Raw genomic sequence first — 70990 nt, 5'->3', positions numbered from 1 at the left:
GATGAAAGAAGGCACCACCTTCAAGTGTTTCTCCCTTTGCAGCAGAAGAGAATTCGCGTGCATTTTCTGTTGTTAAAACTTCGCCACCTAAGCGCTTTATTGCTGACTCAAATGAAATCCTGGTTCTTGTTGAAGGCTCGTAAAAGAGAGTAGCTATGCTAAAAGGGTTTAAGTTTAAGCTTGGAACGAGATTCAAGTAAGCCAAATTCAAGATTCGTGAAATTCTAGGGCACATGAGGCTACACGTCGCCTGAATTTTAGTCTACCGGAGTTCCGACACATAAGTCCGACTTGTACGCTTTCGGAGTTGTACTTCTTGAGATATTGTCAGGCGAAGAAGGCAAGTGAGGAACGAAGGAAGGAGTGTCGATAACTAGGCAAGGCGGCAGTCGAATCTATGGAGGGGGAAGAAAGGATCTTAATTAGGGCAAGAAGGAAGCAAAAGTGGAGGATAAAAAAGAAGGCGGGTGTTCAAAATTTTAGGGTTTTCATTTTCCCCCTATCTACTAAACGCGCTTTTCATTAAAATTATAATGTGACACTCATAGACGACGCCCATTTAAGATACAGCGCCCTCCGTGTTTTTAATTTTTTTTCGTATGACGTTATTTTAAGGGCACACAATAATGCGTGACCTAAATCCTTAAATTTTTTGAAGAGATGACACTTTTTGAACGTCACTCTCCTTGGCGTAACATAAATCAACGGGTGTTGTGGTTTGCGCGACGTAAAAGGCTATTTTTCTTGTAGTGTAAGTTCCAATTTGTTGATTCTTAATACATGATGTGATAAGATTGCATTTGAATGTTTTGCAGGATCAGTGAAAAGAGAGGAAGCTTGATGAAAGAGCAAGATGAATCTAATCACGAAAATATGGATCTCGATCGCATGGATTTGAAGATTAGATTTTGAGCTTAGAAAGTTATGATAGAGTTGTTAGGAATATTTGATTACATAGTTTTTCAGTTGATTTTGAATTGTAATGACAAATGTTTTCCGCTACTTTTATGAATAAAATAAATTTTGTTTTGACTCATTTATTTATTTATTTATTTCCTTACAATGAAATCGTTATGAAAAATTGATGTTTGCATATTTCTACAACGAATGGATAAGATTCTTAATTATGTTAATAGTGGAAATGTTAAAAATTTACCAAATAGGGAGAGTTTCACATCGCCCAAGTTTCAATTGGATAGAAACTTGGAATCATGCAACTTGGTTGCACGATGAATGAGAAATTTCATATTTGGAAATTAGGCTAATTCGTTGACAAAGTGTCAAGTGAAGGACTAGGAAATCGAGTACACAAAGTTGTGTGTTGATCAAGTCCACCATAAGAGTAACAAAGACATTCGTCATGGTTTACTAAAGGTTTAGTAAATATGATTATACTTATAAGATTAAGTGTAATTCTGAACTGATTCAAAGAGTTTAAATCAATAGCAAAACGAATAAGAAGAATCAAGTAGGCAGAAAGATAAAAGTTTCTCTATTCTAAGAAGAAGGGAGAGTGCCTTTTATGCTTTATGATATGACTTAATGATTAAGAACCATATCTCAATTGATCCTCTAAGTAAGTCTTAGTACAATTGTATATCTGAGAAGAGGAATCAATAATTGAAGAAATGGTTAAATCAAGAAGTCAATCATACTTCATTCCAAAACAAGTCTTAGAGTTAAGATTGTAATATTGAGTGACAAGTATAAAGAAAGTTTATAACATTCATCAAATGTAGAATTTGGAAAAAGGTTTTCTTATTCTCACACATTTGAAATTGGTAAGTTGTGATGTCTTGGACAAGACAAAGACCAACTAGGACCAATTTTATGAAATGTTTTGTCCTGATAAAGGCTACACTAACTCTTGAATATTTGTTTGTCAAGAAATGTTTATTGACAAGAGAATCTTATATGTCAAGGAGTCAATGGGAGTATTAATGGTCTTGAAAGGTTTCAAGAACAAATCAAGAATAAACCTTATCGATCATCACTAGCACACGACTTGAGGTTTACAACCTATCGTGTTGACACTATCTTGTTTCTGTGCCGTTCCAATCAAGTTAATTATGTATATGAGTTCTATGAGTTCTCATTTGAATGCATAAAAGGCAAGGACCTTGATCAATTGAAAGTACATTGATAGGAAAGGGTGAGCTGCTTAACTACTTGGAAGACATGGTGGGCAGCCGTGTTACCATAAGGCAAGAAATCAAGATTGAGAAGGCTCGGTCCATATGAGTTTGAATTTGTCATAAACTTTGGTTTTAACAAATTCACATGGATAGGAACACATACACCATTAAAATCGAAGTGTCATAAGATTTCCTCCTTCATTAAAATGACTGTGAGGAAATGCTTTCACTAAGGAAGATTTTAAGAAGATAGTGATTGTGAAATTGTATTCTCGAATTCGATTATGGTTACGGTATCCCTTTCCATGATTCGAATTATGAGATTTGGCAATTACCCTGAATTGTTTAAGACAAACATATGACCTATCTAAGGCAAAGGTGTATAAGTTTAAGAAGCATTGATAAAAGATTATCAAAGCATTGGGTATTAGAAATATGAACTTAAAGAAATTCAATAGGCATTGTTTTTCTGAAAGTTAAGTTGTTTCTGAATACATGTCAAAGCTAGTAGGAGCATAAGTGTTATGTTTATAATAATCATCGTGATAGTGGGAGCATAAATGTTATGATTGCATGATTATTAAGGCAAGTATTGCAAGTTAGCAATATTAATTATAGAAAACAAGAGTTATACTTTGCAAAGTCGCAATGGTTGTAAAGTTGTTTTGCTATAATTAAGGGAGAGAATATTATGCTTCATTTCAAATCTAAAGGCTTTAGGTTATGGAATGTTAATAAATTAAGTCAATGAAACATAGTGCGTTCTTAAAAATTCGATTATGATTACGGCATTCCTCTTCATATTTCGAATTGAGAGAAGGTAGCACATAAAATATTATGGCAGAAGATTGATAAAGTATCGAATCTTTATGTAATACATTATCCATCGTGTCGCATACGCTTCGGGTATAGGATCGATGGCAAATGCTATAATATTTGACCATTCTAAAATTTTCCAAATGTCTAGTGCATTTAGAGGGAAAAGGACAAGAATCGGTTTTGACTAAGATAATTAGACAACTATCAAAGGACAATCCAAAGTTCGCCGAGGATTGGTCGCTTGTGAGTAGTTGGAAGCATGATATTGGATGGACCATATCGACATTATTATGAATAGATAAGATTCTATTGAGAATGAGTTGTCAGATGGTAAGTATGGAAAGGTTTCCATATTGGGAATTGGATATTGAGAATCAATGTCCATATTAGAAATTTTATGCAAAATGATGTTCAAAGGAATGTACTTTGAGTGAGAGACATCACATCTATGGAATTGTCTTGTAACAATCTCCGATAGAGGACTTTGTAATTTCATTAGCAATAGTCATTGTGACTTTAGTGCGGTGACATTACAAAAGGATCATTGCATAAAATGTTAGAATCTAACATATTCCATAAGTGGCAAGAATTTGATATTCTTTCACTTATGAAAATGGAATAGGAGTTGTGAAATGAGTATGATTGGAAATGTGATCTATTTCACAAAGTAAGAACCGTAGGTAAACATTGTGTGCATGCTAAGAGCATGGGAAAAGTGTTGTAATTCAAATAAGAAGTTGATTACCCGAAACAACAAATAATGAGTAATCGATATGGTGATAAATAAAAGGTGTTTTATTTATACTCAAAGGTTTGAGGCCATATGGGATTAGTATTATTCTTGTGTTTCACTTTGCATGTTTTGACTTCCTGAATAATTTAATTGGTTGAGAACAGTCAAATTATTCAAACGGGCCACAATCGTTCATATGTTGGAAGTAGATATGAATGAAGACTGTCATGAATTGGTGTGTGGATTATCTAAAGAGAATTAGACATAAGCAAATGTTTGCTACAACGTTCATGAGTGCTTATGAATATGATTTGAGCATTGGATTAAACCCACGCTCACTTGGATCACTTCATGGATTGTTATCATAAGTGATTAGTGACACGATAACATCTTATATTCTTGAAACCAAGATGTGTGAGTTGTATCTTGCGAATCGGTTGCACATTGATAATATGTAAACGCACCAGTAACTTGGTGTTATAAAACATATTGTTGTGTGTGATTTGGTGAGTGAGTGCAAGCGAGCATTGAGTCAAAGTTTATCCATTCCTTTTATCCAAAGTAGGATAAAAGCGATATATGTGGTCCCCTCGATGATTTAGTGATGGCACCTAAGTGCTTGGCCAAGCCGGGACTAATTTGATGTGTTCAAATTGTAGTCTGTTGTCAGTCGTCATAAATCTGAATTCGGGAAACAGCACATAGACAGAGAGAATGATTTGTAATTTGTTTTATTAGATAATATTTGATTATTTGTAATTTAGATTTGAATTATCTTGTATGAAAAGTTTCAATTTTTCCCCTAAAGGTTTTATAGTTTAAATTTGACTTAAAAGTTTTGTTTTGAAATTTAAATAGTTGAAACCCTAATGTTTTGAAAAGGTTTCAAAACTTGCCCTCAAGTTTTGGAATTTAAATTTTGATTAAAAGTTTAATTTTGATGTATATTTAAATTTTAAACCCTAATGTTTTGAAATGTTTCAAAACTTGCCCTCAAGTTTTGGAATTTAAAAGTTGTTTAAAAGTTTAATTTAGGAATGTTAAATTCTAAAACCCTAGTATTGTTTTGAAAAGTTCATATCACACCCTTATGGTTTTATTAATTAATTAAGGTGTATAATTAAAAGAGGTTTAATAAATCCATAAAATTTTTGGTTTACAAATTAATTGAATTAAAAGTATAATCGTTAAATTTGACCACCTAGTATTTTAAAAGTGTAAAATACACCCTATACTATATATAACATTAAAAGTCTAACATTATAAAAGTCAGTCTTACCGTTAGTATGCCTCATTCACGAAGCTAGTCTATAAGGAGTGTTTAAGGAAATTGCCTATAAAATGGTGATTGAATGGGCATCCACTCTTACCCACCACACTCTTGACTAGTGGAGGGTCGTTAGCCGGACGGGTAGGATAATACACAAACCTTCCATTATAAGTATAATGAAGTACAAAAGTAGCTAAATGTTTTACAAATTCCCAATCTTAGTTACTTAGGCAAAAGTGAATTGATGCAATTCCATGAAATTACACTTTGTGCCCTTGCGAAGACGTTAGTGGAGCGTGTGTGGTTTACCGGCACACTAAATGGTTCTAAGCAAAGGTAGCAAAGGGTGACTCAATGTTTGTCATAGTTCGGTGGAGCGTGTGTGGTTTACCGGCACATCGAATAGGTGACTGTAACATGTGAGGGAACCATGTAAGTTTGCATGGTTATTCACACCCGCTTTGTGATCCTCGGCATCCCAGTCACAAACTAGAGGGGCATATCGAGATTTAAACATGCCATTGAAATGTTCAATGAATCTCAAAAGATCTAGGAGTTTTCATAGATTTAAAACTTAAATTTCTTTTTCGTTTTTAATGGTGGAAATTAGTGAATCGTCATTCACTTACCTTCAAATATTTTGCAACTAGATTACGGCATCCCTTTTCTAGGTTGTAGCGTATTGTGTTGGGTCCTAGCCTTAATATCTCATTTGGGTGATTTATTAAGGACTCAATCAATCAACTAGCTTGAATTTATTTTTCTCCCGTTTTTTAGATGTCAAAGTTCGACAACTATGGTCTTCCTAAATCCCGTGGAACAAGCATTCCACACGAAGATGATATTCCACGATTCGATCGAGGAACAAGAGATCATGCTTCACTTCCTCCTCCTCCTACAATTATTCTCCCTAACCCACAAGATCGAAGAATTGAAAGGTTCAATGTCACTAAAGCCCTATTGGAAATGAAACATGAAGATGGTAAACCCGTGTGTGCCCACGTTCTAGGAATGAAATCACACATCGATAGGTTGATTATGTTGGGTGTGTCATTCCCTGATGAGTTGGCTATAGGCTGGGTTCTACAGTCACTCCCTGAATCATATAATGAGTTCAAAAGAAAGTATTATATGATGGATCATGACGCAAACCTCATTGACCTAACTTACATGCTCATTGTTGCTGAATCAGAAATGATTTGGCAAAGCAATGGAGCATATTTGTTGGGAAAGTCAACCAACCATGCTTCCAAGGACGTTCTAGGAGAACCGACCTGCGTTTGCTTCCAAGAGAAAGGGCGTTGGATACAAGTCTGCCCTAAGAGCCTGAAGAGTCCAGAAGATGGGAGAGTCAAAAAGTATGGCTGTGCTTCAGGTAAAATCCACTATCTAATTCCATTAACACTACTAGAAAAACAGCCTTTTACGACATAAAATCAAAAACAGAGTATAATAAAGTTTGGTTAGGATAAGTGAAAATTAACAAATATTACTTTTCTATGACCTTAACCATTTACTTATGTGTCACATGTCCAAGATAAAAAGTGACCTCAGTGGAACCAATTGCTGCCATTTCAGCAACAACTTGAGGAAATTGAATTTTGAATTATATCATGTAATATTAGAAATTATGATGCAAAATCACTTCACCTCTATAGCAGATATCATTTTGGAACCCCAAGAATCCATGGTCTCTTTCCATTCGAGGAAACCTCCAGGTATAACCGACTCCGAGTTCAGTTCCTACATCAAAAAAAGTCAAATCCATGCAAAGTTTGATGAATATTCTATAGTATACAATACAATCCCTTTTTTGCCTAAAGTTATTTGGACACATCCATCTCATCTTGCAAAAGGATTTCATATACATCAGTCCTCACATTCATCTCTTTCTCACGCATAACTTCCAACAAATCCGATAACCAAATATTTTGAATTTTGAAATTTGAAATTTGAAATTGTAAGAGATGAAGATGTTATATTACCATGGACATGAGTGAATGGCATGAAAGTAAATTCTTCTAGCTGCTGACATGTCATGTGTGACATGGATTTCATACAACAAATATAATCGCCATAAAAGTACACAGCTTTTCAACATGTTGTCAACCAATTCCCTTTCAAAGATTCTATGTACTCTATGATGAGAGCTTCCTTTTCTAATCTCATATGATAATGCAAACAGACAAACACTCATGGATGGTTTCCTGTAAAATAGGGATGAGATTTAGAACCGGAAAACCGGACCGGAACCGGAACCGAACCGGACCCGGACCCGTTAGAACCGGAATATATAGAACCGGGTCCGGTTCCGGGTTTAAAAATTGGCTTTATCCGGGTTCCGGGTAATCCGGGTTTGGGTCCATTGGGTCCGGGTAAACCGGGTCTAAAATCTGGAACCGGTTTTTGGAACCGGAACCACTTTTAGGGCCGGAACCACTTTTTGTGAAACGTTTACAAGATGCATATCTTATTTGTTTCAACTCCAATTGACATACGGTTTTTTCCAACATGTAGTTTAGAGTTTGTACATGATTCTAGACTATAAATTTGTCATTTTTAGTTTTATATTCATTGACTTACAGTCCTCAAAAGTTGAGATACCAAAGCTGAAAGTTTTTAGTTTTTTAGTTTTTTTGTATTCGGTGGAAGTTTTAAAACATGCATATCTAATTCGTTTGAAGTCAGATTGACATGTGGTTTTTTCCAACTTCTATTTTACAGTTTGTACATGAGTTTAGACTATAATTTTGTCATTTTTGGTTTAACATTCAATGATTTACAGTCCTCCGAAGTCAGGATATCAAAACTGAAAATTTTCAACTTTTCAGCTATTTGTTTTTGTACTTTATATTATGTGAAAATATTAACACAAGTATATCTCATTCGTTTAAATTCGGATTGACATGCGGGTTTTTCCAGAGTGTATTTTAGAGTTTGTACATGATTTTAGACTCTAATTTTGTTAATTGTGGTTTCGTATTCAATAAGTTACAGCCCCCCAAAGTCGGGATATCAATATGAAAATTTTCAAAGTTCAACCCACTAAGTAGTAAGTAATTACCAAAAAATTCCGGTTTTTTCGGGTTTTCCGGGTCTAAACCCACTTTATCCGGTTCCAACCTACCCACTTTGATGTTTCCGGGTTTTCCGGTTCTAGACCCACTTTACTCGGAACCATACCCGGAACCGAACCGGAACCGGTTCCTATATACCGGTCCGGTTTACGGTTCTATAAAATCCCGTTAACCGGTTCCGGGTTTTCCGGGTCCGGGTCCATCCGGTCTGGGTTTGGACCCACTTTCATCCCTACTGTAAAACACCACAACAACATGATTCAGTTTCAAAGATTCATACTAATGACACAATTACCCCTATGAGGACAGATTAAAATTTTGATCTTACTTGTGTAAGTAATCATCAATGATCCATCGAAGCTTACTAGGGGAAGTATGAAGATGTCCAATTTGAATAATTGTATTATAGAGTTTGGGACTGAAGGGGTATATCTGTAATTCTTGCACCAAAATTTTCCAAATATTTGCAAGCTCTACTTCTGAATGATGCTTCCATAGCATTTGTATATAATAGTTGAATAGTAATTCAAGTTGATGAATTTGTCTTCTCCTTTCTGTATTTATAAAGATTATGTTATCCACAATAACTAAACAGATTCTACAATCTAACAAAATTAAATATGATAAAAAATGACTGATTTAAAATGATCATGAAATCACCTGGAAGCACCATGGAAAGAGATTGATTTAAAATTTCTATTCCAGATTCCAATCCAGAAGTCAACTCTTCAAATAAAGAAGCACGACAAATAGAAGCAACATAATTTTCATTAATACTCCCATGTATCCATGCTTCCTGAATTACCCTTATTTGTTCTTTAAATCCCTGACGTGCCCTTAACAGCTGTAAACTTGATGGTTGACTTTTGAATTGACTAAATTTTACCCCACATCCCAAGCAACAAAGAATGTGTAATGTTCGTGATAATGATGATTCTGAGCTTCTAGAAGAATTGTTGTTTGAAAGTTCAAGTTCAAGTTCAGCATACCAAAAGAATAAAAGTGAGGCGTTTGATTTGGGATCCTGTGAGTCGTATAAAATAAAATTAAATGATAATATATATATATATATATATATATATATATATATATATAAATATCTCAAGTTTTTGTAATTTGTAAAGTAAAGATAATCTTGATTTTTATTTCTTACCCATGGAAGCCCTTCAATGGATAATAATGCCATGTCAAATACTTTTCTTGCATATTCTATATTCCCAAATGCAGCTTCTCTTCTTGCATAAACACCACATAAATGTACATCCTGTATGTATTTAGTTATTTACTATTCAGTTATATAAAACATATTTTTATATCGAATAAATAATTAAATATAAACAAAATAAACATACCTGACGATTGCTTTTCAAGAGGCTTTTTGCCAATGTCCTACATGGAGTAATAGCAACACTAGAGGAGTTCATTTTTGTGTTTGAAATCTCTTCAGCAACAAGTGCAGCTTCTTTTAAAATATGGTCATGTGGAAATACATTTAAACATTGTAAACTAACATTTCTAACAAATTTCATCATTTCACTTCTCATGTTTATGTTATCAGAGCTGTTTAAAACATGTTATAAACTGTAACCACTTTAAGTTTGATTCTCATCTATTTTTGTGAATATCTCCTCAACTTTTCTCAAGTCATTTAATATAGAATCTGGTAATGAGTCCATAACTAGGGTTTTTTCAGCCCAACTTGAACTATTAGTTGAACACCTACAGAAAAATGAAAAAAAGAGAACTTTTTTAGATTATATTGTGATCAGATTATATTAGTTGAACACCTACAGATTACATATTAATGAATATGAGAGAAAACATGATGACTGATGAATATGAGTTCAGTTCCTACATCTTCCTCTATCTATTTTTTTTTCTAGGATTGTGATAGCTTTCTTCTATCTATGCCTTTTCAAGAAAACATGATGACTGATGAATATGAGAGAATGCATGATAGCTTAGGTAATTACCTTTGTTCAACATCTGATTGAAGACGAAGGAAGTCCTTTAATGTCTAATATTTGGAGAATGGAGGAAGATGAAAATATACAACAGGAGACGGATGATTGAGAAATTCGAATGGATGTTACTGATTACCTGTTGCATATGGTATTTATTCTTCTTTCTTCACCTCTACTTTTTTGTTTTGTTTTTCTTTCTACTATTTGTGGATGGCTGGTTTTATACAACTTTTGGTCCCAAAAAGTTTTTTCTAACAACTTTGGTCCTTATTTCAAAATCTTATAACATTTTTGGTCCCGTGTTCCAAATAAAATGAATATTTTTTGGTCCCTGGATATAGATGTTAGAAAAAAAATGGACCGAGAGAGAGAGAGAGAGGAATACGAGTCTCTCCAACAGCTCTGTTAGTTATCCCACTCTGCATTACCAAGGTTAAGAAGTAAAAGATAATTGAATATTTAGTTTTCTTAAATAGAAGTTTTGAATTAGGAAAAATTAAGGTAAATTTCTGATCTTACACATAGGACTTTTAATGCTTCTTCACCATCTAGTATTGGGATCTGTACAAGCTTAATTATCTTTCAAGCTGATAGGGAAATGAAACAAATTAGAAGATTCCATATGAAAGATATTGAAACTTACTTCTGTTACTCCAGAAAACAATATCCCATGTGATTTATGCTCCTTAATCTTTATGTTGTCCTTGGATAAATCAAAAGGTCCCTACAAGAAACACTCCCAGTTGCAATTATAAAACAGAGTTGAGGGATCTCTTTCAAAGCTATTTGAACAATAGAGATAGCTAATGGAAAAGCATATAACTAGCAAAGAGGCTTCAATGTAGCTCTTATTTAGCTTCTTTAACAGTGATACAATCACATAACAGATTACTGGAGCTGATTGAATCGGTAATAGCAATAACCAGATAACACATTAACACTCACTACACAGTTATCACAAAGTTCAACTTCAAACTATTGATAAAAATAAGATTTAAGATTTAAGTTAAAATTTTATTTGTCAGGTCCAGGGCTTATCTCATCTAAGCAGCTCGGTAGGATCTGGTCTGGCTTAGCATTTCCAAGTCTTTCAGAAACCAAGACGCCTCATCGATCTCAACCGTCTTTTCAATCGGAGAAAAGTACAATAATATATATATTATAATAAAATATATGTTGCAAAATAGAAATACAGAATACCTTCAATAATGCTTGTCTGGCTGCTTCCCTTTCCAGGTCTCTTTTCCGTTTTGCTTCTGCAGCAGCTTCCGCCTCTACTCGCCTCCGAGCATCTTCAGCTGCCTTGGCTTCTGTAGGTCTCTTTTTCTAAGATTAAATATATATATATATATATATATATATATATATATATATATAAAACCAGCCATAAAGATTCCACCCAAGACAAAAAAAAAACATATCTTGCAATTTCCAGATAATTCATATCATATACTACAAAGGATAACTTTAGATATACCTTTGCCCTAGTAAACTAAGTAGAAGCTTTAACATCTTTTACCTCCTTTTCAGAAGCACTGCTAGAATCAGAATCTGCAGTCAACAAACACTCAAGTATCATCAAACAACCCAAACTACAATTCACATCCAAACAGTACTTTGATAAAAGGGTTTAAGTTTAACATAACAAAAAATACCCTTAGATTTGTGCTCAAAGAAGCATAGGTGCTCAAGAACCCAACATTTAACTGAAAAATGAAAATAAGTTTGATTTAATATCAATGTCCATTAAACAATGTCCACAATAAATCACCATTAAACAGGAGAGCAAGAAGAATTCCCAAAAATCCATAAGCATAAATTATTATCTAATAAGTTGCAATCTTTAGACTTTAGGTGATATATCTAATCTAACACATGGAAATGGAGTTTGTTGCAGTTTTGACGAGACCAGACAGAAAGTGTAGTTATTCAGCAAAAGGACTCTCCCTTTCAAACCAAGACCATTGACCATTGACCATTGACCATTGCATATCAATCAATCACCATTCACCAACCGACAAGTAAGAGCTTGAGCAAAGCCATTCTAATGTAGAGTCCATTTTTAGCTTGTCTACAATAAGCAGCCCTTGGGTCCCCATCTACATCCACTGTTATCTACAATTCACAAACAAAACTCTACTTAATTATATTATATTATATATAAAACTAAAAACAAAAACAAGACAAGAATTTGTACATCATCAAGCCTAAGGAGAGGATGCATGACAATGGCATGTTTCTGCATGACACCCAATACATCTCTATCAATAATGTATTTCCCACGAGCTTCCTCATAAATATCGCTTCTCTCTCCAAAATGTTCCTTCTGGATGCGAGTCTGATACACCACATCACATTTCGATGCCACTTCCTTCAAATCAACACTTTCTTCCCATTCAACTCCCTTTAATGTTAAGTACTCTTTGATGTCCACCTAAATTAATCCATCAAGACATTCACACCTTCTTTTCAGATACATATAATATAATATATAATAACTGCATACCTTCATCTTTACAACTTCCGGAGAGACAAAGTAGATCTTGACATCATTGTATTTGGCTAAAAGATATGCAAGAGAGCGAACTGTTCGCCCATTTGCAAGATCCCCAACAAGTGCGACTTTGATTCCATCCAGCTTTCCTATCTCTCTTTCAATCGTGTACACATCAAGAAGAGCCTGAGAAGGATGCTGACCTGGACCATCCCTAACATTGATAACAGGAATGTTAGCTGTCATCGCTACTCTTCTGGCAGCACCACTTTCAAAATGCCTCATTACAATTATATCCGAATACCCTTCCACAGTTCTAATAGAATCTGAATCTAAATAAATAAATAAATAAATAAATAAATAAATAAACTCAGAATGAGAGAAAGAAGATGAAAGAAGGCACCACCTTCAAGTGTTTCTCCCTTTGCAGCAGAAGAGAATTCGCGTGCATTTTCTGTTGTTAAAACTTCGCCACCTAAGCGCTTTATTGCTGACTCAAATGAAATCCTGGTTCTTGTTGAAGGCTCGTAAAAGAGAGTAGCTATGCTAAAAGGGTTTAAGTTTAAGCTTGGAACGAGATTCAAGTAAGCCAAATTCAAGATTCGTGAAATTCTAGGGCACATGAGGCTACACGTCGCCTGAATTTTAGTCTACCGGAGTTCCGACACATAAGTCCGACTTGTACGCTTTCGGAGTTGTACTTCTTGAGATATTGTCAGGCGAAGAAGGCAAGTGAGGAACGAAGGAAGGAGTGTCGATAACTAGGCAAGGCGGCAGTCGAATCTATGGAGGGGGAAGAAAGGATCTTAATTAGGGCAAGAAGGAAGCAAAAGTGGAGGATAAAAAAGAAGGCGGGTGTTCAAAATTTTAGGGTTTTCATTTTCCCCCTATCTACTAAACGCGCTTTTCATTAAAATTATAATGTGACACTCATAGACGACGCCCATTTAAGATACAGCGCCCTCCGTGTTTTTAATTTTTTTTCGTATGACGTTATTTTAAGGGCACACAATAATGCGTGACCTAAATCCTTAAATTTTTTGAAGAGATGACACTTTTTGAACGTCACTCTCCTTGGCGTAACATAAATCAACGGGTGTTGTGGTTTGCGCGACGTAAAAGGCTATTTTTCTTGTAGTGTAAGTTCCAATTTGTTGATTCTTAATACATGATGTGATAAGATTGCATTTGAATGTTTTGCAGGATCAGTGAAAAGAGAGGAAGCTTGATGAAAGAGCAAGATGAATCTAATCACGAAAATATGGATCTCGATCGCATGGATTTGAAGATTAGATTTTGAGCTTAGAAAGTTATGATAGAGTTGTTAGGAATATTTGATTACATAGTTTTTCAGTTGATTTTGAATTGTAATGACAAATGTTTTCCGCTACTTTTATGAATAAAATAAATTTTGTTTTGACTCATTTATTTATTTATTTATTTCCTTACAATGAAATCGTTATGAAAAATTGATGTTTGCATATTTCTACAACGAATGGATAAGATTCTTAATTATGTTAATAGTGGAAATGTTAAAAATTTACCAAATAGGGAGAGTTTCACATCGCCCAAGTTTCAATTGGATAGAAACTTGGAATCATGCAACTTGGTTGCACGATGAATGAGAAATTTCATATTTGGAAATTAGGCTAATTCGTTGACAAAGTGTCAAGTGAAGGACTAGGAAATCGAGTACACAAAGTTGTGTGTTGATCAAGTCCACCATAAGAGTAACAAAGACATTCGTCATGGTTTACTAAAGGTTTAGTAAATATGATTATACTTATAAGATTAAGTGTAATTCTGAACTGATTCAAAGAGTTTAAATCAATAGCAAAACGAATAAGAAGAATCAAGTAGGCAGAAAGATAAAAGTTTCTCTATTCTAAGAAGAAGGGAGAGTGCCTTTTATGCTTTATGATATGACTTAATGATTAAGAACCATATCTCAATTGATCCTCTAAGTAAGTCTTAGTACAATTGTATATCTGAGAAGAGGAATCAATAATTGAAGAAATGGTTAAATCAAGAAGTCAATCATACTTCATTCCAAAACAAGTCTTAGAGTTAAGATTGTAATATTGAGTGACAAGTATAAAGAAAGTTTATAACATTCATCAAATGTAGAATTTGGAAAAAGGTTTTCTTATTCTCACACATTTGAAATTGGTAAGTTGTGATGTCTTGGACAAGACAAAGACCAACTAGGACCAATTTTATGAAATGTTTTGTCCTGATAAAGGCTACACTAACTCTTGAATATTTGTTTGTCAAGAAATGTTTATTGACAAGAGAATCTTATATGTCAAGGAGTCAATGGGAGTATTAATGGTCTTGAAAGGTTTCAAGAACAAATCAAGAATAAACCTTATCGATCATCACTAGCACACGACTTGAGGTTTACAACCTATCGTGTTGACACTATCTTGTTTCTGTGCCGTTCCAATCAAGTTAATTATGTATATGAGTTCTATGAGTTCTCATTTGAATGCATAAAAGGCAAGGACCTTGATCAATTGAAAGTACATTGATAGGAAAGGGTGAGCTGCTTAACTACTTGGAAGACATGGTGGGCAGCCGTGTTACCATAAGGCAAGAAATCAAGATTGAGAAGGCTCGGTCCATATGAGTTTGAATTTGTCATAAACTTTGGTTTTAACAAATTCACATGGATAGGAACACATACACCATTAAAATCGAAGTGTCATAAGATTTCCTCCTTCATTAAAATGACTGTGAGGAAATGCTTTCACTAAGGAAGATTTTAAGAAGATAGTGATTGTGAAATTGTATTCTCGAATTCGATTATGGTTACGGTATCCCTTTCCATGATTCGAATTATGAGATTTGGCAATTACCCTGAATTGTTTAAGACAAACATATGACCTATCTAAGGCAAAGGTGTATAAGTTTAAGAAGCATTGATAAAAGATTATCAAAGCATTGGGTATTAGAAATATGAACTTAAAGAAATTCAATAGGCATTGTTTTTCTGAAAGTTAAGTTGTTTCTGAATACATGTCAAAGCTAGTAGGAGCATAAGTGTTATGTTTATAATAATCATCGTGATAGTGGGAGCATAAATGTTATGATTGCATGATTATTAAGGCAAGTATTGCAAGTTAGCAATATTAATTATAGAAAACAAGAGTTATACTTTGCAAAGTCGCAATGGTTGTAAAGTTGTTTTGCTATAATTAAGGGAGAGAATATTATGCTTCATTTCAAATCTAAAGGCTTTAGGTTATGGAATGTTAATAAATTAAGTCAATGAAACATAGTGCGTTCTTAAAAATTCGATTATGATTACGGCATTCCTCTTCATATTTCGAATTGAGAGAAGGTAGCACATAAAATATTATGGCAGAAGATTGATAAAGTATCGAATCTTTATGTAATACATTATCCATCGTGTCGCATACGCTTCGGGTATAGGATCGATGGCAAATGCTATAATATTTGACCATTCTAAAATTTTCCAAATGTCTAGTGCATTTAGAGGGAAAAGGACAAGAATCGGTTTTGACTAAGATAATTAGACAACTATCAAAGGACAATCCAAAGTTCGCCGAGGATTGGTCGCTTGTGAGTAGTTGGAAGCATGATATTGGATGGACCATATCGACATTATTATGAATAGATAAGATTCTATTGAGAATGAGTTGTCAGATGGTAAGTATGGAAAGGTTTCCATATTGGGAATTGGATATTGAGAATCAATGTCCATATTAGAAATTTTATGCAAAATGATGTTCAAAGGAATGTACTTTGAGTGAGAGACATCACATCTATGGAATTGTCTTGTAACAATCTCCGATAGAGGACTTTGTAATTTCATTAGCAATAGTCATTGTGACTTTAGTGCGGTGACATTACAAAAGGATCATTGCATAAAATGTTAGAATCTAACATATTCCATAAGTGGCAAGAATTTGATATTCTTTCACTTATGAAAATGGAATAGGAGTTGTGAAATGAGTATGATTGGAAATGTGATCTATTTCACAAAGTAAGAACCGTAGGTAAACATTGTGTGCATGCTAAGAGCATGGGAAAAGTGTTGTAATTCAAATAAGAAGTTGATTACCCGAAACAACAAATAATGAGTAATCGATATGGTGATAAATAAAAGGTGTTTTATTTATACTCAAAGGTTTGAGGTCATATGGGATTAGTATTATTCTTGTGTTTCACTTTGCATGTTTTGACTTCCTGAATAATTTAATTGGTTGAGAACAGTCAAATTATTCAAACGGGCCACAATCGTTCATATGTTGGAAGTAGATATGAATGAAGACTGTCATGAATTGGTGTGTGGATTATCTAAAGAGAATTAGACATAAGCAAATGTTTGCTACAACGTTCATGAGTGCTTATGAATATGATTTGAGCATTGGATTAAACCCACGCTCACTTGGATCACTTCATGGATTGTTATCATAAGTGATTAGTGACACGATAACATCTTATATTCTTGAAACCAAGATGTGTGAGTTGTATCTTGCGAATCGGTTGCACATTGATAATATGTAAACGCACCAGTAACTTGGTGTTATAAAACATATTGTTGTGTGTGATTTGGTGAGTGAGTGCAAGCGAGCATTGAGTCAAAGTTTATCCATTCCTTTTATCCAAAGTAGGATAAAAGCGATATATGTGGGCCCCTCGATGATTTAGTGATGGCACCTAAGTGCTTGGCCAAGCCGGGACTAATTTGATGTGTTCAAATTGTAGTCTGTTGTCAGTCGTCATAAATCTGAATTCGGGAAACAGCACATAGACAGAGAGAATGATTTAGATCCATGTCTCAGTCTATACGATATCTAGAATGGAGGAATATATGATCCCTTATCTAAAGGATAAGTGTATCTGATAGGATCAGAGTTGACAACGGCTTTGGAAAGCTACGATTGCAGATCAGGATCTGAAGTCATACACAGAATAGTTATTAGACTTATCCAAGTAGGAGACTGTTGGATTAGTGTCTAAGTCCATAACTATTTTGGTATGTACTTGACCTGATGGTGCATGGTCCTTTTGGGTTGCCTTCACCAAAGCAACTTGATAGGATGAATAATGGAGAGAAAGAATTAAATATGATTTATTAATATATTATGAGAATAATATATTAAAGGAGAAATCATATTGTTTAATTAATATTAGTCAAGAATTAATAAGAATTAAGTTTGTGACTAAAAGACATTAATTGAACTTAAGGGACTTGAACTGTCAATTGTATGATAGTTGAATATTGAGCTAATGGACTCCATAATTAAAGGGGTGGACGAATTCTATGGGGAAACCCATTAGAAATCGTCCAAGGGCCTTTAAGGAAGGAGCCCATGGGTTGCTTAGGGCCTAAGCATCCAAATTAGGGTTTCCTTGTTAGATAACCCTAATAGCCTCACTATTTAAAGAACCCTTATGCCCAAAAACGTGGACAAGACTTCTTCTAGGGTTTCCACACATTTTGGGCAGCCTCCTTCTCTTCTCTTCTTCATCCTCTTGCTCTTGGTGTTTGTGAACCATTAGAGGAGTGACATTTGTGACTCTAAGCTTTCTAAATTCAATACAAGAAGGATTTGAGATTGTTATTGCAACATAACAATCAAGGTATGATCTAAACCCTAATATATATGTTATATTGATTATCATATGCTAGATCTAGGGTTTATAGTCTTGGATGAATTGCATGTACAATAGAGAAATCTAGATCCAAGCATTAGGGTTTGTATGAGCACATAGGATATTCTTATGACCAAAACCCATCACGTACATCCTAGAAAACATCCCTAGGTCTGGATAATAATCAGTCACTGACAATCTAATTATCTAAAAGATACATAAAGAAAAGTCCTATGAAACGTTACATCAATATAAGACAAGAAACATTAAATGCTTGTGGATCTCGGAACTGCCTTCATCTCGGAATGATCTCCACCTCATACTACATCTCTATCTCAGACTCAGTTGACTTCGGATCTTCATTACTTGTGATTTCTAGAGGTTCACTTTTCAGGTTCCAATAATCTTCCCCAAAGTGAACTTAACAATCAAGTCAGCTTAGTTGGCTTCTTCTTTTATGAACACATAAGCTCTATATATCCAATCTCGGACTTCCAGATACCATTGAAGTTGACTTATGAACTTGGACTTCACATGCTACGGGGCTTCTGATTTGGATGCATTTTCTATAAACTTTTGAAGAGCTTTGGAGGGGACGAGATGCTTGTTTAGGACTCGGAAGAAGTCCTTCTTGTTTGTCTTCTTTTGCAAGTAGACATATCCTAACATCGGTTCATCAGTTGGTCCTTCAGCAAGAATTTCAGCTTTAGGCAACTTGTAGTCAATATTTTCCAGAAATTTTTCAGTTACGAACAAATGAGCAAGTTTGAAGTCACATTGACAAAATTCAGCCACATAGTCTTTCAAGTAGTTCATTGCAGCACTATAGGCAACAATGCTCATTTGGTTGTCTTGGTGAATCTGGAAATGTGCAGTAATAGTTAATATGTCGTTTGGATTTATGGAGGGGAAGTTGGCGTCTGAGATGGTGAGTTGTTTTGACTTGTTTCAATAGAAGTGATATTTGTACAGCATGCGGTTCATTTCGAATTTACTTTGAACTTTTTGTCCAAAACCATATATTTTTGTGATTCTTTTCCGAGACCACACTTCCTTTTATGGTTGAGCATTCACATAATAGAATGTCTTCAATCTTTCTCTTTCGGTTCTGATGATAATTTAAGGATCATCTTCTGGGTGGAGAGGAGCAAACTTGATGTAGAACTTGCCAAAGGACGAGATGGGGAGATCAATCTGGTCCGAGTCTTGGGTTTGTAGATCATAATACATGAATGGCACGATGTCCAAATCATGAATTATTCCATCACGAAAGAGTGGGGAAAGCCCTAGCATTGGATTGGGATTGTCTTTAAGAGCTTGAATTTTAATGTTTTCTTCAAGGGCTTGATCTATTTGTGCTTGAGACCACACTTTGGACTTCTTGGCAGTTGGTTCATATCTTTGGGTTTCCGAGATAGGCTTCTTGCCTTTGTCTTGTTTCTTCAAGCCATCAATGACTTGTTGAATGTTCTCACCAACATTGAACTCAGGAGGTGAAGGAATGAGAGGCTCTTTTGGGATGCTGTCAGGCTTCCGAAGTGGAGAGCCTTCATCAATTGGAATTATTCTCGGAGAGGGAATCAGAGGCAACATCGATTGGGTAGCTCGGAATGCTTCAATTGTGAGCTTAGTCTTCGCCTTGGCCACTTCACAGCTTCTATGTAAAACATCAGCTAAGGATGATGGCTAGGTAATTGCAGACCATATCCTTCGTTCTTCCTCTGAGAGAGATTTCGCCAGAAATTTCCTTGGATCTTCAATTCCAATCACAGCATTTGTGATGTAATCAATTTATTCATCATCATCATAAGGAATACCTGTGGACACAATTTGAACATCATCATCGTCAGATTCATCTCATAGTTTAAATTCCAAGGCAGGCTTCCAGGAGATGGTATGATCTCTTTTTCTTGGTCCTTCTCCCCCTCTTACATCAGATGGCCCTACAACCGAGGCAAGTGTAGCTGAGCTTTGAAATTCCGAGAGCCTGTCAAACACCTTTTGTAAATTGGTGTTCATCTGCAATGTGAGGGCATCATAGGCTTCAGCGATTGGAGCCTGAGCTTTCAAGCAGTCGAATAAAGTGGCAAGAATTAAAAGCATTTAATTGAACTTGTTGTTCGGAAAGTCCACTATATTCTAACATGCTCGGAGGAGTTTGATGAGGACTTGCTGCATTATATGATTCATCTCGTCTTTCTTCTTAATCTCTTTCTCCATCCTTTGAATTTGCTTTTCATGCCGGACATGGGTTTGTTTTATCAGCTCATTGGTGCCGTAGATCATGTCATCATGAACCTTGAGCATAGTAGTGATTGTTTCAAGGTAGTAGTCCAGACTTGAGTTGTATTTTTGCTTAACCTCCTCAATGGTGTGGTTGAGTCGGAGGGAAATGAGTTGATCCAACTGTTCTTCCCATTTTTGCATCCGAGGGCCCTGTTTTCTTGACTTCGGATAGGGAGAGGAGAATGGCATCAAGCTTTGTGTCGAGACCAGACACTTTGGCATCAATTTTGGAGTAAAGTTGGGCAACTGACTTGTCTAGAGATTCCACTTTTTAGATTGTAGCTGCAACATTGTCTCGGAGTTCCAAAAGGCAATTGGATTAGCAAGTTTTGCAGCTGATGATCCAGTGTTCGAGGTGGAACTCTCAGACTTAGCTTTATCACTTCCTTGATTGACTAGAGGTATGGTATATTAGATTGTCACCACAAAGAATAAACAAGTTCAAGAACGCGATGAAAGATTGTGGCTTACAAACGAAGAAGTTTCTATGTGGTGACACCCCTACCCGATGGAACTCAAATTTCAAGTTATTGAAGTCCGCATACCAGTTATCACTACAAGAAAAAAGGCCTTTTACGACGCTCATTGCGCGTCGTAAAACGCTCAGACGACGCGCAAATGCGTGTCAAGGAAGGCCCTGTCATAAAGAGAGACGACGCGCATTTACGACGCGCGGTTACGACACGCAATGCGTATCAAGGAAGGCCCTATCATAAAAGAAGACGACACGCATTCGCGTGTCGTAACCTTACGACGCGCGTGTTAATGACACGCAATGCGTATCAAGAAAGCCCCTGTCAAGAAAGGCCATGTCATAAATGAAGATGACATACATTTTTGCGTATCGTAAATTTAAATGTTTAAAAAAAATAAATTTATATATTTATTAATTTTTAAATTAAATTTTCATTTAATTTCTTATAATAGAAATAAAATACCATATACAAAAAATACAATCCATTGCATAATATAAAATAAATTGCACAAATTATAATGTCATACAAAGAATCATTCAAATGTTAAACAAAAATAATACATTGCTAACATGTGTTATACATTCCTATAAAACTAACAAATAATCATACAACTCTGTTTCTTACTGGAAAGGAATGCCAAACATGATTACAAGTCTCCCTTAATCTTGATTATAATCAAATGTATCTTTAATTCTTTATATAAATGAAGCTTAAATGATGTCTTTAAATAATGAACACAATAAATTTTATAAACCTTTTGAGGCCCCATAACATCAGGATCTGAGTTTTCTATTTCAACTGCAGGACTACCGTTAGTTTAAGGATCACTTTTTGGACGCTTTTTCTTCTGCATACATTAACAAACATGTTAACTTTCAAGAAATATATTTAGTTTTTAGGCTCATAGTGGCATGCATATAGCTAAGGTGAGAGAAAGGTATACATACAGCTAGTAAGACATCCAGACTATCCATAACAGGTGGTTTCAAATTTTCATAATCAACTGCATTGTAAGATAACATGAACACAAGAAAGGTAATCAAAGGTTAAAATATTACATATTTACATGTTAAAAGTGTAAAGAAAAGATGATGTGGTTACACAGCTTACCATCAGAATTTAAGAGGTCGCTACTTAATGTGTGTCCTACTTGTGCCATAGAAATCAACTACAATCACCACACACACCGAAAAGGGTCATGTATACAGAAATGGTGGATAGAAGAGAAAGAAGATAAAGCTAAAAAAACTACCTGCATTGTAGTAATAAACTCTTTGAAGTCAAGAAAGCCTTGTCGTCTAGAATCTGCAATTGCCCATACCTTAAGAAGTAGTATGAACAGGCGTAGAGAAATAGTTAGGACAGATTGGGATTAAAAGAGTAGAAAAGCAGAAAGAGAACTATAAGCTAACTTCTGTGCCCTTATGAGCACACTTAGCAATCAAATTAATGATCAAAACTTGAGGAGGTAAAACACTATCTAAAAAATAAATAATCATTTATTTAGAGAGTTAAATGCAAAAAATAGTAACATACTCTTATTGATTTGTTCTAAAATCAAGAAATTCCTATGGTTTTGGTCCTAAGAAAGTTGAAATGGCTATTTTTCCCTTTTACTTTTAATTAATAAAATATTAAAACAAATATGAAAAAACATAAAAAAATAAATTAAAAGGGCAAAACAGTCATTTCAAATCTTTCAGGGACCAAAACCAATTTTGTAGTTTTGTCAACAAAAATAATAGTAATTTTTATCATTTAAAACTTCAATTCAAAAACACTTAACCTCTATTCAGCATCACTTCTAGGTAGAAGGGTAAAATGGTCATTTACTCAATAAATAACCAGTCTATATGTTCATTCATTACTTTCAAGAGACAGATATCATTTATCCATCCATAAATTTAACAGAAAAAAATTAAAAAAAGAAAAAAAAAGGAAGAAAGCTCTTACCTGTTATGCAAAGGACCATACCATTAAGCAACAACCATCCCTCATGGCCATTCCTTGAGAAGAATTGATAGATATAATGTGGAGATATTGCCTTGAAAATAGAAAGGTAATGATATATGATGTTGTAAATTCCAATAAAAGGAGTAGTCAATGTCCATGCACCCATAATAGGTGAGAACAAAAAGCTCGCTCTTGCAGTTCCAAATTTTTGAACCAAAAAACAGAACAACAAGAACTAATGCAGACAGAGCTTCCACTAGAGCTGAAAAGTAAAAAAAAAAACATAAAAAAATATGACAAGATCTTTATAAATGTAGTTGAATAAACAAAAATCAGAGGAATGATGCACAGATGATGATGAAGCAGAGACAAATAAGAAAGTAGATTCAAAGAAGAAAGGATGGTTTTCATCCATGTTCCAAAGGTTAGTTTATAACTCGTATTTTTTTTTTCATTTTTAGCATTTTTAATGGTCATTTAGTCTCGTTTAGATGGTCTATTCAGTCTAGAAAGGCAACACTCCTTATGTTATAACAGAGTTGGAAAGTCAATAAATCTTGCCAAGGTATAAAAAAATATTAAAAATTGAATCTTGGCATACAAAAAACAAAAAAATAATATGTGAAATGTTGTGTGCATAATCTGGTAAATATATATATCATCAAGGATATTAATTATTATTTATTAAAATCAAATAAATCATTTTAAAAGCAAAAAGTAGGCTACTTACCACATTTTCTGGAAGAGATGTTGTAACAGACATTTTCTGGAAGAGATGTTGTAACAGACTTTCCAATATCTGATGCAGCCATAAGTTCATCAGGAGGAGGCTTTTCCTTAAAGACATCCCTACCCTTGGTTGCATCATCGATACAAAGGAACATCGCTTCTTTGAAGATCTTGAGCATTCTAAACAAACCAAAGTTAGGTTAAATCTTCAGAATAGTTAAGGATATATACGTTTAAATGTCATGAAACTGAGGGCAAAAGAGTAAATTTACTTACCTCAAGTGATTCATCATAGACACGTCTTAGTTTACCAGTTCTATACCAAAATATACGTATTCTTCGATCTGGTGATGTGATTGCAAATTCTTTAATTTCATCATCAAAAAAATTAAGTTTTTTTAATTAAAATATGTTGATATTGAATGTTAGATACCTGTTCAGAATCACCCCACTGGCGGAAAGCAGAAAAGGATTGCAAACGAGTTCAAATATACTGGCCACCAACTGTGAGCCCAGGTCCCTCTACAATGAGAAAGAAAAATAGTAAATGAAGATGAAAATAGATTTATTATTTGTCTTATAAAAAAAGATTTACCTGAGCCACATCATTCAAAAACCCCTCACGCACAAGACCACTGATGACCTCCATTTTTGATGTGACCTTCCTTGAAAAAAGATAATAGAAAAATTAAGATTGTAAAAGTTTAACAAGAATCATGTATATGAGATACATCAAGATTGCATATGAAAGTGAATACGTGAGATCATGGGACAATATATAGTTAGATATTTATAAAATAACCAAAAAAAAAAGTCGTTACTCTTTATGCAACACAAAACACACCTGGTTAGGCAATGCTCTTAGAGAAATGATCAATTCAGCAGGATGATCATCTCCGTCTCTACCTGCACGTACCTTTCCAGGTGTAGCATCTAAAACCCAAACCTTAAAAAATAATAACAACATCTTATAATATTATTTATCCAGACATCACTTAATGACAAGAAACAAAACAGGGCCTTACTCTTACAGGCCTTGCAAGTGGCTTTGCAGCTTGTTCGACCATGCTCAGTGAAACTGGATCATAATAATAAGTATGAAAACCAAGGAAAGAGAGCACTAGTATAGTTTTAACTTCCATTTTGCCCCACCAGCTTTACCAACCTGATAATTATACACAAGTGAAATCCAAATCAAAATCTAAAAACACAAACTCAACTCAATCTAGATACAGAATACTTGAAACAAAGCTTAAGAAGTTTCGATGACAAAAGGCAAAAAGGAAGATCACTTACAGCAGCAACAGATTTGTTGTCAGGGTGATCTTCTTTGAACTGCTTTCTAAAGTCCTCCCTTTATAACATTAACAAGAGGAAAAATATTTAAACTTTGGAAATGGAAGTAAAACATGAAGGTAGTGATAAACGAAGAACAGCTACTAACATGAACACAAAGAAGGCGCTAGCGGGTCTCTTGGGTTTATTGGGATCCTTAGCTGCTTTCCCCTTGGCTGCAGTCTTCTTTACAGCCAACCTAAAATTACAACAAACAATTGTTAAAAAGTACCGAAATCATGATCCTGAGGAAGAACAAAAACCTAATTTCATTGAAGATGAAAAAAAAATACAACATTAAACCCTAGCAGATGGTATGTTTTAAACATACTTAGATTAAATCGTACTTGGTATCGGCTTTCCTCGTAGCACCGCTTGATTTGCTTCCTTTCATCGTTTGATCCTGAATGAAACAACCGAAACAACAAACTAGGTCAAAAATCGAAGCGAAAATGGTTGTAAATGAAAAAAATTAGAGTCGACATCGAGGAAAAAGAGGAAGAAAACATACCTAGTTAGCAAAAAATCTAGGGTTAGGGTTTGATTCGTTTGCGATTGGGGGATATTGGGGTAAGGAAATCGACTTATAAATGGCTACGATACGTCGGCAATAGAACTATTTGGGCGGGAAGATTTTCATTCCAAGAGGGCTTGATTATGTTCATGATTTTGGGCCCATTTTGGATAAAACAATGGGGCTTCATTGGTGGCCGTGGTGAACCAGAGAGAAGACGAGGGGTGGTGGGTGTCTAGGTTGTTGTTGAACAGTAGGGGTAGAGAGAGAGATAGAGAGAGAGAGAGAGAGAGAGACTTACAGTTGGTCGTGTATTACCTGCATCAAATTGAAATTAAGGGAATGTTGATAGGGCGGAGGTGGTGAATGAGATGTTTGGTGATACTGATAAGAAGGAGATCAAGTAGAGATCCGATGAACGAGATGTTTGATGATACTGAAGATGAAGATGACGGACCTAGGGCTTTTTCTTGCTAAGTAGAAGAGGCGGGGGGATTAATTTTGGGATTCAATAGGCGGGGGTAATTTTCGTCGATTTCATTTCCCGCCTAAAACGCGTGTTTCACTTAAAATTATAAAGCGACACATTCACATGACGCACATTTTATGAAAGGTGCCCTCCGCATTTCTTTTTTTTTCTTTTCTGACACTAATTTTAGGGCGCGCAAAAATGTGTGCCCTCTATCCTTCAAATTTTGCAAAACTAACATTATCTTTTAGGGCACTTACAAATGCGCGTCGTCTATCAGCGAGTGTCATTGTTTGCGCGTCATTAAAGGGCTATTTTCTTGTAGTGTATGAGAGGCATTTATGGAATTTGGCATAAGATGTAATATTTATTTTTAAGTTATATTTTAGATTTTCAACAAGATGTTTAAAATTTTGTAATTTGTGAAATTTTTTAAACAACCATAACTCATTCGTTTCAAGTCGAACTGACACGTGGTTTTTTCCAACATTTAATTTGCAGTTTTTAGATGAATTTAGACTATAATTTTGTTGATTTTAGTATTATATTCAATGAGTTACATTCTTTTAAAGTTGAGCTACCAAAGCTGAAATATTTCAGCTTTTCAACAAGATTCTTAAAAATTTTAATCTGTGAAAATTTTTAAACAATCATAACTCATTCGTTTTAAGTCGGATTGACAAGTGGTTTTTTCTAACGTTTAATTTACAGTTTCTAGATGAATTTAGACTATAATTTTGTTAATTTTGATATTATATTCAATGAGCTATAGTCTTTCAAAGTTGAGCTATCAAAACTGAAATATTTCAGCTTTTCAACTATTATTTTAGACTATAATTCTGAATTTTATGTATCTTTGACAGATAAATCATATGAAAAGGATCTCGGTAGAGTATTGGAAAATTATGACTTTAAAATTGTAACCAAAATGGTGAAGTTCTTTGAAAAAATCAAGAAAAAAACAGAGCTTATTTCGGCTACATCAAAACCTTTGGTAAATCTTTTTATCTGGAAAGTCTTAGATGTGGACATACATCTAAGAAAGTGGTCAACCAAACCAATGTTTCTCGAAATTGTAAAATACATGAAGACGAAATACTACAAGTATTGGGATGCATACAACAAGATGAACGATTTTATGTACTTTGCGGTTTTACTTGATTCTACCACCAAATCACCTTTTTGTTATATGCATTTAAAAAATGATTGGATACATAGAACTGTCATTGACCCCCGCGGGCATAGACATAAAAGCACGTCAGATGATTCGAGAGGTTGAGAATAGGATGGAGAATTTATTTACGACCTTCTTGGAACGATTTGACAACGGTAGATCATCTCAACAAGAAGCGAATCAAATAGTCATAATGTTGATGATGATAACGATTTTTTCGGCGATTTTCTTTGTACGGGAGGTAGCAACTCAGATCCAGTAGATAACGAGTTACAAACTTATTTGAAAGAGAATATAATTAATTATAAAAAAGATTTTTCAATTCTCAGGCGGTGGAGTATAAACGCGATTAGGTTCCCGACAGTTGCTTGGATACGAAAATTGAGTACTTTTTTTTAGTCTTTCATAGTTTCTTTATAAATTAATGTCGTTACAATTTATTTCTTTGTTGTTAGACATATTGGCGATACAAATCTCAAATGTGGTGTCCTAGTCCGCGTTTATCACATGTGGTAGAGTTGTAAGTGAGTATCAGACTAGTTTATCGTCGTTGATAGTTGAAGCTTTGATATGCACCCAAGATTGGGTGAGAAAGTCTACAAATCCGATAATTGACAACGTTGATGACATCTTAAACGATATGATATAGCTTTTGGTAAAAAAATTACAATCTTTGTTTTTTTTATATAATTATTAGTTTTTATTAAATACTAACAACATTTTTATTTGTGTTTATGTAGAAATTACACAAGCTTTAAACAATCTAGATTTGGATGACAATGATATCAGAAATAGGCCAATGAAAGATTAGATTATGAGTTTATGAAGTTTGTTAGTTTGATTGATTTTAAAATTTAAAATATGATTTTTGGTGCTACGGTAATATTTTTGTATGTTTGTCTTAAGATTGTTAACTTTTGTTTGTGAACTTGATTTATATGTTAGTTGCTTTTATTTGGAAAATTAATTATGCAAGTGATAATATTATAGATCAAAGTAGATTAGTTATGCACAAAACGAATCGTAATCATTTTTACAAGTTGTATCGTATCAAACCCAAAAACATATTCATTTTTACAACTTTGAACGTATCAAACCCAACAACATATTCATTTTAACGAGTTGTATCAAACCCAAAAACTTATTTTAACGACTTGTACTCTATGCAAGTAAAGTTGTACCGATCCAACCGTGTCCAAAAACCGGACCTGGACCCAGTAAGTCTCATCCAGTTCGGTCCACGGTCCACAATATTCTCCAAAACCGGTCCGGTCCAAATGCTCACCCCTACATACTCTAGTGAATGGAACTATACGTGTTGGGGTTTTTTGTGGCCGTTTGCTTGGAGCGCTTTGGACATGGTTCGTAGTCTATTTGTGATCTCGGTAAATGAAGGGCGAACGGTGGGGTCGGCTGACCAACACTGCTCCATCAACTTTTTCCACTCGGGATCACACCGTTCTGGTATTGTAGGCCGAAGTGTATCCTTCACTATCCCTCCTATAATCAAGATTTCACATAAAGTTGTTACGCATAACATGAGCAAAAATATGTTGTACTGTATTTGATGTGCATTGAGTGGTAAAGGAACAAAAATGAAAATTTGTAATTTTTGGTCCCACCAAAATAAAAAAATAGATTACCGATGATTGCTCCACAATGCATGTTTGCATAAGGTTCTTCGGCAGTTAGAATCTCCCACATTGTAATGCCAAAGGAGAAGACATCAACCTGTAAGAATCCAAAATTATGTTATTTGAACAAATAAATTAATTGTGGGGGATATGATGATGGAAGGGATTTTAACCTTTTCAGAGACTCTGGTGGTGCTACCGTTTAACAATTCTGGTGCCATCCATGGTAGAGTTCCTCTCACGCCACCTGAAACTAGAGTGTTGCGTTTGATCCTTGACAGCCCGAAATCTCCAACCTGCAACAAAGGGTCAAAGCATGATTGCTGTATTACAAGTCATTGTTTTAACAAAATTCTTTATATTGTATAGGTATAATTATAGAATTAATTATTTACAAAAACAATAAATGTAACATAATAAAACCTCATCAAAACCCAAATAAGATTTTTGTAAATAAATGTATAAGTTAACTAAAATCATGAAATTTAAAAAATAATAATAATAATAGAATGAAAATAGCAAAATGGAAAGGAATCAGATTCCTTCATGAGTGATCCATTCTATTCCATCAGACAAAAGAAAGAGCTATTTATTTTTCATTCGAATAGAATGAACCATACCATTCCTTCGGTAATTCCCTCATACCAAACACTACCTAAATGTGGGTGTCAAAGTAGGAATGAAATAAAATTTTGTATTATATCATTTATTGGTACATACAATGTATAATGTTACTTCTACTTTATACATTAATTAGTTATAATTAATGATTTCTTTTTATTTACAACAACATAACATTAAACATATTTAAAGCTCATTAAAACCCATATGATATTATAATAAAAATATATTTTCTAGTAAACTTTTACAAGATAAACTTGTAATTTAACTATAATAGAGAAATTATTCTAAAAAGATTTGTGTCATCAAAATTTACAAAAGTCAAAATGGGTTAAGTATTGCAATTACTTCCCCTATTCCATCATACCAAACAATACCTCATACCGACTTCTACTTACCTTGCAAATAGGTCTTTGTGGATCCCGCATATTAACAAGCAAGTTGTCACATTTTAGATCAAAGTGAACAATGTTTTTCATATGCAGATATTCCATGCCAAAAGCAGCATCCATGGCTATTATAAGCTTTCTACGACGATCAAGTGATCTGGATAAATATTTAAATTTCAAAATAACAATTAAAAACCTAAACAAGGTAAAAAAGATTGCACGAGGGTAGAAAAGTAAATTCACCTGTCCTTTTTTATCAACACATTCCGAAGTGATCCGTGTGTCATGAATTCGGTAACAGTAGCTAACGTTCCTCCAGCTCCATCTGGTACAACCCCATAAAATGCAACCACATTTGGATGATGAAGATTTGAAAGAATCCGAGCTTCTCTCCAGAAATCATTAGTCTGCATAGTTGGAAGTTAATAAGAATATATAACAGTTACAACTTACAATAATCATTTTGAGAAAGAAAAAAAAAATACAAAAAACGGTGATAAACGAAATTACAAAAGGGACCCACCAAGCGTTCTTGCTCGGATGATCTCCCAGAAAAGCAGCTTTTCTTTATTCTTTTAATGGCGACATCTGACCCTCGCCATCTTCCATGATAGACAGTTCCATATGTCCCAGACCCTAACTCTTTTAATTCTTCAAGTTCAGCATTCTTTATTATCTGCATATGGAAATACAAGAGTATACTAGGGAAACAATAAAACCAAGTGGGAGCCAAAGTGACCAAAATGCCCCTTACTAAAGCTTTTTTCTTTTGTCGCATCAACTTTCCAAAAAAAATAAAATAAATAAATAAACATTATATGTAGAAATAGTAATGTACCTGGAGACCATACATATCAGCTTCCATTTCTGCTATTAATGCATTATTAAATGGGCCATCACTACCTCCATTTTCTATTACAGCATCCTGCATAATAAGGAAATACCTAAATTTAAGTTTATAAAATTACTGATGTCTCAACATTTTGTTTCATTTTTTTTTCTTAAGTGTCATACCTCAATGTCAGATTCTAAGTGAATGTCTTCAGCTTCTATTTCACTTGAAGGGAGAGCCTCAGTGCTAACTGCACCTAATAACTGTGAATGACTAATAGCAACATTCACATCTCCCAAAGGGTCATTCAACTCCAGTTGGATTTCTTCCTTGACCTTGGATGATGGGATTTCCTTTTGTATCTTATTTTGACTTTCGTCATTACCCAATTCAGCAGGTTTAAGTTCAGTGTAATTAAAGTTGTCATCAATGAGATTCACTTCTTTTGTAAATTTAGCACCTGTTGTTGGAATCTGATTCAAGGAAGAATCATGCAGTGTTGACTCCAGTGCGTCAATTAGGTTAGGATTTTGGCCATTTGATTCTTTTTGGTGTGAACTTGATTGTTGCACTAAACCATGAGATAGGTGAGAGAGTAGATCATTCAAGGATTTGTCAGCATCAGATAAATTGTTGTAATTGGGAGCCATCGTTGTAGTTCTTATATTACTTTCTGTTGATGCAGAGACAATATTTGGGAGTTGCAGCCCAACATTCTGACTTAAATCTTGTTTCACATCTTGGTGTGTCTCATGGCTGTGCATTGCATCCTCATGATTCAAATTTGGCATCTCAAACAAGATTTGTGGAGGAAAGTTATCATGTTGTTCAACCGAGTTCCCCTGAAAGAAGGATGATGTCAGCTGTGAAGGTAGTGGTGGTGGTGGAAAGGTCAGTGTAGAAGGAAAATTTGATCCATCTTGTGAGCCAAAAGCAGAGGTTGATCCATGTTCCTTGAGTTGTGGGTCAGAAAAAGCATGTGGTATACCCAGTTGAGACCCATTGGATCCCACCACACACAGATTCACTGGATCAGAAGGGGGTAAAATACGATTTTCTGAATGAAAAGCTCTACCCTTGAGTATTGGGATCTCAATACTATCAGATAATGGGTCATTGTACACTTGTGCATGGCTATCAATCAGATCATTTTGTGGCATTAGAACAGGTGAAACAAAAAGAGATGGATCAGGTTGTGCAACCAATATTCGGGGTTCAGAAATGTGTGAAGTGAATGTCGAGTTATTCAGACCATCATCAGCTATTCCATTCACAGCAGCTACATATTGGTAATCTGGACTATTCTGCAGATTAGCATTGGATTCAATGGAAACTGTACTTTCCAATTCAGTCAGAGGAATCAAGAATATCCTGAGTCGTGATGAACCATCACAAATTCCAACCCCGTTGTATTCCTCTATCATATTCTGAAGATCCTCATTAGAAGACACGGATATAAGAGCATCAAGATCCTCTCCTGGAAGCTGGTACTTGATTGTGTGAGGCTGATTGCAAAATTGACCAGTTCGATTCACAAGTTCATCAAATGATATATTCTTATGTATTGAAAAAATATGTGTCTCACCTCCCACATATCTTAGTTTCCCATCACTAGGTCGAGGCAAGATTTTACCACCAGAACTGCAGAGAAACTTTATCTTGCCTCTTTGAGAATCATTGACAGCACCCGACCCTGAAGCTCGGTGGGGCAGAGACATGACTGGTGCACTTGCCATAGAAAGAGGCCCTTTTGCAGAAATGTTATCAGTTGGAACTACAGGTTCCCTCCTTTGCAACCCAAGCATACCACTAATCTCATTGAAACCAAGATTACCACTGACATCACTTTTTGATCCAACCATTTTCTCATTTGTATCGTGTCCATTAGGGATTCTTCTTGTACCACGATCCTGAAGGAACTCCATGGAAAACTCTTCACCGGTTCTTAATGATATGTTGTTATTCGAACTCTTGACCACCACTACCCCATCTTTTAATATAGTAGAACCAGAATCTTGCTGAAGCCATTGACCAGAAGAGCTTGCCTCACTAGCCATTGCTACAGCTATATTATGGGATCAATTTTAATTGCATCAGAAAATCCTTTTACCTTCAGCATCCGATCATCACCCATTTATTGAGCATATACATCGAAAAACTACTTCATCGACTGCAACCAATCAATCCAAACGTCTTCTTCACTCTTAATAATTAAAATTAAGCACACTTCTCCGGCTACCAACAGATATACTGACAGAGATATCAAACTACTACTATTATTGCAGCAATTCTGTTCAAAAATCACCCGCAAGCTCCTTCAGGAATCTAATGCGGTAACGGTTTATCTGGCACTAGCTCTTCCTCTAAATCAAACTGCTAAATCTATACAAACACAAAAAAAAAAAAAAAAAAAAAAAAAAAAAAAAAACAATAGAATTGAGACAAGCTAATGATCTCGCAGATGCCTCATTAAATTACATTAAATAATATACAAAACTTCAATATAAGTCAAGTAAATCCCTCAATTTTACGAAAATCGCGTTCGTAACTAGCAATCAATACCGATCAACGACCAATTTAAGCAGAGTAAACCAGATCATAAAAGCTAATGATAGTTCGTAATCGTTAGTTACCCTACCACAAGAAAACTTATCAACCAATCGAAAACGAAAAACAATCGGAAACTAAAATCGATACATAACAACGATACCTACTTGTAGAGATCAGAAGATGACCTAGTTTCTTCGTTATCTCTGTGATTCAAGTGATTTGCTTCAGTAGTACTTCACACGTTGACTAAACGAAAAAGCGGAATCGATCGAGATAAAAGATTCGGTTGATGAATTGGAATAGAACTGTAGGTTTCAATACTTGAATCGAATGAAAGATGTTTGGACACATGGGAGAGCGTGTGAGGGAGGGTGGGTTAATTAAGATTTGAATCATACTGGTGAAAGGACAATTGGCTATGGCGCTGGCGGATACAATTGGACGCCATTGAATAAAAAAAATAATCACTTTTTTTTTTAATTTGAATCTTAATATTTCTTTAAAACATCAATATACGTCTACTTTAGGGCAGTTTATAGAAATACTGGTGTATTTTGTTTTTGTATTTTACTTTTACTATTTAATGGGAATTTATTTATAATTTTATTATAGTAACAGCTAGAAGGAATCTTAGTCGCATAGGGGTTGAGTTGAGCTCTTGTTTTGCCCCTTATGCTCGACCAGAAGAATTTCATCATTTGTTTTGGTTTTGTAAGGTCTCGGCTGCTCTTTGGAGAAAGGAGTTCATGTGGATTAATGTCATTTCTCTTGAAAAATAAATTTTTTGACGTGTCTGAATGGATTGATTAGTTTAATTTGAGATTAGATAAAAAGTTTGTTATAGAGGCTATCGTTGGTGTCGTTATTTGGGTGATCCGGAGGTTTCCGAATGAGATGGTCTTTAGAGATAAGCCTACTTTGTATATCGTTTTGTTTGATAGTATCGTAGATTATTTTTTATGTGGTATGTTAATAGAATCAATAAAGTGAAAGCGTTATGGACAAACACAATCCAAAACCCTTAGTAATTCTTTGTAATGTTTTGTGTTTTCTAACCCTTTGCTAGTCTTTAATGAAATTCGGTTGTTCAAAAAAAATCTAAAGAACTGATAACCATTTGCAAGTTATTATTTTTTTTACATATTTTTATACTAGGTTAGAACTTTGATCTATTATATTTTTACACCTGTGATCTCTTGTATTTTATGTATATGATCTTAACAAGACCATCAATGCTTGTTTATATATTACTTTTTATTAAAATAATCAAGTTTAAAATCATGGAGATACTAGTAAGCGCAAACTCTAGCACTGAAATCGTAAATGGAAAATTTAAGTGACAATGAATGATTACAAAGTGTTTATATGAGTTAAGATTGTAGAGATTATTAGGCTCTTGATATTGTCGATATTGCTCTTACTTCACTGCAAATCAAAGTCAACAACATTCAACATACAAACGGAATTACAAACTAAAATGCACACGCATAATCTGTTGGAATTAAAGCAGAGATTTCATACTTGTTAGTTTTGCGATGACAACAATTTCTCATGTGAAAATTCTTGAAGACGGATCAAAGAGACAAATCTTTTATATATGGAGAGAGAGAGAGAGAGATGTGGGGGTGGGGTAAGGGAAGGGAGGATTATTTTATTTATTTATTTATTTTAATTAAAACGTTTTAGTTATATAAAAAAGTAACGGAGAGAAATTAAAAAGGCTTTGATGTTGCCGAATGCTCAAGGTCCAATCATGTCAATTTTAAAAACCACAAGGATCATGTGTGTCAAAAGAAACTTGGTAAATTTCAAAGACCATTTATGTATTACTTTCTAATTTGTCTCTTAACTGAGAGGGAAATTTTAAGATGTGTTTAGTTGTAGAAAAATAGATCGTTTTTCGGAAAAAAAAAAAATTTAAGAAAAATAAGAATTTTAAAAATGCATTTTGTTCGTCTATTTTTCTAAATTTTTCACGTAAAATGAAAATTTTATGTTTTTTAAAAGGGATAATGTCATAAAAAGTCTTAAGTTTGACAGAAACGGTTTTACCATTTGGAAGATTTTTGGTTCTTTTATATCGCAAACTTGTCACTTTTTTTGTCGGTTTTGCCCCTTTTACCTGTAATAACAAGTTTCCATGTTACCATGAATTATTTTTTGCAAAAAAAATTCTTAAGTTTACAAATATTTTGCAAAAAAACCCTTAAGATTATAAACATATAAAATATAAATATATATTCACGATTTGATAAAACTAAATAGTTTTTTTTAAATTAAATGTCAAAAGTTTATATCAAACTAATATAAGTATTATTGAACTTATATTATGAAACCAAAACTGAAACATATTTATAGCTTTATGTATGGTAATTTTATATTGGTTCGATATAAACTTTTTATATTTAAAATTTTAAAAAGTTACCTAGCTTTATCAAAATTTGAATATATTTCTTAATTAATACTTAAACTTTTCAAAGCAAAATTAAAAAAACGTCTGTTACTTAATAATTAATTATGCTAAAGTAGTGTAACCCCCCAATTCTGGTATGCTATTTAAATGCTTATATTTTTCGAGTTTCAAGAGGGACTCAACGAGTCCGTAGCCCGACTCGTCGAGTAGGGACGTGTTTTCGAGCACGTGTAAGTAGGCGACTCGACGAGTCAATATTTGGGACTCGGCGAGTCCGCTAGTCTGGAAGAAACCCTAGATCCACGGGTTTTGCACCTTATTTAAACCATGTTATGAGCCCCAAACTCGCCTCCTTCACCCTCAGAACGTTATTTAGCAAACCCTAGCCATTATTTGAGCATTTTGAGCATATCTTGTGTATCTTTTGAAGTTTGGAGAAAAGAAAGAAGGAAAGACTAAAGGGGAAGGTGAAGAGCAACGATCTAGAGTCCAATCCAGAGTTTATTGAGGTATAATCTGAATCTCTTCTGTTTCTATGTTGATCTTCCATTAGAAATCCCATTTAGGCCATTTTTATCCACTTCCTAGCTTGATTGTAGTGGAGAGATCATATTGAGTTGAATAGCCATTAGATCTAGTTAGGTTTGAGCTTCAAAAGCTCAAATCTACACCTTTATGAGCCTAATTCGTGTATATACCCTAGATCTACTCTTTTAGTCCTTGCTAGGCCTTTTAATTCCTTTTTATGCATATGTACACGTAAAGTTGGAAACTTTACGTGATAACCAAGCCTTAAGAACCCAAATCTATAAGTTGTATGCATTGGTTTTGAGCAGAATCAACTATATAGAAGTTGCATGCAACCGACTCGGCGGGTCGTTCTTCGGACTCGGCGAGTCGAGTCGCGAGTCCCCGATTTTCCCATTTCAAGTATTATGCCGAGTGGAACCAGTGAGTTATAGGTGGACTCAGTGAGTCGGAGATCAGACTCATTCATGGAGGGACTCGGCGAGTCCAAGGCAATCTTCATATCTCAAGAACAGACTCGGCGAGTTGTTCATACAACTCGGCGAGTCACAGTCAGAGTGTTCATATGTTGAAGGAGAACTCGACGAGTTGTTCATACAACTCGGCGAGTCGGATGCAGATTGACTAAGTGTTGTATCGAAGAGGAACTCGTCGAGTCTACGCCAAACTCGACGAGTAGTAGCGAGCAGAAACGAGAAATGAGAGTAGGGACTCAACGAGTTGGCGGCCCAACTCGGCGAGTCAGGTCAACTGTATGTTGACTTTGACCAAGAGGTTGACTTTGACCAGGGGTAAAATAGTTATTTTACCTCAGTATAGTTATCAGTATTTGATTGAGTGTACTTATGGAAATTGTAGTCGGGGAGATACCGAAGCAGCAACAGACAGTTTCCCAAGCAGTTCATTCAGCAGCCAGATTACGAGGTGAGTTTCCTTCTAGTAGGAACGGGTCTACGGCCACAATGCCGGCCCGTTTAGTTAGCAGTAGTTTTCGGACTTCGGTCCGATGCAGTAGTTAGTATGTCTGATGCCTTCGTGGCTCATACAGGATTTATGTGTTATGTGTTGCAGGCTACGGCCCGATGCAGTATGTAGTATATGTGTTTATGCTTGTTGATATGTTTATGCTATGCCATGTTCAGTTAGTTCCGGACTTCGGTCCGATGCAGGGGGCAAGGCCCCAGATAGTTCCGGACTTCGGTCCGATGCAGTTAGTTCCGTACTTCAGTCTGATGCAGAGGGAAAGACCGTGGTTAGTTCCGGACTTCGGTCCGATGCAGTTTCTGGACTTCGTTCTGATGCAGTGGGCAAGGCCCAGTATGTGCTTATTATGTTACTGTATGGTATGTGGTAGTTTGGGGGAGCTCACTAAGCTTCGTGCTTACAGTTTTCAGTTTTGGTTTCAGGTACTTCCGCAAGTAAAGGGAAGAGCTCGGGATGATGGCATCGCACACACCATAGTTTCAGTTTTATTCCTGGGAGTCTTTCTTAGTTATGACTTGATACAGTTTGTGATACGACATTTTATTATGGTTTGAGATATTTGATGTATGGTTTTATATTATAACATTCAATACATGATTTTAGTATTATAAAACAAAAATTTTTGGTCGTATTTTTGAAGACGTTACAAGTTGGTATCAGAGCCTTGGTTTAAGGAATTCAGATACACTTTCGGATGTGTCTGAACCCAAACTAAGGAAATGGTAAAAGATTTTCAAAAGAAAAACATTTTTGAAAAAGAACTTAGAAAGAAAAAGAGTTTTGATAAAGAGAAAATGGTGTGGTGCATGCGATCAGCCGAGCTCAAGTAAGTACTCCCAAATTACCCATACAAGTTTATATTATGATTATATGTTTCAGTTTCAGTAGAACAACATGCTAGAATAGGACTAAGGATCTAGGAAGATGCCTTATGTGCCTGCTATATGTGCTTCAGCTTTATGAGAATTGCATGCTAGTATTGAGTGGACAGTAGTAGGATAGCTTGTTTAGGTTATGCCTGATAGTATGAGCTTAGCATTTTATGCTAGTACAGTTTCTCATTATAAGGATAGAATTGCTTTAGTAGTTTCTTGTGTCCGAATGTTGCTTGCTTTGTGCTTTGTGGGACTCCAAGTAATGGGAGTTAGCCATTAGGTGAATACATCACATCACATGTGATAAGGGTTGAATAATCTCAGAGTGTTGGATTTAGCCCTACTGCGCAACTCTTGTTTGAGTCCAACCGTTGTAGGGACGAGTCTTTTACTCGAAGGATTATCTAAGCCTCATCACATGTGATGGTATTCAGATAATGGCTAATTGGCATTACAAGGAGGCCTTCAGCAGCTGAGGACTGGTTGGGTTGAGTCAGAGATTTCCCTAGGGCAAGCCTAGGATGAGAGTAGCAGAGATCAGAAGCAGTGTTAGTGGCATGGTGGAGTCAAGGCGGTCCTTGAGGAAGGTATGGATAGATGTGGAAGGTAGTAGGGGCCCATACTACTGGAAGCAGAGGATCCGTACTTGAATCGAGGAAGGTTGAGATGAGACCGGAAGGCCTGTAGTAGTAGTGATCCCTTGAGATATATCAGTGTTTATGACGTTTATCGTAATGTGTTTTCAGAATGGTGGTTTAGCGCCCTAGACCAGCAAGCGGCAGTTCAGGTGCCGGAGAGGGATCAGGATCAGGCTTGGGAGCCGAGCATCTAGATGAGCAGACCATGGAGTTTCTCTCTTCAGAGATTACTCGTATCATACTTGAGCAGACTCCTATGATTTTCGGTTCGATCAAGGAGGGTATCCTAGAGCTGATGGATGAGAGGTTGGACACTTTCCGTGCCGAGGTGGCGGCCATGATGGGGTCGCGCACGCTTACGTTCAGGGAGTTCCGGGCATGTAGAGCTCCATATTATCACGGGGCGTGGGACCCCATAGCGAGTACTAGATGGTTGGCGGATGTGGCCAACGCTTTCTGCATGAGCAGGTGTCCTGAGGGGGACAAGGTCAGATTGGCGTCCTATCTTCTGAAGGACAGGGTACGGGATTGGTGGGAGGAGGTCGGACATGTCATTGGAGATGACGCAGCGTTGGATGCCATGACCTGGGCTGACTTTACTGCCAGGTTCAGAGCTGAGTTCGCACCGGTTATTGAGGTGCAGCAGTTAGCCAGGGAGTTTCAGGACCTCACCCAGACTACAGAGACATTGGCGGAGATTACCGCCAAGTTCAGGGAGAGGGCACTTCTCGTTCCTCAGTACGCAGCTGATGAGGAAATGAAGAAGGCCCGTTATCATGAGATGTTGCAGAGTGATATCCGCCAGTTTGTGAGTCGGTCCAGCTGTAAAATGTTGGCTGACATGATTGCTAAGGCGAGAGAGAGAGAGAGAGAGAGATATTGACCTTGATATGGAGAAGAAGAGGAAGCCGGAGGCGGCTTCGGGTACAGGGAGTCCGGGCAAAAAGGCCAAGGTTTCATATCACATATCCAGAAGTCAACAGAGCCACGGTCGGTGTGGCAAGTGTGGGAGATTGCACGATGAGACGTGCAAGGCAGGGAGTTCCGGCTATTATAAGTGCGGTCGGACTCGGCATATGAGCAGAGATTATACAGCCACTACTACCGCCATTGTGGCATCAGATCTGATTTGCTTCCAGTGCAATCAGAGGGGACATAAAAAGTCCCAGTGTCCGAGTTTGGCTATTGTAGGGAAGGTGTCAGCACCTGCCCCTGCTACTCTGAGGATATGAGTAGAGATTATACAGCCACTACTACCGCCATTGTGGCATCAGATCTGATTTGCTTCCAGTGCAATCAGAGGGGACATAAAAAGTCCCAGTGTCGGAGTTTGGCTATTGTAAGGAAGGTGTCAGCACCTGCCCCTGCTACTCTGAGGATTACAGATGGCCGTCAGGGCCGAGTTAAGACGCCGGTGGCGAAGAGTAGGGCTTTTCAGCTGACAACAGAGGAGACGCGAACGACTCCTGACGTGGTGACGGGTATGTATTTTCCCTTATCTCTGCATTTATTATTGATTGTTTCTTATGGTTATATGTTTGGTATAGGGTCGTTTTCAATGAACGGCATTTCAGCCACAATATTGTTTGATTCGGGGGCTACCCGATCATTCGTCTCTCTTGCGCTTAACAAGAGGTTTAGCAGAGCTCCAGGGGAGCTAGATTGTCCACTTGAGGTTGAGATAGCAGCTGACATGACCGTTAGGGTTGCAAGAGTACAAAGAGGATGTTCCCTTCAATTATTCGATGAGCAGTTTCCGGTGGACTTGGTCCCTATTCCCCTGCGAGGGAATAAGGTCATAGTAGGTATGGATTGGCTGAGCCCCAATGGGGTGGTGATAGATTGTGAGGTGCAGTTAGTGAGGGTTCGCACTCCCAGTGGGGGAGAGTTAGTGATTCAGGGAGAGAAGCCACAGTGCGGACCAGTTCTGTGTTCAGCAGCGAGAGCGAGGCTCTATTTCCAGTAGAGTTGCACCAGTTATATTGCCTATGTTTTGGATGCCCGGGAGAAGGGCAAGACGAAAGTTGATGATGTTCCGGTAGTGTGAGACTACCCGGATGTATTTCCAGAGGATTTGCCTAGAATACCTCCCGAGAGACAGGTCGAGTTCAGGATTGACCTAATCCCTGGTGTGGCTCCGATAGCCAAGACACCGTATCGGTTGGCTCCCCCAGAGATGCAGGAGTTGTCTATGTAGTTGCAAGAGCTGCTAGACAAGGGTTTTATCAGGCCGAGCAGTTCACCCTGGGGAGCACCGATTTTGTTCGTGAAGAAGGACGGGTCGCAACGTATGTGTATAGATTACCGGGAGTTGAATAAGGTAACGGTGAAGAACCGTTACCCACTTCCGAGGATAGATGATTTGTTTGATCAGCTGCAGGGAGCGTCTTGGTTTTCCAATATCGATTTACGCTCTGGGTATCATCAGATGCGAGTCAAAGATGAGGATGTGTAGAAGACTGCTTTCAGGACCCGATATGGTCATTATGAGTTTGTGGTGATGTCGTTTGGGTCACCAACGCTCCAGCCGCGTTCATGGATCTCATGAACCGCGTGTGTAGGTCGTTGTTGGATCGGTCGGTGATAGTATTTATTGATGACATCTTGGTTTATTCCAAGACTCAGGAGCAGCACGAGAAGCACCTGAGAGAGGTGATAGAGATTTTGAGGAGGGAGAGACTTTTTGCAAAGTTCTCCAAGTGCGAGTTCTGGTTGCGCGAGGTGCAGTTCCTTGGACACCTCGTCAACCAGAAGGGTATTTTGGTAGATCTGGCCAAGATAGAGGTTGTGATGCAGTGGGAGGCCCCAAGATCTCCATCTGAGATTCGGAGCTTCCTAGGTTTGGCAGGGTACTATAGGAGGTTCATTCAGAATTTCTCCAAGATAGCAGTACCGCTCACCCGAATGACTAAGAAGTCAGTGGTGTTTCGCTGGGGCCTGAGCGGCAGGTAGCATTTGAGACCCTCAGGCAGAGATTGTGTGAAGCACCGATCCTTACCCTGCCAGAGGGAGTAGAGGATTTTGTAGTCTACTGTGATGCGTCGATCACAGGTATAGGAGCAGTGTTGATGCAGCGAGGCTGTGTGATAGCTTACGCCTCGAGACAGTTGAAGCCTCACGAGGCTAACTATCCTACGCATGATTTAGAGTTGGGGGCAGTGGTGTTTGTCCTCAAGATTTGGAGACATTACCTCTATGGGGTCCATTGTACCATTTACACGGATCACAAGAGTTTGAGGTACCTCATGGATCAGCCGAATCTGAACATAAGGCAGAGGCGATGGTTAGATGTGTTGAAGGATTATGATTGTGAGATCCTTTATCACCCAGGGAAGGCCAACGTAGTGGCCGACGCCCTGAGCCGCAACGCGGCAGCGGCCCCGATCAGGGACATATGTTTGAGGATGACAGTAAATACTCCATTATTGGAGCAGATCAGAGAGGCTCAGGTCGAGGGCCTCAAGGAGGAGAGACAGAAGTGTGAGAGGATTGTGGGCCGAGTAGCTTCCTTTGACTATGACAGTCGAGGATTGTTGACCCTTCATGGGAGAGTTTGGGTACCGTACTAGGGCGGAGTACGGCAAGTGTTGATGGACGAGCCTCATAAGTCTCGATTTTCCATCCATCCAGGGGCAACAAAGATGTATAGAGATCTTCGACCCGACTATTGGTGGCCCTGCATGAAGCGGGATGTTGTCTGGTATGTGGAGAGGTGCCTGACCTGCAGGAAGGTTAAGGCGGAGCACTAGAGGCCTCACAACAAGATGCAGCAGTTAGACATTCCGGTGTGGAAATAGGAGGATATCACTATGGATTTTATCACTAAGTTTCCCAGGGCCGCACGTGGAGCAGATTCGATTTGGGTTATAGTGGATCGGTTGACGAAGAGTGCTCATTTTATACCGATCCAGGAGAGCATATCGGCTGAGAAGCTAGCCGATATTTATATGCGAGAGGTTGTGGCACGGCATGGAGTACCTGTTTCAGTGGTCTCAGACTGAGATGTCCGTTTTACTTCTAGATTCTAGAAGCGGTTCCATGACGAGATGGGTACTCGTCTCCATTTCAGCACCGCTTTCTATCCTCAGACGGACGGGCAGAGCGAGAGGACGATTCAGACTCTTGAGGACATGCTCCGGGCATGTGTCCTAGATTTCGAGGGCAGTTGGGATACGTATCTTCCGTTAGTGGAATTTTCGTATGACAACAGTTATCATGCGAGTATTGACCGTCCTCCCTTCGAGATGCTCTATGGGAGGAAGTGCAGGGCCCCGATTTGTTGGGGTGAGGTCGGTCAGCGTGTCATTGGGAGCACCGAAGTGGTGCTCAAGACGACAGAGTTGATCCAACAGGTTCGTAGTAAACTGCAGACTGCGCAGATTCGGCAGAAGAGTTACGCCGACATGAGGCGTTCGGACTTGGAGTTTCAGGTGGTAGATATGGTTCTCCTGAAGGTGTCACCCTGGAAGGGTGTTATCAGATTCCAAAAGAGGGGAAAGCTGGGCCCCAGGTTCATCGGTCCTTTTAGGGTTTTGGCCTGGGTGGGTCGGGTCGCTTATCGGTTGGATCTTCCGACAGAGCTTAGCCAGATCCACAACACTTTCCATGTTTCTCAGTTGTGGAAGTGTTTGGTGGACGAGTCAGCAGTTGTACCGTTAGAGGACATTCAGATTGATAGTAGCCTGAACTATATTGAGAGACCGGTTGCGATCTTGGATTGAAAGACGAAGACCTTGAGGAACAGGGTCGTTCAGTTGCTGAAGGTGCAGTGGCAGCACCGGAAAGGGTCTAAGTGGACGTGGGAGGAAGAGGGGGAGATGAGGGAGCACTACCCAGAGTTATTTCTGATGGGTTTTTTGGTCATAAGAACATCCTATGTGCTCATACAAACCCTAATGCTTGGATCTAGGTTTCTCTATTGTACATGCAAGTTATCCAAGACTATAAACCCTAATTCTAGCATACAAGTAATCATATTAACATAAAAATGGGTTTAAGATATTACCTTGATTGTTATATAGTAATAACAATCCCAAATCCTTCTTCTATTGACTTTAGAAAGCTTAGAGTCACAAATGTCACTCCTCTAATGGTTCACAAACACCAAGAGCAAGAGGATGAAGAGGAGAGAGGATGGAGGCTTCCCTAAAACGTGTGAAACCCTGGAAGGATGCTTAGCCACGTTTTTAGGTCATAAGGGATCTATATATATATATATATATATATATATATATATATATATATATATATATATAGGAGGCTATCAGGGTTATCTAACAAGGAAACCCTAAATTGGATGCTTAAGCCCTAAGCAACCCATGGATCCCTTTCCTTAAGGCCTTGGACGATTTCTTCTTGGGTTTCCCCATAGAATTCGTCCACTCCTTAATATAAGGCAATCCATGGCCCAAATTGCAATTATCTTATAATTACAATTCCAGTCCCTTAAGTTTAATTAATCTCTTTTAGTCACAAAACTAATTACCAATTAATTATTGACTAATATTAATTAAACAATATGATTTCTCCTTTAATATATTATTCTCATAATATATTAATAAATCATATTTAATCCTTTCTCTCCATAATTCATCCTATCAAGTCACTTTGGTGAAGGCAACCCAAAAGGACCATGCACCTTCGGGTCAAGTACATACCAAAACAGTTATGGACTTAGACACTAATCCAACAGTCTTCCACTTGGATAAGTCTAATAACTATTATGCGTATGACTTCAGATCCTGATCTGCAATCGTAGCTTTCCAAAGCCGCTGTCAACTCTGATCCTATGAGATACGCGTGTCCTTTAGATAAGGGATCATATATTCCTCCATTCTAGATATCGTAAGACATGATTTCTAATCATTCTCTTTGTACTATTTCTCGACTTCCGATTTATGATGACTGACTAATTGAACAAATCAAATTAGCCCTAGCCCGGCCGAGCATTTACGTTTGTCATCACTAAATCATCGAGGGGCCCAAAGATATCGCTTTTATCCTACTTTGGATAAAAGGAACGGATAAACTTTGATTCAATGCTTGCTTGCACTCACTCACCGAATCACACACAACAACATGTTTTATAACACCAAGTTACTGGTGCATTTACATATTATCAATGTGCAACCGATTTACAAGATACAACTCACACATCTCGGTTTCAAGAATATAAGATATTATCGTCTCACCAATCACTCGGGATACAATTCATGGAGTGATCCAAGTGAGCGTGGGCTTAATCCAATGCTCAAATTCATATTCATAAGCACTCATGAACATTGCAGCAAACATTTGCTTATGTCTAATACTCTTTTAGACATTCCACACACCAATTCACGATAGTCTTCTTTCATATCTACTTCCAACATTTGAACGACTGTGTCCCGTTTGAATAATTTGACTGTTCTTAACCAATTAAATTATTTTGGAAGTCAAAACATGCAAAGTGAAACACAAGAATAATATTAATCCCATATGGCCTCAACCCTTTGAGCATAAATAAAACACCTTTTTTATTTATCACCATATCGATTACTCATTATTTGTCGTTTCGGGTAATCAACTTCTTACTTGAATTACAACACTTGTCCCATGCTCCTAGCATGCACACAATGTTTACCTATGGTTCTTTCTTTGTAAAATAGATCACATTGAACACATTTCCAATCATACTCATTTCATAACTCCAAATCCTTTTTCATAAGTGAAAGAATATCAAATTCTTGCCACTTATAGAATATGTTAGATTCTAACATTTTATGCAATGATCCTTTCGTAATGCCACTGCACCAAGGTCACAAAGACTACTGCCAATGAAATTACAAAGTCCTCTATCGGAAATTGTTACAATACAATTCCTTAGATATGATGTCTCTCACTCAAAGTACATTCCTTTGAACATCCTTTTGCATAAAAGTTTCTAATCTAGACATAGATTTTCAATATTCAATTCCCAATATGGAAAACTTTCCATACTTACCATATGACAACTCATTCTCAATAGAATCTTATCTATTCATAATAATGTTGATATGGTCCATCCAATACTATACTTCCAACTACTCAAAAGCGACCAATCCTAGGCGAACTTTGGATTGTCCTTTGATAGCTGTTTAATTATTTTAGTCAAAACCGATTCTAGTCCCTTTTCCCTCTAAATGCGCTAGACATTTGGAAAATTTTAGAATGGTCAAATATTAAAGCATTTGCAATCGATCCTATACCCGAAGCGTATGAGACACAATGCATAATGTCTTACATAAAGATTTGATACTTTATCAATCTTCCGTCATAATATTTCATTTGCTATGTTCTCAAAATTTGAATTGTGAAGAGGAATGCCGTAATCATAATCGAAATTTTAAGAACACACTATGTTTCTTTGACTAAGTTATTAACATTCCACAACCTAAGCCTTTAGATTTGAAATAAGCATAATATTATCTCCCTTAATTATAGCAAAACAACTTTACAACCCTTACGACTTTGCAAATAATGACTCTTGTTTTCTATAATTAATATTGCCAACTTGCAATACTTTCCTTAATAATCATACAATCATAACATTTATGCTCCCACTATCATGATGATTATTATAAACATAACACTTATGCTCCCACTAGCTTTGACATGTATTCAGAAACAGCCTAACTTTCAGAAAAACAATACTTATTGAATTTCTTAAGTTCATGTTTCTAATACTTAGTGCTTTGATAACCTTTTATCAAGGCTTCTTGAACTTATACACCTTTACCTTAGATAGCTTATATGTGTGTCTAAACAATTAAGACTAATTGCCAAAACTCACAATTCAAATCATGGAAAGGGATACCGTAACCATAATCGAATTCGAGAATGCAATTTTACAACCACTATCTTCTTAAAATATTTTTTAGTGAAAGCATTTCCTCACACTCATTTTCATGAAGGAGGAAATCTTATGACACTTAGATTTAAACAGTGTATTTTTTTATATCCATGTGAATTTGTCAAAACCAAAGTTTACGATAAATTCAAACTCATATGGATCGAACTTTCTTAATCTCGATTTCTTGCCTTATGGTAGCACAGCTGCCCACCATGTCTTCCAAGTAGTTAAGCAGCTCACCTTTTCTTATCAATGTACTTTCCATTGATCAAGGTCCTTGCCTTTTATGCATTCAAATGAGAACTCATAGGACTCACATGTATAATTAACTCGATTGGATTGGCACAGAAACAAAATAATGTCAACACGATAGGTTGTAAACCTCAACTTGTGTGCTAGTGATGATCGATAAGGTTTATTTGATTTGTTCTTGAAACCTTTCAAGACCATTAAGACTCCCACTTACTCCTTGACATATAAGATTCTCTTGTCAATAACCATTTCTTGACAAACAAATATTCAAGAGTTAGCGTAGTTTTTATCAAAACATTTCATAAATTGGTCCTAGTTGGTCTTTGTCTTATCCAAGACATCACAACTTTTCCATATTTGATGAATGCTATAAACCTTCTTAATACTTATCACTCAATGTCGCAATCTTAACTCTAAGACTTGTTTTGGAACGAAGTATGATTGACCTCTTGATTTAACCATTTATTCAATTCTTGATTCCTCTTCTTAGACATACAGTTGTACTAAGACTCACTTAGAGGATCAATTGAGATATGGTTCTTAATCATTAAGACCTATCACAAATGTCACTCCTCTAATGGTTCACAAACACCAAGAGCAAGAGGATGAAGAGGAGAGAGGATGGAGGCTGCCCTAAAACGTGTGAAACCCTAGAAGGATGCTTAGCCACGTTTTTAGGTCATAAGGGATCTATATATATAGGAGGCTATCAGGGTTATCTAACAAGGAAACCCTAAATTGGATGCTTAAGCCCTAAGCAACCCATGGATCCCTTTCCTTAAGGCCTTGGACGATTTCTTCTTGGGTTTCCCCATAGAATTCGTCCACTCCTTAATATAAGGCAATCCATGGCCCAAATTGCAATTATCTTATAATTACAATTCCAGTCCCTTAAGTTTAATTAATCTCTTTTAGTCACAAAACTAATTACCAATTAATTATTGACTAATATTAATTAAACAATACGATTTCTCCTTTAATATATTATTCTCATAATATATTAATAAATCATATTTAATCCTTTCTCTCCATAATTCATCCTATCAAGTCGCTTTGGTGAAGGCAACCCAAAAGGACCATGCACCATCGGGTCAAGTACATACCAAAATAGTTATGGACTTAGACACTAATCCAACAATTTCCAGATGCAGCAGCAACAGACTTCGAGGACAAAGTCCGAGACAAGTGGGGGAGAGTTGTAACGCCCTAATTTTGGTATGCAATTTAAATGTTTATATTTTTCGAGTTTCAAGAGGGACTCGACGAGTCAGTAGCCCGAATCATCGAGTAGGGACGGGTTTTCGAGCACGTGTAAGTAGGCGACTCGACGAGTCCATATTTGGGACTCGGCGAGTCCGCCAGTCTGGAAGAAACCCTAGATCCATGGGTTTTGCACCTTATTTAAACCATGTTATGAGCCCCAAACTCGCCTCCTTCACCCTCAGAACGTTATTTAGCAAACCCTAGCCATTATTTGAGCATTTTGAGCATATCTTGTGTATCTTTTAAAGTTTGGAGAAAAGAAAGAAGGAAGGACCAAAGGGGAAGGTGAAGAGCAAGGATCTAGAGTCCAATCCAAAGTTTATTGAGGCATAATCCGAATCTCTTCTGTTTCTATGTTTATCTTCCATTAGAAATCCCAATTTTGGCCATTTTTATCCACTTCCTAGCTTGATTGTAGTGGAGAGATCATATTGAGTTGAATAGCCATTGGATCTAGCTAGGTTTGAGCTTCAAAAGCTCAGATCTACCACCTTTATGAGCCGAATTCGTGTATAATCCCTAGATGTACTCTTTTAGTCCTTGCTAAGCCTTTTAATTCCTTTTTATGCATATGTACATGTAAAGTTGGAAACTTTACATGATAACCAAGCCTTAAGAACCCAGATCTATAAGTTGTATGCATTGGTTTTGAGCAGAATCAACTATATAGAAGTTGCATGTAACCGACTCGGCGAGTCGTTCTTCGGACTCGGTGAGTCGAGTCGCGAGTCCCCGATTTTCCCCTTTCATGTATTATGCCGAGTGGAACCAGTGAGTTATAGGTGGACTTAGTGAGTCGGAGATCAGACTCATTCATGGAGGGACTCGGCGAGTCAGTGCCCTGAATCGGCGAGTCCAAGGCAATCTTCATATCTCAAGAACAGACTCGGCGAGTTGTTCATACAACTCGGCGAGTCACAGTCAGAGTGTTCGTATGTTGAAGGAGAACTCGACGAGTTGTTCATACAACTCGGCGAGTCGGATGCAGATTGACTAAGTGTTGTATCGAAGAGGAACTCGTCGAGTCTATGCCAAACTCGACGAGTAGTAGCGAGCAGAAACGAGAAATGAGAGTAGGAACTCGACGAGTTGGCGGCCCAACTCGGTGAGTTAGGTCAACTATATGTTGACTTTGACCAAGAGGTTGACTTTGACCAGGGGTAAAATAGTCATTTTACCCTCAATATAGTTATCAGTATTTGATTGAGTGTACTTATGGAAATTGTAGCCGGGGAGATACCGGAGCAGCAACAGACAGTTTCCCGAGCAGTTCATTCAGCAGCCAGATTACGAGGTGAGAACGGGTCTAAGGCCACAATGCCGGCACATTTAGTTAGAAGTAGTTTCCGGACTTTGGTCCGATGCAGTAGTTAGTATGTCTGATGCCTTCGTGGCTCAGACAAGATTTATGTGTTACGTGTTCCGGGTTACGGTCCGATGCAGTATGCAGTATATGTGTTTATGCTAGGTGATATGTTTATGCTATGCCATGTTCATTTAGTTCCGAACTTCGGTCCGATGCAGTTTCCGGACTTCGGTCCGATGCAGGGGGCAAGGCCCCAGATAGTTCCGGACTTTCGGTCTGATGCAGTTAGTTCCGGACTTTGATCCGATGCAGTTTCCGGACTTCGGTCTGATGCAGTGGGCAAGGCCATGATTAGTTCCGGACTTCGGTCCGATGCAGTTTCTGGACTTCGTTCTGATGCAATGGGTAAGGCCCAGTATGTGCTTATTATGTTATTGTATGGTATGTGGTAGTTTGGGGGAGCTCACTAAGCTTCGTGCTTACAGTTTTCAGTTTTGGTTTCAGGTACTTCCGCAAGTAAAAGGAAGAGTTCAGGATGATGGCATCGCACACACCACAGTTTCAGTTTTATTCCTGGGAGTCTTTCTTAGTTATGACTTGATACAGTTTGTGATACGACATTTTATTATGGTTTGAGATATTTGATGTATGGTTTTATATTATGACATTCAGTACATGATTTTAGTATTATAAAACAAAAATTTTTGGGTCGTATTTTTGAAGACGTTACAAGTAGTTAAACATATGAATAATATTACATTAATTACATTCAGTAAATTTTTTTAAAAGGAAAATAAAAATATTTTATATGTTTAAAATGTTTGTATTTCAGAAATAATAACGTATCATATATATTTTTTTTATGTTTAAATAAATAATAATATTATCATACTTTTTTTTATAATATATCATAAACATTTTAAACGTCAAAAATAAACATAAACATTTTAAATATATAAAATATAAATATATTTGTCTAATTTATTATATAAATATATTTATTTTTATAAAAAAATATGATAGTTTATTATTTTTGAAATAAAAACCTTTTAAACTTATAAAATATTTTTATTTTCCTTTTAAAAAAACTATTTGAAAATAACTAATGTCATATTATATTCATATGTTTAACTATTTTAGCATAGTTAATTATTAACTAACATACGTTTTTTTTTTTTTTTTTTTTTTTTTTTTTTTTTTTTAATTTTGATTTGAAAAGTTTAAGTATTAATTAAGAAATACATTCAAATTTTGATAAAATTAGGTAACTTTTGTAAAACTTAAATATAAAAAGTTTATATCGAATCAATATAAAATTTACCGTACGTAAAGCTAAAAATATGTTTCAGTTTTGGTTTCATAATATAAGTTCAATAAAACTTATACTGGTTTGATATAAACTTTTGATATTTAATTTTTAAAAAACTATCTAGTTTTATCAAGTTTTTAATATATATTTATATTTTATATGGTTATAATCTTAAAGGTTTTTTTGCAAAGTATTTGTAAACTTAAGGGTTTTTTCGTAAAAAAAAAATCATGGTAACCTGAATACCTGCTATTACAGGTAAAAAGGGCAAAACCAACAAAAAAATGACAAGTTTGCGGTGTAAACGAACCACAAATTTGTCAAAGGTTAAAACCGACATTTTCTGCCAAACTTAAGGCTTTTTATGACATTATCCATTTTTAAAATTACAAAGACGTTGAAAATTTCTGAAAAACCGATAATAATTGTTTTTCACATTTTCTAAAATATAAACACACACACACACACACACACTCTTACCTCATCTACCTCTACATACCCTCATCTTAACACCCTAACCCACCACATCCCTGCCTACCCACACTCACTCACTCCTAAGCCCGTCCCCAATACACATACTCACCCCCACCCCCACCATATACACACACAAATACACTTTCATCCCCACCTTCACAAATACGCACATACATACACCTCCTACCCCCACCCCCACCCACACACACACACACCCAACCCCCCCCCCCCCCCCCTTAACACAAACACAAACACATACAGACTCACCTACCTACCCAACACCACTACCACAATTATCGACCTACCATCGCCATCATCACCACCACTACCCTATCACTAGTACAACCTCCGCCGCCGCCACCATAATTGTCGTCGTCGCCGCCATCACCACTACCACCGCCCCCACCCCTACCCTACCATCACTACTGTTTTCTAAAAATAAAAAACAATAGAAAAATACACATATGAATAAGTTTTCTAATTTTTCTAAAACTGAAAATGAAAAATAAATAAGTTTTAAATAAACACGTTTTTTAATTTTCTAATGAAAATTGAAAAGGAAAAAATAAAAACCGAAAAGTAAAAACGAAAACTAAACACAACATTAGCCTTTTAGGGGGTGTTTGGATTAGCTTTTTAGCTTATTGTTTATAGGTTATTTGTGATGGGAACAAACAATAAACAATAACATAAGGAGATATGTTTATTAAAATTAGCTTATTTAACCTAATAAACTGGAATTTATTTATCCAACCACTCAAATTATCTTACTAACCATTCACTAGCAAGCAGCAAACAATTTCCACCCACCGCCCTCGCCTCCTAACACCAGCCTCCGTCGCCACCCTATTCTTTCCTTCCCCGTCACCGGGGCCACCGTCCTCTTTCCCCGCAGCTATCGTTGCCGTCCTCTTATTTCCCCACAGCCACCGGTTCCGTCCTCTTCTTTCCCCACATCAGCGATCAAGGTAATCGGGAATGGCTTGTAAGTGATTCTCTTTCCATCTTGGCAAACTTACCATATAATTTGCCTTTTTTTTATTTTTTTTTTCTGGATCAAAGGATGCCCTAAAAGACCATCCATACCCCTACATTATCATTCTTCGTTTTCCCCTTATGCTTCGTGTCTTCCATTGAGACTAAATGTTCCTAAAGTTACCAGGAGAAGTAACAATAGTTTGATTTTTGCACTGTGAAATAGTTGTATGCATTATTCTTTTGTTTCTTGCTTCTAGCTTTTCGGTGCTTTCTGGAGTTGTAAATTTTGTTAATGAAATCATATTTTCTAACAAGTTCTGCTGAGCTTTGGGCTCTGTATTTGGGTTGAATGAAAGGTCAAAGAGGCCATGATTGTTAAGTTTGGTGACGTTTGGACCTTTTGTGGGGAAAAGAAGTGACATGGTTGCTTTTGCTTGCTGTATACACAGTTGTACACGTGCTAGATCATTATGTACTTGGCATCCTTTTCTAGTGTCCCTAAACTTGTGCTTGCAATTAACTTCTGCAGTGATGAATGTTGTGCTTTTTTTTTTTTTGGTTTTGAACATGTTCCTAAAGTCAACATTATATGTGTAGTAGAATGAGATTGCATTGTGTTCAAGTCAATAAAGAGATTGCATATTAACTTCTTCTGCAACTCATTATGAACAAAAAGTTGATCTCTTAATAAAACAGTGAGTTTCTTTGGTCATAATTCATAATTTATATAATTTAGATACCTCAAGAATGGACATACTTGTCAAATATAAACATGTCATCAATATTGCAATGTTGTTTTGTATTATCTGTGACCCTCGAAAAAGTTGGTACTTTATTTTTAAGTTTCAACAGTATTCCTTTTATATGAAGATTTATTTATTTATTTATTTATTTATTTTTTTGTAAAAGGTGAGTTCTAGTGGATGTTAAGGCATGGCTAAGATCAGAGACCTAACTGAAGACTTCAAAGATGCTGTCAACATGGGAGCTTTATCTTTGGGATTTAAGGAGGTTTGTTCTCATTAATTGCTGTATTGACCATGTTTGACCAATCTTTTTCCTATTTCACCATTATTTCCTCTAATGATTTTCTGATGTGTAAGTGTAATTACTATCAACAGGCCAAAAGGGCAGCTCTAATGGCATCTTTCATCATGCACAAACCTCGTGAAAGATCACATTTTACCAAAACTGCATTAAAAACAGTAAACAAATCTTTACTACCATATACAAACATATTGTTTCTTGTATAATTATCCTAAATATTAAAAAATTCTTATTTTCCTTCATTTTTCAGCTACAAGGCATTGGGATTCTAGAACAGTTCTTGATAAAGCATAGAAAGGATTATGTAGATTCTCATCTTACCACTGAAGAGGAAAGAGACAGCATTGAACACGAAGTAAGGCTCTAAAAAATATCTTTGATCCAAGGGCACAATGGTCATTCTTAAAAGGTTAACAGCTAGTTTGTTAACTTAGACACACACGAACCAAAATCTTTAGGAAACTTCAAAATAAGGACCACTTTTGCAAAAGTGAGCTTTTTGGGACCAAAATTGAAAATTTCAGCTAAACCCAGGGACCAAAATGTAATTTACTCAAGTTTTAAAACACATAACTCTTTTACAGGTTAGTGTTTTTGTAAAAGCTTGTAAAGAACAGATTGACATTCTCAAAACCAGCATAACTGATGAAGAAGCAAATGCAAAAGGTTGGGCTGGAACTAGGGGTGATGATGCTAATGCTGATACTATCGCACACAAACATGGAGTTGTACGTATAAATTTTCTTGATTATTATGATTATTTATCTATTTGAATTACAGGTTTTGATTTTAAGTGAAAATCTACATTCATTGACATCACAATTTGATCAACTGAGAGGTGTACGCTTTCAAGAAGCTATTAATCAAGCTATGCCTAGAAGAAAACCAAAACCAAAGCGGGCCCCACCTGAAAAAACTGAACCAACAATTTCATCAGAGATGAGGGGCCCAGGTGAAATTACAACTGAACCCCCCATGAAAGTTCAACAGCAAGTTTTAGATGATGAAACGCGTGCTCTTCAGGTATTTTTGTAAACTACATATTTAGTCCCCATGCTTATCAAAATTACGGATTTGGTCCCTAACCTCAACTTTTTACCTTTTGTGTAACCATATTTGTGCGTATTGTTAAACTATGCAAAATGACCATACTACCCCAATAGGTGGAGTTATCAAGTTTTCTTGATGCTGCACGTGACACTGAAACAAAGATGGTAGAGATGTCAGCATTGAATCATCTAATGTCAACACATGTCTTGCAACAGGCTCAACAAATTGAGTATTTGTATGATCAGGTCAGAAATAGCATTGTACTTTACTCTTTGTACCAATATAGGCAATATTTATTTACAATAATATCAATGCACTTGCAATTCCTTAACTATAATAATGCCAACATAAAGTAGAATGCTATATTGGTAGTATCTGATTTATTTATTTATTTATAGGCGGTTGAAGCAACAAAGAATGTTGAGATGGGTAACAAGGAACTAACTCAAGCCATACAGAGAAACAAAAGTTGCCAAGTTTTTCTCTTGCTTTTCATAGCTGCTTTAATTATTGCTTTTCTTTTTGTTGACTTGTATAATGATTAATACTTAAATCAACCCATCATTTAACTTAGGGATCATGTTTTTCTTCTTCTTTTTTTTTGAAAGAGAGGCAAAATGTTTTTCTTCTTTTATAAAGGGTTATTTGTTTTTGCAATTTCAAAAGAGAAAAATGAGTTGCTTGGTTTTAGTTATGGATGTTCTGTTGGCATTTTATTCTGTTACAAGTTATATATTTCAGTGGCATTAATGAATCATGTAAATTATGTTTTAATGGGGAAGGAGGGCAAAAAGGGAAAGTGTTGTTACTCGCAACTATAATGTCCTATTGGTTTTATTATAATTATGTGTCTTACAAAATGCATAGTGTTAAACTCAAATAATCAAAAAACATTGGAGGAAAATAACATATTAGATCTTCTAATTTGTTCACTAACATGTTAATTGAAATGAAATATGCATATGTTGTATTGAGAATTTGAATTCACAACTGCTAGTTAAGTCGAATACTGTTTTAATGAACTAATCATTAAAATGACCAAAAAATGTAAGGATATAAGATCAAATTATCACTTTCAACTTCAACCATCTATAAAATAAAATAATGTATAAAATTGCTTTTTCAGTAGTCATCGACATCATATTTCAGTATTCAAAAGACATACGTGGGTTTATTTATACAACTTTATGATTTATTTATACACTTTTTTAGTTTCTTTGCGAAAATACCAATTTTCGAGATCTTTTTCGTGAGACAAAATATAGTACAACTTTTGTCTCATGTTAACACTGATATAGTCTCAGTCCATGAACGTCAAACACAGATCAAACAATTGTCTTGTTTAACAATCGGGTCGTCTTTAGAAAGAACATATTTACCTTGGCATCACGATGGATACATATTCCATACACTAAAATACACAAGAAATATGGCTTTGTTACAAGAGAAAACCATTAAAAGGAACTTGTAAAGCAAGCAAGCAAGTAGAATCGCCTAATTAATAGAATATGGTACTGTTGGGGTGTAGCTAGGATGCTTCAAAACCTAATATGAATCGTATTCACACAGTTGACCAGTTAAATCGGCACGCACAAATATGTATGGATCTGATTCACGTTCACCACGTGTGCCATGTCCATAGGGCCTCATCAATTAGGTTCCGTTTACTTAAATTACTAGCTTATACAGATCAAATGCGATGCCAGTGTTATTATATGGAAACTCGTTGTCCTCGATATTAGTTAGGAGCTGTGTGGACGATTTTGGAGTTCGGTGGGCCTTTGTCCTTGTTCCGACAGTTTTCTCATAAGATTGAAGATGGTAGGAACAAACTTGGTGGAAATCGACAGAATTCCTGTAAGCTGGAAATCGACAAGATTAAACAAAAGTAAAACCCATAAAATATTAATTGCAACTTCTTTTCTTAATTACCATACATACGTTAACATCACATATATAACACATGCTAGTACGTTTAGTTTGGCATGCAATAATAAACTACGAGATTGATGTGACGTGGGACAAAAATTGCATCTTTTGTCTCGTCCAAAAAGATACAACAAAATGGACATGAAAGGTCATCGAGTCTCTGGTTTCCACCTTTTTCGGAGGGACCAAGATTGCAATTTTTATCCCATTGAAATCCATGGCACGCACTATACATGAACAACCTATTCTTTATTAATCTTGGCATTAACACTTACAAAGCCATGTCGGAATTCAGCACCTATGTCTAGTTGAACCCACAAAGCTTTCAGAAGCAAATAGCTGATGAAAATCATTACTAGATACAACGGGTTCCTGGAAAATAAAATAGGAGAAAGGTTGGTACTGAGGTAATCAAAATGAACAGATATTGAGACTTTATAAAAAAATACAATACAAAAAAAGAACCTCAAAAGAGTGATGAATTCATTGAATCCCAGGACGAACAAAGCGGCAATAGCCCATGGAGGTGGTAACCAGTTGCTGCTTCGCTTGTTAGCTTCCTGAAAAACGAAAATCATAAAGATGCAATTGCTAAATAATCCCAGAGATAATATTAACATTAGGAAGATAATAACATGCCTGTGAAGAAATAGCTTGAGTTACAGTATACTCTGTCTCTCTCTGAAATTGACACCACAAAGATTTGCACTGAACAGGAGTAATCAACGTCCTCGATGCTGGGATCTAGGTGTAACACCAGATAAATCACCAAATTAAAATATCTAACAAAATAATCATATTAATTAATAATAGAATAAAAATACATTACTTTTTCCCATGTGCTTGAGGCCAATGGATCGTTTGTTGTGGAGCTTTTAACAGCAACTTTTGTTGGATCCAATAGAGTAAGGACTAGTATATCTGCAATTTTATCAGCATCTCCATCCAAACGAATTACAGCCAACACAGATAGCAACCTTAAAGACTGAAATAAGAACTATCACATGTTAAAATCTACAGCCATCAATTATTATTTTTTTAATATTAATTAAGATTCTTACAGAAGCACGAGCTGTTTTAGTAATTGCGCGAATATCTTCCTTTCCAGTCCAAACTCGAGGCATTTGATCGCTATCATGATTAAATATGCTTACAAACCTGTATAAGATAATTAATTATACGAACAGTAAAAATATATAGTTTCAAATAAAAAGTAGAAATGCACAGTGTCAGTACCTCTCTTTCATGAGAGATAAAACTCTGCCAGCTTCTTCTTTGGCTTTCTTTTCAACTATATCTCTACCATGATTTTCCAATTTTGAAAGGAATTCTTTTTTGGAGTCTTCTTTCATTTCATAGCCAGAAAGTGCAGCAGAACACTCGGTGACAGCTGTTTGAGTCTCACGTTTATAAAGTTTTCTTATTGCAGGCCAAGTGTCATCATTAGTTGCTTGTAGAAGAGCCTCCACTGGTCCATATAATGCTTCCTTTAGTTTTGACTGTACAAAAAAATACATATAATTAACTTGAGTATCTAATAAAAGAAAAGTATATATCAAAACTTTATTACCTCATATAGTGTAGAAAGATCAGTTAACTTTGTATTACGAACATCAGCAATCTGTGCATCGATTTCGTTTGAACACTTTTCCCTTACTTTAGATGTGTCCCAGTCAGCTTGTTTGATGATAGCACCTATACATTCAAGACAATATTTTTTTTATGTGCATATTGATAATTATTATTTATTACTATCATAATAGTTATATTATATGAAGATGTTATTATTACCTTCAGACTGATGATCAAATAGTTTCATGGTTGATGTTTTGCAATCACGGGCAGCCACTGCAAACCCTTGTCCTTCACTCAAAGCGCTTTCAAATGCTTTATTGAATTTTTCAAGTGTTTCAGATTTTATATGTCCCAAGGTTGAGTGGTAGGATGGTTGAACAAGCTAAAAAAGAAACAAGTAATGACTAATGAGGGGAATTAAGTTATATAAAGTATATTTTACCACAATCCCAATTGAATATAGCATAACATTACTTGCAACAACTTCTCTTCCATTTGCTTTCTCTTACAAGTCCTAACTCCTTCTTCAAAAAATGTAGTCTCATCGTCATATCTGCAAAAGGAATTTATACTAAAAATAAAAACATGATGCCAACAAATTTGCTTGAATTTGTAATGCAATATACAGTTAGTTATATGCACATGAATAACAAGAATAAGTACATATGTGCATATGCATGGACATATGCTAATTATTTATGCGCATACCCTGAAAAACAAGTTTGAAGCATTGCACTAAGCCTCTTCCCTAAGTCCGGCACCAATTCAGACTTCACAGTATTCTCTAATTCGCACCAGTCCTGTATGTAACATTTTAAAAACAGTTAGTTTAAATATCTCAAGGAAAACATCAACTAATGAAACATGAAAACAATGAACCTTGTTCGCAACAAAGGCAGCATATTTCTCATTAGCAATTTCTTCACAACGCACAGTAGCCACCATCACCTACAGAAGCATCAAAAGACATCACACACACACACACAGTAAAAACACAGAATATGGTTAAAAAATAATCAAAAAGAGTGAATTTTGAAAACTACATTTACCTTGTGAGCAGGAAGGTCAAGGTCTCGGTTCTCCTTGATAACTTTCCATATCTGTTCTGCACTAAAGGAAAAACCTGAAGCAGGAACTACTCCCTGCCTATCACCAGCAAGCCCTCCAGGTGCAATAGAATGGTAGAATCTTTGCCTCAAATTGGCAACCTTGCATAATATATAAAAAGTAAATAATAATAATAATAATAATAATAATAATAATAATAATAATAATAATAATAATATGTTATTTAAGGTGTCCATGTGTCATGTGTCCCATGTAAGATATCATACATAAAACTTTTTCTTCTACCTGCTCTTTGAATTGTTCTTCCTTCTCTTCAAAACTAGAAAGAGCAACAACTTGAATCTGGTCAAGTCATCAGTAAGAAATACAATAATTAATATAATTAGACACTTGTGAGAAATAGTTTTTGTTAAAAGTAAACTAAGAGTAATATGTTCTGTATCTTACATTGAAAAATGTACTCAGTGGTGTTTCTTTGTGAGCTTCTGGCTTGGGAACAGAATCCCATATCTATCATCAAGAACATTTTAGACTTTTATTCTTTGGTAAAAGAGTATCAGTACAAATAAAAATAAGTTTAACAAAGTTTACCTTCTGGATATCTTCTCTTAAGACAGGCTCTAAATTTTCCAGAGGCGTCTAATGAAAACAAAAAGGAAAAAAGATCAAATAAGCATCAACAGCAGTGTGTAAGATAGATAGATAGATGGATAAACCACACTTACTCTTGTTTTATCACGTATAACAAAAATTAAAGTTGTTTTTCGGGGACTAAATAACCGCATCATGACCTGAAAAGGAGAAATAGGAAGTTAAATTGTTGTGTGTTAACAATGATGAGAACAGCTAAAGAAAAATCTATAAATGGCATACCTGGAATACAGTTTTCAGCAGAGGCTTATTTGCAGCATGCTCACGACCAATATCATGGCACCACCTAACATATATTTTTAAAGAGGAAGGCAATATAGATTATAAAACTTGTTAAATCCTTGTGAAATTGTATGTCAGAGAGATTGCAACATTTACATGTTTATAAGCACTATGTCTGAAACAGCAAGAGCAAAAAGTGCACTTTGTTTTTCAAACGCAGTATCATCCTGAAACATGCAAAAATTTACTAAGCTGCAAGCAATGAAAAAGGTACACTTCACCAAAGTGGAATCATAAAACAGTAAACTGCATTCAAAAGCTTAAAACTGTGAACAACTAAAAGGAACAATAAACCTGGAATCATAAAAAACCAGGATTCAGAAATCAGAATACAACCTCTCCTCTTTCCCTTCCATCAGTGCCCTCAAGATCCATTACAATAGTGCAAGGTTCAATGCCAGCACAGTGAGCCATCCAAATACCTTTGGTGGTTTGAGACCTGATAGGAGGACAATGCAGTCATTTTGCTAAACTGGTGCCAGAAAAAAAGAGAAGTAATGAACAAAACAGATACTTGCCTTCCCTTGAATGCATCCATTTCCCTGAAGTTGGTATGAAATAGATGGTTTAGAAGTGTACTCTTCCCTGTCCCAAACACATAAGCATCACTGAAATCATCAGATGGAACTTGCATCAACTGAAATGGATTTTCTAATGTAACTTTTACACTTGAAAAAAGGTATCTATACCGCTACTTTGTGGGCCCATGATAGAGACAACCGCATAAGAAAGACCACATTCACCAAGTTTTACTTCCTTCATGAACTTGTCAAGTCCTGTTGCATTAAAACTACCATCTCCATCAATGAGATGGGTGGAGCAACATGCTGCAGCATCCACTGAGAAGAACAAAATGTACAAATATAGCATGATAAGCATTTCGCTACTTTGGAATATCAGAATTTTCATATCATCTAAGATACCAAATGTGATTACAAACAATTCAACCGTTACCAGAGTTCTATATAATCAATGACAACATAACTCGAAACCTATCATACTTGATCAATATTTAATCATAGCGTAAATAAGTTTTGGTATTAATTATCAGATTTATACCAACTTTTAGGGAAGAATGATCTTTATTTATTTTACATATTCCTTAAATTCCGACTCTTATTGCTTACGATTATTACAAAGGAACAAACGGAACAAAACCTCCCATGGGACATAAATTAAAAAATTACCTAGTCCTGAAATGTGATCATTCCAGTCGATCAAATATCTAAACAGAAGTAAGACGCTTCTGTATTTCATCATTCAACGTTACATGCATGTTATGGCTTAAGAAGAAGACTTAACACAAGATCAATTTGTAATTACACGATGAAAAGAACACAATTGACATCGCTATAAGCATTCGAATTTCAAAATTGTCGACAATTAACAACATTCCGTTTTCTAATCATTATAACGCGCATCAAATTTTGAATAGTATATTTAAATAAGCTGAAAATTGAACGACATTACCCATCGGAGAGTCTCTGGTATTGAATCAGGCAATTGTAGGAGGATCAGAAATCGTTTTCGTTGAAACCGTGATTCGATGATGAGTGAGATTGAAAAAATGGGTATGAATTAGACATTAAGACCTTTTGGATTGAATTGTGCTCGTAAAAGCTTGGAGCGGGGAATGGATTGTCCCGACCATCGACTAGAATGTTTATAAATCAAAGGAGAAAAACTTTTTTAAATTTCAAAGGTCGGTAAGTATCTGAATTAATTTAATATAACTACCCTAGTGCGTTTGCATTTACTCTTCCTTTTTTATTTTTATTTTTAAAATTGTAATTTTTCTGTATACACCTCAAAAATGTCATATGGAACACTTCAGCATACAACATGTTCGTATTAAAAGAAAAATATCCAAGTTCTATCATACCTGTCATATTTTATGGAGATCCCACAAGATATAGCAGGACAAAAAAAAAGGAATTGCATAAAATTTTTAAGAGTTGCATTACTAGGAAAATACTCATTTACGATGGTAGTTTCTATTATAAAATCCGTCAATAAATGGTTTTACCGATGAAGTTACACTGAATTTACATTTATCAGACTTTGTGACGAATTTAATTTTTTTTACACTTCTAGTGCAAAATCGAATAGATGTATGTAGTGTGTATGTTCCTCGCCATATATTATTACATAATACATCTCAAGGTACAAAATAGGTCTTCAAAGATACTTCTTTCCCCTTACTGCTTGTACCTACACATTATATCTATTGTACTAATAAACTTTATAAGTAAGCTAATATCATCTTGCATGGGAACACATGACAATATAAACCAACAATACTTGAATCATAAGATAGGAATTACATGTTATAAATAATAATGAAACTGTTATTAAAAAGTTTTTAGCCCAACGATATTAGATGTTGTCATTTCACCATGGTCAAAGGTTTCAAGTCTCGTCCGTTGGATTTAGTAGTATAGAATTTTATTAGACTTGTCATATAAAAAAAGTAAAATTGTTTGACATATATTTTATACTTTTGGTTGTTAATTTATATTCATTTGTATAGTATAGAGACTCAACTGTAATATATTATTCTACTAGTTGTGAGACTTGTATATTATACAGGTTGGTTAAAACAAAACATTAGATAGAAAGGATTAAACAGGAAGTTTTTTAGTATATGAAATTTGAAATAAATGAAAATTATGAGAAAATAAATTTAAAAAACATGCAAAAAATAAATAAATTAAAATTACGTATTTATTTGTCAAACTTGTGTACTATAATGGTTAATTATAATAAAATGTAAAATATAATGGTTTAAACTGTAATATATTAAAAAATGAAATTGAAATTTGAAATTTGAAATTTGAAATTTGAAACTTATAATTAATAAAGTCATTATGATATATTTAATTTATGGAAACTAAATTAATTATATATTGGGAAATTAAAAATGAAGTAAATGACAAGTGGAAAATAAATATTTCTAAATTACCATAAATTGTATAACACCCAAAAATTCAAGCCAATTTAAAACTTTTTAAAACATTTAAAACCATTAAGTTATTACAGTTTACTTTCAAAATAATTTAAACATCAGAGTATCCCCAGAATAAATCATGAAAATGTAAGGAGGTGCACGATAATGCCTTCGCCTTCCCGCGATCATCAGAATACCTGAAACAATAATCAATAAATGTAAGCTCGAAGGCTTAGTGAGTTACCCCCAAAATACCAATGTCATACAAACATAACCATATCATATAACCAATACAGAACAACATGCATAATGAGCCTTCAGCCTGACTGGACCGCCTCGCAGGCCTTCAGTCTATCTGGACCGCTCTCCGAGCCTTCGACACGTCTGGACCGCTTCGCAGGGCCTACAGCCTATTCGGACCACTCGTCGAGCCTTCGGCCTGACTGAATCCCTTTGCAGGGCCTTCAGTTTATCCGGACCGCCCTGGGTATGTTGGCCTACAACACAAACCGGGACCGCCTCAACCCAACCCCCAACCAAACAAACATGTGCACATAAATATCATATGCTAGCTCATTTCATATAACAATCAAACCGATCTAACAGATCACCAATCATAGAAACATCCCAATAACCAGGATACAGACCTAACTGGTCACTAACATACCATCATCCTATAACCAGGACAATCATGTACACATAGATATTATATAACACTAGCATGTATATATATAACAGTGAAACCGATCTAACAGATCACAAGGCATAGCAACAATCCTATAACCAGGATATCGACCTAACAGGTCACTAACATAGCATCTCACCATCCTAACTACCAGGATGTAAATCAGTAAGCATAACATGCCATAATCCAAATACAATCCATAAAGGATCGGCTTTGGTGCCTTAGACCCTGCTGATATAGTGAGGATAACTCACCTAACACTGTTGAAGTCTCGCGGATGAAACTCTAGTTGCTGGTTGACAGCTTCCCGAATTGTCAACATCAAACAATACCCGATTAGTAATTGGGTTCTAATACCCAACTCCAAAAGCCCAAAAGTCAAGTAATGGCCAAAGCCCAATATATAGCCCAATCTCACATAATCATAAAGGCTCAATTATGGCCCATCAATGGCCTAATTTTCCAAATTGGGCCCAAGACTCTGACGTGGGCCTTATCCTAAAACCCATATAATTATTTAATCCATTTGCTTATTCTTGGAAGTCCATTAATAGTCCAATCACCAAACCCAATGGAAAGGCCCAACTCAAGGCCCAAGTGAAATTAGGATTTCCAAATGAAATGACGATTAGGGTTTAGTGTTTCTTACTTAACCCATTAAGCCTTAATCCATTAAGTCATAAATCATATAGTGTAGTTGGGCTTAATACACAATCCAATCCCCCACGGCCTAAAAGTGGGTCCAAATAAGTCTAAGGCCCAAATACTCACAATTAGGGTTTTCTAAACCCTAATTAGGGTTTTCTAAACCCTAATTAGGGTTTTCTAAACCCTAATTAGGGTTTTCACCAAAACATGGCCCAATAAGCCCAAAACTAATCCTTAAACCCATTAGAGTTTCATTAAGTCAATTAGGGTTTCTTGGTGGGGCACCACCCACTACCACCTCGGGTAGTGGTGGTCAATGACGGCTTACGGCGGCGGCCACCACCTTACGGTGGTGGTTATTATTATTTTTCCATTATTCAATGCTAATTACAGTTACAAGGCTTTTAATCCAAAAATAAACACACACACTAACTACTCTATCACACACACACAACCACCCTAGTGGTGGCCGGCGGTGGCTCGTGGTGGCAGTGGCCTTTCTTGATTTTCCAGCTACATCATACACACACAAGCCCTATAATCAACACACACGACACTGATTTGTGAGATGCACCCCAGCCACCCACCTGGTGGCTCACGGCGGCGGCAGAAGGAGGTTGGATGTCGGCAAGCGGTCGCGATGATAGCCACCCCCGATGGTGCACAGTGACGGCATCAGGAGCACCATCGACGACAGCAGCGACTCTCACGGCAGCAGCAACAGCGGACGGCGGGACAGCGGGAAGAGTTTCGAAGCGGGTGGAAGTCACAAGCCTTCTCTGGCGGCAACAGATGACGCTCATGACGACGAACACATCAAGGACAAAATTGTGAGTCAAGGTGGTCTAACCGAGAGGTCCTGGCCTTTCTCGACCAGCTCTTCTTCATTCACAGCTCACCCTTCGTTCTCGGGGTTTTCTCCGGCCATACACGACATGACAGGTGGCATCAGGTGGTGGAATGGTGGCATTCGTCGATGAGGCAGTAGGCGGATATGAGAGTTGTCTCACTCGGTGATGCCATCGGCAGTTAAGGGGCTTTTATGGTTATGGCGGAGATCGGAGGTGAAGAAGGAGGGTGGGGGAAATGGCGACCGATGCCTAGGGGTTAGCGGTTGCAACACATGCCTTAGGATTAGGGTTTCACTAGCTATATACCCGACGCCTCCAAAGCTCATTCCCCATAATAACACAACTAGCCCCTCTTCCATAAAACCTTTTCAAAACAGTCCACATATTTACCTATTACACCTTTAATCTTAGAATTCTTTTCATATTAAATCCAACAGTTACTAAACAACCCCTCCCTTATAATTTATTTTCAAAAGAAGTCCATATATTACCATTAAGCCCTTAGCTCCCAAAATCTCTTCAAATTAAGTCCTAATCTTACCAAACATGCCTTGACTTTTAAAAATCTTTACGAAATAAATCCTGAATTTACACTTTAACCTTCGAAAGTCCAAATTATATCATTTGGCTCCCCGAAACCACTCTCCGCTAAATATTATTGGTTTTAGGGCCATTATAAGTTAATATCAATTATAAATTTACCTTTTGGGGTTCCGGTTTTATTATTTAATTACTTTATTTCAAACAAGATGTTATAAATTAACATTTGTCAAATTGAATGAGAGAATGACATATGGTAATAAGATTCTTATTTATTAGGGAGGATATATTGATATCTACACATGTAACCCTAATTAAGAGGTTTTCTACATAATCTATCATGATATCAAGTCTTGGGTTTCACAGTGCCTAAAACTTTTTCCTGTAATCCTAAAAAAATGATCACTTGTTTGTTGCTTTTGATCCCGGTCTATGATCTCCACCAAACCATCTCACCACCACAATCGCAACCCTTGCTGTTATTTGACAATGTCCTAGCATCACCGACATCCATCGTTCCTGACGTATGTTGTTTTCGTTGATCATTGCCTCTTCAAGATTGTTGTTGTTGTTTCTTCTAGATCATACTACATACGTATTACCTTCCATCTTCTCACTATTAGCTTCTTATTTATTATTTTTTGTCATACTTGCATTTATTTTTCGATTTTCATCGGGTCCAAATGACAACTATGTCATCTTGCAGCACCCATCATGACATCTACTTCTACTTCTACTTATTGGTTTTTGTTCTCACTAATGTCTATCCACAATTTAGCTTTAAATTACATGTGTATGGCTTCAAATACAAACTATGACGTAGTATTTTTCTTGATATGTGCAAGGGTGCTAAATGTCAAGGTCAAATATCGGTAAATCCTAACCTCAAGGCGATGATGATGAGGATTGGACTGTCATTGATTCTCAGATAAAATCATGGTTTTATTCCAACTGTGATGCTAATCTTTTATAGATCATATTTGTAACATCCTGTTTTGAGATAATTCTTATTTGAATGTTTGGGCTGTTTAGACCTTAAGGAATAAGGTTCTTGGGCTATGTGATAAGACTTTGTGCTTAAAGTGAAGTTGGGCTTATATTGGATTTTGGGCTTGCTGGTCCAGGTCTGCCATGACATGACAAGCTAGTGACCACTACGTGGTTGCTGTTGCAGCCCAAGCCCAAGTTTATAGGGTTTCTCCTATATTTAAAGGCATTAACTCCAAGATTAGGTCATTATCTTCAGCCTCCGTCCTCCCCAATCAAAACCCTAGTCTCTATACTTGGTTGTGAGATTGTTTGCTTAGTTTTAAGTTTCCTCTCATGGTTTGGTGAAGCTTAAGGAAGAAAGCATTCCATATTGGTGTAAGGAAAGAAGGATCTAGCTTAGATCCATCATCTTATTCAGATATCTGAGTCATTTGAGGCATAAAGTTTATACTTTGACCTTTGTTCTTTTAAATATAAGTTTGTGCTCACTATGGTTGGTTTTGGTCCCTTTTATGGATGCTCTTGGAGTTTGAGGAACTCCAGAGTTTGATATAACACTCTTTTGGTTATTAGACTTCTGCTAAGTGGGAAAAAGGTCCATGATTGGGTTCTATTGAGTCCATGCACAAATACGTAGCCTTTAGAGAGCTTAAAGGACTTAGGGTTTAAGATCATGCATTGTGGTGATCCAACTTTATCCATTAAGTTAATGAGAAGAGCCAGATCTTTAACATCCGGATCATCGAGGTACGAAATTTAAAAAGTAAATTGTGAATTTTGGTTGACCACGACGTGGTGGAGGTATCACCACAAAATGTGACCATCACATCTTGTATCAAATTATTCTAACTCCTTAGTAGCAGCTCCAAATTCTGACCATCGATACATGTGACCAAAGTCTATTTCCCATGATCAGATTTAGTTCACTTCTCTCAAGCTTCCTTCCTTCTTTTAGATCCTGAAATGCCATCGAAATGTATTAAGATTTTAAGAATAGGAACTTATGGGGTTAGATTTTGGATGTACCTAAAGTAGATTCACACAAATTGACTTCCCAATCTTTAAGATCCTTCAAGTATTTTAAGCAGCTTCGCAACTAGTGTCCCTTCAATTGACAGTAGATACTAATGGACTCTTTGGGTTTAACACATGGAATGATCCCAAAATTGAACTTTTTCTTTACCATACGATCAAACAGTTTGATTTGGTAGGCCCCTTTCCATAGGGAAGAGAAATATTTTTTGTATCACCAATGTTACCATTGTCAATGTCCATTGAACTCTTGGAATTAGACCCCTTAAGCAACTCTGCTTCATATGCTTTCTTAAACATTTCTACTTCAACAACTATCAACATCTTGGTCAAATCATGCAACATCGTAAATTTTCAAATAAAATTTTCATTTAAAATCGCATAATTCTCATAACACATTTCACAAAAATCTCATTTATTTAATTTAAAAATCGTAACTCCATAATTGTTTGATTAAAATCTAGGATCTTCAAACATAACTCTTTCACTGGTGTGTACAATCAAACTGGTGCCTTCCCACGATCCTGAGAAAACCTGAAACACATAAGACATAACACGGTAAGCACGAAGCTTAATGAGTTCCTCAAAATACAACACACATAACTCATTAGCCACTTGAGGCTTTATCACTGTAAGACCCTCTGGTCTATGTGTCTCAGTGGAACCCTCCAGTTCCAAGGTTCGTTGGACCCTCTGGTCTGGTCTGTAAAGCTCTGCATAGCATAAATCACAAAGACATAATGCACAACATAAAAAATAAGGCAGGATAACATAATACTCAATGTAAGCACATAAGACCCTCCGGTCACACATAAGTACCACTCTAGGTAAAGTATAATGAGAAAACTCACCTTGCTAGCAGCAAGCAATTATCCTCGAACTCGAATCTCGAACTAGCTAATGCCTAACACATAAGGTACACATTTATAATTAATACTCGATTCTTGACTCTAAGTAACCAAATGTTATTCTTCTCTCTCAACTCTTGAATTGGGTAAAAGACCATTTTACCCCTCCATGGTCTCCATTACTCATGTTGACCAAAACCTAAAGTCAACATAAGTCAAACTCAAGTCAACAGTCCATGTTTGACCCGAATCGTCGAGTGCACTATTGCGACTCATCGAGTCCCCTCATTTACTCAAAAGTCTCAAGAAAGTCCAGCTCAACTCGTCAAGTTGACCCCAACTTGCCGAGTTATCGCACAATCAAATTCATCGGGACAAACCCTCACCGACTCGTCAAGTCAGGCCATGGACTCGGCGAGTCCCTTTGATCAGACTCCTTATTCAGACGAATTAAGGTAGATCTATCACTCCAAACACTAGATCTACCACCATAAGGGTCGAATGTTACGTAAAGCTGCAAGCTTTACGTTCAAACATGGCATAAAAGGCTCAAAATGCCAATACATGCTCCAAAAAGGCACCAAAACACCATAACTCTTTAAGTGGCTGAATAAAGCTTGAGCCTTTGGACCCTCTGGACCTCACAAGGTCCAGATCTGAAGTCTAGACTTAGAAAGGGACTCCATGTACTCATATCTCAACAAAAAGGTGATAGAAAGACCTAATCATCAAAACATGAGATCTAATCACCACAAGGAGAAAGGTAGGAACTTTTTACCTTCTCCAGAAGCTCTTGGACGAAATAACACCGATCCACTGACCTCCTTCTTGTTCCTTGATGAATCCTTTTCTCCTCTTCAAAAGAAATTGTACCAAAAGACCCCAAAATTAGCTCCTTTCACACTCTCTAGCAAAAAGGACGTTAGGGTTTATTCTCAGTGAAGGTGAGCTGCAAATGAGGCTATAAGTTCCCTTATATAGGCCCCAACCCCCGGGAAATTAGGGTTTCTTTGACCAACAATCTCTGAATCGTCGAGTCCACTCATTAATTCCACACTGGCAACTTGGCCCTACTCGGTGAGTCGGACTCATGACTCGTCGAGTCACTCTATAAGTCTCAAGGTTAAACACACATTAATGCATCCGAAAAATCCGGATGTTACAAATCAATTAGGGCCACATCAAGATTCCTCGTATGAAAGTTCTTAATGAACTGACCATATGACTCGGGAAGAGAAAGAAGAACCAAATCAATGACTTGCTCATTTGGGAATATGACCCCCATCCTTTCCAATTTGTCATTGTTTGACTTCATTTTCAGAACGTGCGCACACATAACATTTTCATCTTCATGTTTACATGCCAGTAGGGATTAAGTAGTTTCATATCTTTCAACTCAAATTAAACGTGACGTTGGGAGAGCCACATGAGGATGAGGTGGAAGAATTAAAGAAGCATGATGTCCAGTTCCATCATTCCCCGAAGAAGAGAATCCTTTTCACCTTTATTAGAATGTGGAAGATTATCTTCAGAAGAACGAGGAAGACCATCATTGTCTTGATTTGACATCTAAAATTTGGGAGAAGAGAGAATTCAAATTAGTTTATTTTAATCCTTAATTATTAACCCACAATTTAAATTAAGGCTATGCTCCATATTTTCAATCTGACCTTTGAAGAGGGATGTCGTAATCAAATTCGAATCTATTTTAGGTAGGTAGAGTCATCTCACCAATTTCAATCACATGAAACTCATAGATCTTTGAGATTCATTGAATCTTATCAATAACATATTTAATCTCGATTATGATCTTACTAACTATGACTGGGATGTCGAGGATCACAATTAAGATGTGAATAACCATGCAAACCCGCTCAAACACCCTCGATCGATTTATAATCTCTCGGTTAACCACATATGCTCTATCAACAATCATAAACACGAGCTGTTTCATCATTTCACCTTTATAATCCCAAATTAGTGTGTCGGTTAACCACACATGTTCCACTAACAACCCATAAGGAAACAATGTGCATTTTCATGGATTAGCATACAATTTCACATTTTTTCCAAAGTAACTAGAGTGAGATTTATAAAAGGTTTAGTTACTTTGTGGTACCATACTTTTATAGGTTATGTCCTATCAAACTCGTTCTGCTAACAACCCTTCACCATACATGGGAGCGGTGGGTGAGAGTGGACACTCATTCAACGGCTATCTTATAGGCCATCATCTTTATACCCTTCTTGGAGTATGGCTTCGTAAATGAGGTCTACTAATGATTTGACTGACTTGTCTTATACATATAATATATTAAACAGTTAATCATATATAGTATAAGGTGTATTTTAAATCTTTTCAAAATATAAGATATAAATATTAATTATCTAAATTAATCAATTTAAACTTATCATGGATTTATAATTATCTTTTAATTAATCTTATAATTAAATTGACTATTAAATTCATAAGTGGTAATTCAATTTTAATTAGTCAAATAATTAAATAATTATCAAGTAAATATATCTCATACTCCCTCCGTCCCAAATTAATTATCCATTTTTGACTTTTGAAATCTTTTTTTTTTAACTTTGATTTTAAATATTTTTATTTGTGTTATATATTACTTGATAAAACTTATAACAATGAAAAGACATTTAAAATACAATCCATTCATATATTTTGCATCGAATATTATCTATTAAAAACAAAAATATTCATGTCAAAGCTGAAGAATAAAGACTTCAAAAGTCAAACGTGGACAATTAATTTGGGATGAAGGTAGTCATATTTAGGGATTTTATTTAATCATCCAAAACATGAAAAATAGGATTCTAACTTATTTCTAAGCAGATAATTACCAAATAACAAACACAA

General features: G+C 36.2%; 6 protein-coding genes and 1 pseudogene across 11 annotated transcripts in view; 1 reads left to right on the top strand and 6 right to left on the bottom strand.

The window, feature by feature from the left end:
• LOC145075362 (aspartate carbamoyltransferase 1, chloroplastic-like) overlaps nucleotides 1-235 on the bottom strand; it is a 1106-nt gene extending 871 nt beyond the window's left edge. The window contains exon 1 of the mRNA XM_079021635.1: nucleotides 19-235. Within this exon, the coding sequence (XP_078877761.1) occupies nucleotides 19-235 (217 nt within the window). The remainder of the gene's footprint in view (nucleotides 1-18) is intronic.
• A 6363-nt stretch (nucleotides 236-6598) lies between these two features.
• Nucleotides 6599-11984, bottom strand: LOC145075361 (uncharacterized; annotated as a pseudogene).
• A 21-nt stretch (nucleotides 11985-12005) lies between these two features.
• On the bottom strand, nucleotides 12006-13115 carry LOC145075359 (aspartate carbamoyltransferase 1, chloroplastic-like). The gene is made up of 4 exons (XM_079021634.1): nucleotides 12899-13115; nucleotides 12505-12818; nucleotides 12196-12432; nucleotides 12006-12113 (listed from the first exon to the last, which is right to left on the bottom strand). Exons 1-4 carry the CDS (start codon nucleotides 13113-13115, stop codon nucleotides 12006-12008), a joined length of 876 nt encoding a protein of 291 aa, XP_078877760.1.
• An 11488-nt stretch (nucleotides 13116-24603) lies between these two features.
• LOC145074867 (HMG1/2-like protein) lies at nucleotides 24604-25454 on the bottom strand. The gene is made up of 5 exons (XM_079021195.1): nucleotides 25408-25454; nucleotides 25244-25299; nucleotides 25006-25095; nucleotides 24858-24915; nucleotides 24604-24726 (listed from the first exon to the last, which is right to left on the bottom strand). Exons 2-5 carry the CDS (start codon nucleotides 25288-25290, stop codon nucleotides 24682-24684), a joined length of 240 nt encoding a protein of 79 aa, XP_078877321.1. The 5' UTR covers nucleotides 25291-25299; nucleotides 25408-25454; the 3' UTR covers nucleotides 24604-24681.
• A 2566-nt stretch (nucleotides 25455-28020) lies between these two features.
• Nucleotides 28021-33496, bottom strand: LOC145076762 (RAF-like serine/threonine-protein kinase 20). Of its 3 annotated transcripts, none has more exons than XM_079022556.1 (9): nucleotides 33240-33496; nucleotides 30712-32911; nucleotides 30536-30622; nucleotides 30221-30373; nucleotides 29941-30104; nucleotides 29707-29854; nucleotides 28861-28983; nucleotides 28697-28784; nucleotides 28021-28553 (listed from the first exon to the last, which is right to left on the bottom strand). In XM_079022556.1, exons 2-9 carry the CDS (start codon nucleotides 32584-32586, stop codon nucleotides 28363-28365), a joined length of 2829 nt encoding a protein of 942 aa, XP_078878682.1. In that variant the 5' UTR covers nucleotides 32587-32911; nucleotides 33240-33496; the 3' UTR covers nucleotides 28021-28362. The 3 variants fall into 3 exon arrangements, with proteins under 3 accessions (XP_078878682.1, XP_078878681.1, XP_078878683.1); XM_079022555.1 differs by having other exon boundaries at nucleotides 33244-33496; XM_079022557.1 differs by having other exon boundaries at nucleotides 33265-33496.
• Nucleotides 33497-51759: 18263 nt separating this feature from the next.
• On the top strand, nucleotides 51760-54723 carry LOC145076699 (syntaxin-81-like). Of its 3 annotated transcripts, none has more exons than XM_079022508.1 (8): nucleotides 51760-51959; nucleotides 52879-52980; nucleotides 53091-53174; nucleotides 53267-53371; nucleotides 53601-53744; nucleotides 53797-54039; nucleotides 54180-54311; nucleotides 54465-54723. In XM_079022508.1, the coding sequence occupies exons 2-8, from the start codon at nucleotides 52903-52905 to the stop codon at nucleotides 54609-54611; spliced, it is 933 nt and encodes a 310-aa protein (XP_078878634.1). In that variant the 5' UTR covers nucleotides 51760-51959; nucleotides 52879-52902; the 3' UTR covers nucleotides 54612-54723. The 3 variants fall into 3 exon arrangements, with proteins under 3 accessions (XP_078878634.1, XP_078878633.1, XP_078878635.1); XM_079022507.1 differs by having other exon boundaries at nucleotides 51760-51976; XM_079022509.1 differs by lacking the exon at nucleotides 51760-51959 and adding an exon at nucleotides 52579-52664.
• Nucleotides 54724-55425: 702 nt separating this feature from the next.
• On the bottom strand, nucleotides 55426-61237 carry LOC145074458 (protein ROOT HAIR DEFECTIVE 3-like). Of its 2 annotated transcripts, XM_079020827.1 has the most exons (23): nucleotides 61042-61237; nucleotides 60261-60410; nucleotides 60090-60156; nucleotides 59908-60010; nucleotides 59668-59738; nucleotides 59512-59575; nucleotides 59364-59429; nucleotides 59230-59277; nucleotides 59086-59148; nucleotides 58924-58980; nucleotides 58620-58778; nucleotides 58450-58518; nucleotides 58279-58370; nucleotides 58045-58123; nucleotides 57787-57952; nucleotides 57566-57690; nucleotides 57232-57494; nucleotides 57057-57153; nucleotides 56825-56980; nucleotides 56631-56739; nucleotides 56461-56551; nucleotides 56271-56367; nucleotides 55426-55928 (listed from the first exon to the last, which is right to left on the bottom strand). In XM_079020827.1, exons 1-23 carry the CDS (start codon nucleotides 61043-61045, stop codon nucleotides 55809-55811), a joined length of 2316 nt encoding a protein of 771 aa, XP_078876953.1. In that variant the 5' UTR covers nucleotides 61046-61237; the 3' UTR covers nucleotides 55426-55808. The 2 variants fall into 2 exon arrangements, with proteins under 2 accessions (XP_078876953.1, XP_078876954.1); XM_079020828.1 differs by lacking the exon at nucleotides 61042-61237 and having other exon boundaries at nucleotides 60090-60179; nucleotides 60261-60348.
• Between the last annotated feature and the right edge of the window lie 9753 nt (nucleotides 61238-70990).

This window comes from Lactuca serriola, chromosome 9 (assembly GCF_051521515.1).
Source record: "Lactuca serriola cultivar US96UC23 chromosome 9, Lser_US96UC23_V15, whole genome shotgun sequence".
Lineage (NCBI taxonomy): Eukaryota > Viridiplantae > Streptophyta > Magnoliopsida > Asterales > Asteraceae > Lactuca > Lactuca serriola.
This window is presented reverse-complemented; position numbering and strand designations above follow the sequence as displayed.

Excerpts from the sequence above, each read along its gene's own strand:
- LOC145076699 (XM_079022508.1), top strand. The coding sequence starts at position 52,903 with ATGGCTAAGATCAGAGACCTAACTGAAGACTTCAAAGATGCTGTCAAC. Across the intron at positions 53,745-53,796 it reads TCGCACACAAACATGGAGTT|GTTTTGATTTTAAGTGAAAA; the intron begins GTACGTATAAAT and ends TTTGAATTACAG. Across the intron at positions 54,040-54,179 it reads ATGAAACGCGTGCTCTTCAG|GTGGAGTTATCAAGTTTTCT; the intron begins GTATTTTTGTAA and ends CTACCCCAATAG.
- LOC145074458 (XM_079020827.1), bottom strand. Across the intron at positions 59,576-59,667 it reads GACATAGTGCTTATAAACAT|GTGGTGCCATGATATTGGTC; the intron begins GTAAATGTTGCA and ends AATATATGTTAG. Across the intron at positions 58,981-59,085 it reads CACTGAGTACATTTTTCAAT|ATTCAAGTTGTTGCTCTTTC; the intron begins GTAAGATACAGA and ends TGACTTGACCAG.
- LOC145076762 (XM_079022556.1), bottom strand. The coding sequence starts at position 32,586 with ATGGCTAGTGAGGCAAGCTCTTCTGGTCAATGGCTTCAGCAAGATTCT. Across the intron at positions 29,855-29,940 it reads GTGTTGATAAAAAAGGACAG|ATCACTTGATCGTCGTAGAA; the intron begins GTGAATTTACTT and ends ATATTTATCCAG. Across the intron at positions 28,785-28,860 it reads CCACCAGAGTCTCTGAAAAG|GTTGATGTCTTCTCCTTTGG; the intron begins GTTAAAATCCCT and ends GGATTCTTACAG.
- LOC145074867 (XM_079021195.1), bottom strand. The coding sequence starts at position 25,290 with ATGAAAGGAAGCAAATCAAGCGGTGCTACGAGGAAAGCCGATACCAA. Across the intron at positions 24,916-25,005 it reads AGCGCCTTCTTTGTGTTCAT|GGAGGACTTTAGAAAGCAGT; the intron begins GTTAGTAGCTGT and ends AATGTTATAAAG. Across the intron at positions 24,727-24,857 it reads ACAACAAATCTGTTGCTGCT|GTTGGTAAAGCTGGTGGGGC; the intron begins GTAAGTGATCTT and ends TATAATTATCAG.
- LOC145075359 (XM_079021634.1), bottom strand. The coding sequence starts at position 13,115 with ATGTGCCCTAGAATTTCACGAATCTTGAATTTGGCTTACTTGAATCTC. Across the intron at positions 12,819-12,898 it reads AAAGGGAGAAACACTTGAAG|ATTCTATTAGAACTGTGGAA; the intron begins GTGGTGCCTTCT and ends ATTTAGATTCAG. Across the intron at positions 12,433-12,504 it reads CGGAAGTTGTAAAGATGAAG|GTGGACATCAAAGAGTACTT; the intron begins GTATGCAGTTAT and ends GGATTAATTTAG.